The sequence below is a fragment of the Pollachius pollachius genome, assembly GCF_949987615.1.
Source record: "Pollachius pollachius genome assembly, chromosome: 11".
Classification (NCBI taxonomy): Eukaryota; Metazoa; Chordata; class Actinopteri; order Gadiformes; family Gadidae; genus Pollachius; species Pollachius pollachius.
The window spans coordinates 1770624-1826558 of record NC_136944.1 but is presented as its reverse complement, the minus strand read 5'-3'; the positions used below and the strand labels follow the sequence as shown (position 1 = coordinate 1826558).

General features: G+C 45.0%; 1 protein-coding gene across 1 annotated transcript; it reads left to right on the top strand.

Annotated features, from left to right (window-relative positions):
- Nucleotides 1-32694: 32694 nt before the first annotated feature.
- On the top strand, nt 32695-51473 carry fbxl16 (F-box and leucine-rich repeat protein 16; the record flags this gene model as incomplete). Its single annotated transcript, XM_079746557.1, has 6 exons — nt 32695-33459; nt 34392-34634; nt 36438-36703; nt 47710-47794; nt 50691-50754; nt 51325-51473. 6 exons carry the CDS (start codon nt 32695-32697, stop codon nt 51471-51473), a joined length of 1572 nt encoding a protein of 523 aa, XP_079602683.1.
- Nucleotides 51474-55935: the final 4462 nt, after the last annotated feature.

Genomic DNA, 55935 nt, shown 5'->3' with positions numbered 1-55935 from the left:
CTTGTGTTGCCCTTTCCCTCACCATATTTGTGCCTCATAAATATCACAATATCCAATGTTGATTCACTTTCACACTTTCATGATGTCCATTGGTGCATATATTTTGATAAGCAATACTTACCTAGTTTGGCTTTTTCTACATGCTGTAGCAATCACCCTTCTACAGTGTTATTAAGTGTACAGAATCTAGTTATTGTTTGTATTCTCGTGCTACACTTTTACAATATGAATGGTAATGACGATAACAATAGATTATAATGTGTGTTACCAATGCAGCACATTAGAAACACATTCACATGAGACATTACTTTAGAAGTTCTAAATGGCATAAAGGCATTAACACTGTATAGCCAGTGCTATAGCCTTTTAGAAATAGCCTAGTCACACTGAGAAGGCCACCAATGTGTTTGTTCGCTCACGATTGTTAATGGAAATCTACATTTAGTGGCCATGTTGTATAAAAGAGATATGTGAATTAAAAATAACTATTGGGTTAGAAGTAGTCTGCTCACTTGACCTGTGTGCGTTTAAAGATGAGCTCCTAATGTGTTCACCGGAAGATGTGTGTTCTCTCTGTAACATGGGTGCACGCACAAACACGCCCCCATGCGTGCACGCATGCTAAAGAGTGACCAGAGTTTTAGAAATTACATCCTGTCGAGAGTCGTTGTTACTATAAGATGCAAAACGGTTACGTCACATGCAGGAGGACCTGTTTACAGCAGACATACGGCTTTACGGCATCTAGAGTTAAATATGTCTGGATCCAGACATACCAAATCCAGAGTTAAATATATGTCTGCATCCAGACATACCAAATCCAGAGTTAAATACGTCTAGATCCAGATATACCAAATCCAGAGTTTAATATGTCTAGATCCGGATATACCAAATCCAGAGTTTAATGTCTAGATCCAGTTATCGTATTGGGCAACAGACCAGAAGCATGAGCGCACTACACTCACAAAGTAATTATGATGTGGTACATATCCTCTGTTGATGAGCTTAGTGCGTTGCGTTGAAGATGTAATCGAACTCTCATCAGACACATTTTACCTTAAGCCTTGTAGGCATATTTATTGTATCGACAGGCGGGAGTAACGCAGCTGTGCCCTCGCATCATCCCATGTAATAAACTCAGACACCGGAACAGGTAGTGTAGGTGTCAGGTAACACAGAGGTAAATTCAACACTGCCCTCTAATGGACACGATGAGTAAGGGCGTACAATAGTACTACACTTAACTCCCCCACTCGCTCTGAGCTTATTGTGGTACATTATTTTTGATAGAAAATAAAACAACAAAAACACATTTTGGCACACTATATGCTTTTCTTGCACTCTAAGTGCCAAACAAATGTTGAGCAAACTTTTTCAGTTGTAGCTTAGTGGCTGGTTTTGTCATCAAGTCAGCAATCATGTTGTCAGTAGGACAATAATCCAAACATATTCTCCCACTATTCACAGTTTCACGTATGAAATGATATTTGATATCAATATGTTTGCACCTTTGTCGGTTTACTGGATTTCTAGCTGGTGCAATAGCTCTTTGGTTGTCATCGTAAACCTTGGTTTGTGCATACTGACACTTATCAATACCCTTGAGTAACTGTTGCAAATACATACACTCCTGTATGGCTGACGCTAAGGCCATGTATTCTGCCTTGCAGGTAGACAGTGCAACTGTTGGTTGCTTTCGACTCTTCCATGAAATGAGTGCACTTTTCTCACTTAAACTGGCACAGTACCCTGTGGTGCTACGTCTGTCTGTGACCTCAGATGCCCAGTCAGCATCACTGTGGACTATTAGACCAAGTTCACCTGTGTCATCCTTTTTAAAACATAACCCACGGTCTGTTGTACCTTTAAGATACCTGAACACGTGCTTTGCAGTGTTCCAATGCTCTTCACTTGGTTCAGCAAAATGCTGGGAAAGTTTACTGACCACATAACTTAAATCTGGTCTAGTGCAAGTAGCCAAATAGATCAAACTTCCCACTGCCTCTCGATAGATCCTTGGATCTTCCATTTTTACAGCATTTTCTGTGTATTCGAGTTTTGACTCGCATGGGGTCTCTCTGGCCTTACAATCCTGCACCCCAAATCTGGAGAGGATTTTGTTCACATACCTGTGTTGTGACATTGTGACTTGATCCTCTGACTGTTAAAAATCTATCTCTAGAAAACTGTTTAATTTCCCCAGGTTTTTCATTTTAAACCTCTCAGTGAGCATCACTTTGACATTTTTCACAACCTCCTCTTTGTTAGCAGCAATTATCAGATCATCAACCCACACATCAAAATCACTTTTTCATTTTCTTTTTCCCTTGTGTATTGGCAGTTATCAGCAGGATTTCGATCAAAACCATTTTTTAGTGAGATATGCATGGAACAGAGAATTCCAGTTTCGGCCTGACTGCTTGAGACCATATAAGGACTTCTCTAATTTGCATACTAGCTTCTCTCCGGTTTTTGACTTTTTCTCATAACCTTCAGTTGTTTGAGATAGACCTCACAGTCAATTGGTGCGTGCAGGTATGCGGTTTTCACATCCATTTGATGTAAAACTAGATCCTCCTGCACTGCTTTTTGCATGACTACTCTGACAGTCATGTCAGAAGTAGGCGAGAATGTTTCTTCATAATCGATGCCTTGTTTTGGCTATAACCTTTTGCAACAAATCTTGCTTTATACTTATCTGATCCATCTGTATCACTCTTGAGTGTATACACCCACCTACCCCCCACTGCCTTTTTGTCTGGTGGCAACTGGGTGATTTTGAATGTATCATTCTCTTTTAGTGACTGCATTTCGTCATTCATTGCACTTATCCACTGCCGTGACCTGGTTGATCGTATGGCATCCTGGTAATTTTGTGGTATGTCGCAAACTGCTCTATAACATGAGTCTACACAAGTTACCAGCCTGTCTGCTGTGTCTTCCATGTCATCTTCCTGTAGGTGCACAGGCCTTCTCCTAGCTCTAGGTGGGTTCTTTCTTCCCTGACACCCAGCACTAGACTGTTCACCTTCAATCTCAGAAACAGAAACATCATCTTGAACACCTTGACCTGATGCATTTCCCATTTTCTCATCATCATTTTCCTCATTGTCAAGGACCCTGGGGTGTACCTCTCGGTCCTGATACTCAGTGTGTTGTCCATGTGTTTGTGTTTCATTTTCGTTGACTGTCTTGTTTGTGAATTTCACTAGCCTGTGTTTTTGGACCTTTTCTGTGTCTGGATAATACACAAGATAAGCTGGGCTGTTCTTGTCTTACCCGATAAAACAACCCTGCTCACATCTAGGATCTAACTTCCCTTTCTCTTGTGTGTATGCAAAGCACCCAGATCCGAATTTCTGAAGTTTGGACATGTCTGGCTTCTTGCCTGTGAGCATCTCATAAGGAGTTTTCTTTGTGCGTTTACTTTAACACATGTTTAGCACATAGGCAGCTGTCAATACAGCATAATTCCACATTTTGTCTGGTAGTTTACTGTCAAAAAGCATACACCTGCCCATCTCATAGAGGGTTCTCCAACCTCTCTCTGCCGTGCCATTTTGTTGAGGCGAATAGGGTGCAGATGTCTCGTGCTTAATCTTATTTTTGGTTAACAGTGCTTTGAATTCCTTGCTTGTAAATTCAGTGCCATTATCCGAGCGCAGACATTTAACTTCCCCAAAAGGGGCGGAGTCTGCTAAGAACCTCTCTGTGGCATGTACTGCATCACTTTTGCATTTGAGAAAATATACTGTCATGGTACCTGAATAGTCGTCTGTAAAAGACTGTGCATATTTGTGACCTTCTAAGCTTGGGGTTCTCATAGGACCGGCTAAATCAGTATGGACCAGTTGTAAGGGCTCTGTAGCCTTTCTGTCTGAATCTCTATTCCTTGTCTGAGTGAATTTACCCTTTGCACATATTTCACACAGCTGTGCTGGCCTGGCTGCACTGCCTCTTATTTCCATACCTCTTACCACATCCATTCATTTTTGTACATCCTCATAATTGCAATGACCCAATATTTCATGCCAGATTTGCATGTCGTGGCACATATTGCATTTATCAACATTTTTCTGAACAATTGGCAAGTAAAACAGATTACCACTCTCATGGAAGTCAAACCTGTCCCCTTTCTTGGTGATCATGTGGCTGTCTCCCTTCTTGAATGTCACTGTCGCTCCTGTTTGTTGCCCTTACCACTGAGAAGATGTCGTGTGGGTAGGTTGGCATATACAGTGCCTCCTGTAGCTGAGCTCTTTGTTATCGTCCCTCGTTGTCTAGCAGGTAGATCAGCAACGTCCCTCTGCGTTGCGCAATCCCACTGCACTTGGTCCCATCCGCCAGCTTGATAGAATGGGTGTCGGGCTGGAATGTGTTGTCAAAGCTCTTGAACTTGGCGATGTCGTTCACAATATGAGATGTCGCTCCGGCGTCCACCATTATCCCTTTCTTCTTCACGTTGACAGATGGCCTCTCGTTGGTTGCATGCTTGGCCGTGAAACATTGATCTCCGTCGTCGATGTCCTCCTCTTCTTCTGCAACTTTTCTGGCTCCGTCTTTTCCCTTTTTCCTGCATAGAGACTCTGCGTGTGTGTTGTTCTTGCAGTGACTGCACCACACTTTCTTGGTACACCTGGTTCTGATATGTCCTTTTTCCTCCACATTTGTAACACGTCAGAGTGGCTTCCCCTTCCTTCCAGTGTGTCTTGGGGCTTTGTTTGCTTTGCTTTTGTGCTAGTCTTCATCATGGTCTTCATCACGCTGTCTGCAGGTCCGGTTGTCCTCATCTTCTCAGATTCTTCATAGACCCTCAGTCTTCTCTTGATGTCCTTGAATGTCACGTTGTCCTCATTTTGTTTAACGTGGACAGCCAGTGGTCTGAATGAGTCTGGCAGTCCATTCAAAATGGTGGCTACAAGCAGCCCGTCACTCATGTTCTCTCCTGCATCACAAAGAGCTGAAATTATATTCTAAGCCCTTATCGTATCATCAGTCACAGTCTCATTCCCTTCCATTTGTATGGTGGTCAATGAAGTGTGCAGGTTTAGAATCCTGGGCTTGCTTTTTCCAGAATAATGTTCTCTTAATAATTCAAGGCTTTCCTTCCATCATCGGCGGCGTCATGTCTTATCAATGATAGGCTCTTATCATCTAGTGCATTCACTAGTTGAGCATAACAATCTGCATTCTTCGCTGGATCTGCAGCTATGGCAGCCTCACCAGCGGGCTCTCTCAAAATGGTGTCTTTCAGCTTCAGAATGTGTAAACGGCTAAGGAATCGCGTTTCCCATAGATCATACTTATCTTCTGCTCCATCAAAGACAATCTGCTGTTGTAGCGTTCCTGCTCCGGCCATTTTCACTTTTATTCTTTTTATAGTTCGCAATCTCCAAGACGTTGCTCAGGCTGTGGCTTGTAGAGTACTCAATTTTCGCGCGCCATCTTTATCCAGGCTCGTCTAGTAGCTTCTCTTGGCTAACAGTTCTTCTTACTTGTTACCTTGTTGTTGCTCTAGACTTGCGTTCCTGGGCCAATAACCTGATGAGCTTAGTGCGTTGCGGTGGAGATGTAATCAAACTCTCATCAGACTCATTTTACCTTTAGCCTTGTAGGCATATTTATTGTATCGACAGGAAGGGAGTAACGCAGCTGTGCTGCCACTCTCCTCGACATCATCACATGTAATTAACTCAGATACCGGAACAGGTAGTGTAGGTGTCAGGTAACACAGAGGTAAATTCAACACTGCCCTCTAATGGACACGATGAGTAAGGGCGTACAATAGTACTACACTTAACATCTGTGTTGTTAACAAGTGTAAACAGGGTTAAAATAAGCGGCCACTAGAGGGGGAGCTTTGACTGAGATACGACCTGGTAAACAATAAACAATTTTTTTATCAAGGGTTGAATTATCGAAGTAATTTAACTATATCAAGCGTCTACATAAATCGTCTTGTTACATATGTTGAAGTTGTCAACTATGTTGCATTATGATGGACAAAGTAAACATGAGGGAAGAGGGAACAAGGAAACAGATGCGATTCTGTCCAGATGACTCGCTCTGCTCAGGTGGACATGGAGACGGGAGCTGGAGGGGTAGAGGTGCATCAGGTTCTGCCAATCCATCCCTTCCTTTCCTCTCCAATTACTTCTCTTTGTCCATTCTCTCTCTGCCAGCTGAAAATATCCCTTTCTAAACGTGTGCATGAAGACCCCTCATGTTGCTGGCCTCTCCAGACGGCTTGTGATGTCAGCGTGTGGGGGAGGGACCTCTGATGAGGGGGAGGGACCTCCGAAGAGGGGGAGGGGCCTGGTGTAGCTCGGCCAATTCTTCCCAATCAAATTGATGGGTTTTCCAGCTTGCCTAACATAGCATCGCATAGCAAGGTTGGATGCACACAGTGACACATGAATAGGTGACACATGAATGAATGAATGGATGAATGGATTCTGATGATAGGCGGAGCCTCCATCATCAGTGTTTTTCCGACCACTACCCTGATCTCACCACCACCACCACCACTGCCCTGACCTCACCACCACCCAGACCTCACCACCACCGCCCTGACCTCAACACCACCACCACCACCACCCAGACCTCACCACCACCACCCTGACCTCACCACCACTGCCCTGACCTCACCACCACCCTGACCTCACCACCACCACCGCCCTGACCTCACCACCACCACCCTGACCTCACCACCACCCTGACCTCACCACCACCGCCCTGACCTCACCACCACCACCCTGACCTCACCACCACCACCCTGACCTCACCACCACCACCCTGACCTCACCACCACCCTGACCTCACCACCAGCCTGACCTCATCACCACCCTGACCTCACCACCACCCTGACCTCACCACCACCCTGACCTCATCACCGCCCCGACCTCACCACCACCACCGCCCTGACCTCACCACCACCACCCTGACCTCACCCCCACCACCACCCTGACCTCACCACCACCACCACCACCACCCAGACCTCACCACCACCGCCCAGACCTCACCACCACCGCCCTGACCTCACCACCAACCTGACCTCACCACCACCACCCTGACCTCACCACCACCCTGACCTCACCACCACCACCGCCCTGACCTCACCACCACCACCCTGACCTCACCACCACCACCCTGACCTCACCACCACCCTGACCTCACCACCACCCTGACCTCACCACCACCCTGACCTCATCACCACCCTGACCGCACCACCACCACCCTGACCTCACCACCACCCTGACCTCACCACCACCACCACCCTGACCTCACCACCACCCTGACCTCATCACCACCCTGACCTCACCACCACCCTGACCTCATCACCACCCTGACCTCACCACCACCCTGACCTCACCACCACCCTGACCTCATCACCGCCCCGACCTCACCACCACCACCACCCTGACCTCACCACCACCACCCTGACCTCACCACCACCACCACCCTGACCTCACCACCACCCTGACCTCACCATCACCCTGACCTCACCACCACCCTGACCTCATCACCGCCCTGACCTCACCACCACCCTGACCTCACCACCACCCTGACCTCATCACCACCCTGACCTCACCACCACCACCCTGACCTCACCACCACCCTGACCTCACCACCACCACCACCCTGACCTCACCACCACCCTGACCTCATCACCACCCTGACCTCACCACCACCCTGACCTCATCACCACCCTGACCTCACCACCACCACCCTGACCTCACCACCACCCTGACCTCACCACCACCCTGACCTCATCACCGCCCCGACCTCACCACCACCACCGCCCTGACCTCACCACCACCACCCTGACCTCACCACCACCACCACCCTGACCTCACCACCACCACCCTGACCTCACCACCACCACCCTGACCTCACCACCACCACCACCCTGACCTCACCACCACCACCCTGACCTCACCACCACCACCCTGACCTCACCACCACCCTGACCTCACCACCACCACCCTGACCTCACCACCACCACCCTGACCTCACCACCACCCTGACCTCACCACCACCACCCTGACCTCACCACCACCACCACCCTGACCTCACCACCACCCTGACCTCACCACCACCCTGACCTCATCACCACCCTGACCTCACCACCACCACCCTGACCTCACCACCACCCTGACCTCACCACCACCCTGACCTCATCACCGCCCCGACCTCACCACCACCACCGCCCTGACCTCACCACCACCACCCTGACCTCACCACCACCACCACCCTGACCTCACCACCACCACCCTGACCTCACCACCACCACCCTGACCTCACCACCACCACCACCCTGACCTCACCACCACCACCCTGACCTCACCACCACCACCCTGACCTCACCACCACCCTGACCTCACCACCACCACCCTGACCTCACCACCACCCTGACCACACCACCACCACCCTGACCTCACCACCACCACCACCCTGACCTCACCACCACCCTGACCTCACCACCACCCTGACCTCACCACCACCCTGACCTCATCACCACCCTGACCGCACCACCACCACCCTGACCTCACCACCACCCTGACCTCACCACCACCACCACCCTGACCTCTTCACCCTGACCTCACCACCACCCTGACCTCATCACCGCCCTGACCTCACCACCACCACCACCCTGACCTCACAACCACCCACGCACAGACAGACACATACACACACGTACTTTCATAGTTCCCTCTATAGTTGCTAAGAGACTGATTGCAAAGAGGTAAGGTTTCCATGGCAACACCGGTGGCTGAGTCATCTGCACTGCAGTGTGTGCCCTTATACCAGTGCACTGTTTGTGTGTGTTTGTGTGCATGTGTGTGTCAATCTTTACCGAGAAATTAAAAGCAATTGTTGATAAGTAAATATGTAGCAGATGTTTGCCATCATCTTGGCAGGGAGGGTTATTGACAATAAAGAGATTGGTACTATAATCTTTTAGCTTAAGCTTGTTTTCTTCTTTAAATCATGAAACTGTCTTTTTATTGGGAAAAATCCACACTTGATGATCTTTCAAGGATCAGTAAACACACAAGAACCGATAGGCCTATATTACAACTATCAATCCTCAGAACAACAACATTGACTTTTAATGTTGTTCGTTGTCTCCAGTTCTCCATTAGGTTATGTTCAGTGTGTGTAGCTGTTCTGCATTCCTGTTGCATTGGATTTAAATGCAGGCAGAACCTGTGTTGTAATAGTTGACTCATATCTACAAACAACATATGCATAACATATGCATATATGAATATATATCTGGGGAGATGTGTGTGTGATGCCTGTTGTTGTACATTCTGCTGGCCTCAGATCTGTCTACCAGTCTAGGTGGTGAGAAAACAGTTCCTCCCATTTTGTTCTGTAACAGAAACACCCCCCCCCCCCCCCCCCCCCCCCCTCAGAATCCATCCCTGCCTGCGCTGTTCAATTATTTTCCCGAGCACAAAATCAATTGATTTATTGATGAGTTTTGGGACAGCATCTGTCTAACCTTTCCTATAGAGGTAAACATCTGTGTTACCATATACCTGTCCTATAGAGGTAAAACATCTGTGTTACATATACCTGTCCTATAGAGGTAAAACATCTGTGTTACCATATACCTGTCCTTAAGAGGTAAACATCTGTGTTACATATACCTGTCCTATAGAGGTAAAACATCTGTGTTACATATACCTGTCCTTAAGAGGTAAACATCTGTGTTACATATACCTGTCCTATAGAGGTAAAACATCTGTGTTACATATATCTGTCCTATAGAGTTAAACATCTGTGTGTCTGTTTATGTTTGTTTGAAAGGTATTTGATAAAAAATCCAAAACAACGCGATTGTGTGAGCATGAAAACATTGTCTTTTGTGTATTCAATCCAATGTGTACTTTTCATAGATCCTATATATAATATATCAATGTAAATCCCCAGGGTTGGGCTATATGCGGAAGGATTTTGTTTTTGTGTCTGTGTGGGCATGAGTGCGTTTCTATGTGGGTGTACCGTTCTGCTGAAAGGGGTTTGTTTGAAAGACAGAACAAGAGGGTAGAAAACTAAAAATAGCATCCTTCCAGCTCCCAAGGTCTGAGAGAGAGAGAGAGGGATGGGGGGGGAGGAGGCAGAATGATGAGGGACGGAGGAGTCTGAGGAGGAGGCTGCTCTCTCCTGTTGGTGGAATACATAACAGCCTCGGCTGCACCTCACTGCCAGACCTGATGCCCAGCAAGGGAAACACACACACACATACATGCACACGTACACACACACACACACACCCACACACACGCACACGCAGACGCACACACACACGTACACTAGAAGACTTATTTTTTTCCGAATGCTGCCTTGTTCCAGAAGCTGGGGGTAGAGGGTTGTTCACATAGTTCAAACACAGATCTGAATAATCCTGGTCTAGAGGAGGCTCCTGGTATAGAGGAGGCTCCTGGTCTAGAGGAGGCTCCTGGTCTAGAGGAGGCTCCTGGTATAGAGGAGGCTCCTGGTCTAGAGGAGGCTCCTGGTCTAGAGGAGGCTCCTGGTCTAGAGGAGGCTCCTGGTACAGAGGAGGCTCCTGGTACAGAGGAGGCTCCTGGTCTAGAGGAGGCTCCTGGTCTAGAGGAGGCTCCTGGTACAGAGGAGGCTCCTGGTCTAGAGGAGGCTCCTGGTATAGAGGAGGCTCCTGGTCTAGAGGAGGCTCCTGGTCTAGAGGAGGCTCCTGGTATAGAGGAGGCTCTTGGTATAGAGGAGGCTCCTGGTATAGAGGAGGCTCCTGGTATAGAGGAGGCTCTTGGTATAGAGGAGGCTCCTGGTATAGACGAGGCTCCTGGTACAGAGGAGGCTCCTGGTATAGAGGAGGCTCCTGGTCTAGAGGAGGCTCCTGGTCTAGAGGAGGCTCCTGGTATAGAGGAGGCTCCTGGTCTAGAGGAGGCTCCTGGTACAGAGGAGGCTCCTGGTACAGAGGAGGCTCCTGGTACAGAGGAGGCTCCTGGTATAGAGGAGGCTCCTGGTCTAGAGGAGGCTCCTGGTACAGAGGAGGCTCCTGGTACAGAGGAGGCTCCTGGTCTAGAGGAGGCTCCTGGTCTAGAGGAGGCTCCTGGTACAGAGGAGGCTCCTGGTACAGAGGAGGCTCCTGGTACAGAGGAGGCTCCTGGTACAGAGGAGGCTCCTGGTACAGAGGAGGCTCCTGGTCTAGAGTAGGCTCCTGGTCTAGAGGAGGCTCCTGGTCTAGAGGAGGCTCCTGGTACAGAGGAGGCTCCTGGTTAGCCTTCAGGCTCCGGGACCAACAGTGCCTGTGATTGGACATGAACCGAGGCTTGCATCGACTCTAACGATATACGGACAAAAGCAACAATTATTTCACTGTTTATTTATCTTGGAATGCCCATATTTCTATAAATAATATAATATCTCTATTTAAATTATCATTTTTGAAAATAACAGGTAAACACGTCAAATCAAACAACTACAGCCACACCGGACAACACATCACTTCACAACACATCAAAAATCACACCACAACACAATACAACACACCACAACACAACGACGATGATCTATCATATCTCTTTAAAAGGACCGGTCTGTTTGTGTGTGTGTGAGAGAGAGAGAGAGAGAGAGAGAGACATTACGAGGCAGAGGGCGGCTCTATTGTGGGGGAGGAATATTCTATTGCGGGAGCGCAGAATAGCAGAGAGAGAGAGAGAGAGAGAGAGAGAAAGAGAGAGAGAGAGAGAGAGAGAAGCTCTCTGATACTGAACACTGCTCGGTCCTCGGCTGCAGGGTCGGGTTAGAGGAGAGGATATATATGTATGTATATATATATGTATATATATATATATATACATATATATATATACACAGGACACAGAGGATCTGATCTCGGGATTGGCTGCTGCTCTCTGGCCTCCCGTCCGGACGGGCAGCACCGCGTCTTTATTCCGTCTCTGCGGAACGTGATCCAGACCTACCGCGAGAACACCGACATGACCATGGATTAAACACGTTTATCTTCTCAGAAAGGTAAGCGATGGTGAACAGCGAGGGTTAGCCGGAGAGGATGGCAGGTTATAGCGGGTAAGGACCACCGGCCATGACGCGCGGGGTTGTGGTTCTGGAGCATCCTTCATCCTCCCTCCTCCATCCTCCCACCAGGACCATCCTGCTCCTCCGATGCTACACAAACGCATACGACACAACCCTAGGAGTGTGGGCTTTGTGTTGTATTGTTAGGGTGGTTGTGTATCGGTGGACATCAGCCGCATCGAGCGGGTAGGAGGGGAACAATGACGTGAATGTCTTTCAATGACGTCAGCGCCATTCTCTTCCATTCTGATCCACAATACAGACCGGTATATATATATTTATATAGACCGACTGGTTCTGTAACCGCGGGTTGAGAGCGATGGGAGCGATGGGTTGTTTGCTCTAAATATTAAGGACAAATGGAGGTTTCACTCAACGACGTTTATCTGAATCGAATCAAAATCACATCACAGGCCTCTCCCAGTGACGCCTAGAGCAGCCGTTCAGCGTCCATCACTGATCCCACCGAGCGATCTGCGGTCTGACTCAGAGGTCCGGGATGACGGCTCTGTCTGACGTGCTCCGTTAGGCCCATGGTCCCACCGTATTACCGTCATGACCTGTTTATTTGTTCATGTGGTCCTCATATGAAGACGTGTGTGATGTGACGTCACAACATAACGTGTGATGAGACCTCATCCCTGATCCCCTGGCCATCTCTGAACAGTTGGTTTACTAATGTCTCCTCATCGGTCCGCCTGTCGGGAGAGAACCGTTGCTATGGATACAGACCTGTCTGGGAGACAGGATGTGAGGTTCTGACCATCTTCATGTAGAACATGTTTGAATTCTTTGCTCATGATGCTTTATTCAGAAGACATAATCCTTTATGAATGGAGGGAAAAGTAGTTTTAAATATTAGGATTATTTCAAGCATGCATTTATGACTATTTTTCAGGCAATAATAATTCTTATAATTCCCTATATAGCCCATAGCTCCACTGGATATAATGAATGTATGATTCTGATTGAAGGTGTACATTTAGTTTAGTTTAGTATAATTAAAATCTGGGGGAAAGTGGTTCAAAGCTCTGGTAGTTAATTTAATTGTGTTGCTTATTATTTAAATTACACACCAGGGATTGACAAATGACAACAAACTATAATTTTTTATCGGGCTTTAACGTGTTTTTCTCCAAGATCTCAGTCAGATATTTTTGGCGATAGCGCGCCATTTCACACTTAAGGGAGTCAAGAGAGTCTGTTGCTAGAACCTCTTCTTTGTGGTATAACATAAAACCTCTTCCCTCTGATTGAACAACCAGCTAGAACCTCTCCTCTCTACTAGAACAATCTAGAGCCTCTCCTCTGTGGCAGAACATATAACCTATCTTCTTTGGTCGAACATAGAACCTCTCCTCTGTGGTATAACAACCAGCCATAACCTCTCCTCTCTAGAACCAGCTGGAGAACTTATTCTCTATAGAAATAGCTGGAGAACCTCTCCTCTCTAGAACCAGCTAGAGAACCTATCCTCTAGAACCAGCTGGTGAATATGTCATGTAATTTCATTCATATAAAATTGCCGCAAGTGACATAACTTTAACTTGCTAACTTACCTACAGCTGCAGTTGATGTTAGGTGCTGTAGGCTAACACTATTATCAGTGGTCAAAACAATCACACTAATACACCTTGATGAGAGTATTGCTTGTTTCCCACAGAATACTGATTTGTGAAGTCCGGATGGATTCTATTATGAATTCAGCCGTCCTACAGTATATAACTTTCTTAAACTCATGTAAGTCTATCTGTGTGAAAATGGACATCAGCTTGGTGGCTAACAGGACCGCATGACCACTTCGTAGTAAGCTAGATCGCTGTTGAAATATGGTCTCCATAGATGCGGTCCGTAGCGGGTTACAATTTGTTTTTCCTCTGAGGTTTGGAGGCTGAACATGCAACCAAACGTAACGGACCGGTGAATTCACAGATGGAGTTCTCTGATCCTGAACATAGTTGTAAACAATTTGGATAATGCGCTAAAGTAGAGAACTCAACAAAACATATAACATAGTCGTTTTTAGATCTTCTAACGCAGAAATGCTACAGATTTACCTTTACCATTGATTGGACGGAATGGACAGGGGTTTGTTTCCCAAAAGCATAGTTGCTAACTTCTTTAGCAACCTACCTCTTAGGGACTCAACATTTAATAGGAAAGTGTTCCCCAAAACCATTTCACCTACAAAGTAAGCTCATGGAGCAAGTTATTATCTCCGTTGTACTAGCAAGGTAAGGCTTCCTGACTGTTTCCCAACAACATAGTCTGGCTGAGTCCTTATTACCAACATGGTAAAAAGGCAATTATTTTACAACAGCTCTAGGGCTGTTGTAGGTCCATAGGCCACATTCTTTCTGGATATTCATGGTCACATGACCGATTTCAGTCTTCTTTGTCTTTTTTACACAATCAGCATTCCGAGTTAGTGTAGTAGCACCTCCGAATGTTAGGGTGTGGAACATCACTGGACATTTAATGGCTCACAAATATTTTCTTTAACAACCCATTTAGTTTTACATAAGTGATAAGATTCTGGGCAGGGGGTCTTAGAGAAGTGAATTCATTGACAGCCCACAACTTAAAATAAATAAATAATCAAGAAACATGCATCCACTGCAGTGACAACACAAGATGCTGCCCTCCCTTCTTATCTAAATGAATTGGCTATTAAAATATTGTAGAAGGGAAATATACAGCCTAGGTACTGTTAAGAGATCGACAGACTTCAAACATCAAAAATCCATTATTAGAACTGAGGAAACAAGACGCAAGTGGCAAAAAAATAAAGTAGACAAAGCAAATTTCTCACCAAATTCATTGTTTGTATCATCTTTTTTCCATAAACGTATCAACCGTTAGCAGCAACTATATTGAAATGCATAGATAGTGCCTAGGCTGATGAATTCGCCAGTGTCATTAAAAATTTGTGTGACGTTTTTTCCAAACAATTATTTCCGAAATTGTTTCTAATGTTGATACAAAGGATAGGTAGGGTATACACAATCAAGTTGGCGAATATTAACCACAACTGTATAACAAGCATGTAGTCTAAATATCAAAGTTTGTGAGGCTGCCACCTGTGAATGATTAAATGCCTCAGAGCAACTCCGAAATCCGCATTCAGAAAACATCTATTCACTATGTATTAGCTGATAAGAACGCAGCTATCAACGAAGAGGTCAGCTACATATTGCTATGTAAGCTGGAGACTTTTGGGAAACACTCGTACTTTGGCTGCTGCATAGTACAACTGGGCTTAGTAATAAGTCTGCAAAATGCTAACGTCCTGACTGTTTTGAGAAACGCACCCCAGGTTAGCAATGTGTGCTCTGATTTTATAATCAACTTGTTGGCAAAATGTTCTTGGAACAGATTAGCATATTCTGTTCCCACAGTAACACATCAATAGTGTCCCTCAGGACTTCCTCCACAACCTGCTAGCATGGTGGCGCTGTGTTCTGAACCTCGTCCCCCGACTAGAGGTGGAATATACAAGCGGGCTACGAGGGCCTTATGCAACCTAGCAGCCAGATGTGGACTCAGACTTCTCATCTGTGTTCCTTTCTTCCTTTTCACCTGCTTTGCTGAGCACCGAGCAGAAGCCCTGCAAGACTAAATGTAGGACCTGTGTTCCTAAAGCACCACAGATGGGAACTGGAATCGCTATAATATTATCACAGTATTCATCGTATTGTTCACACAGCGCTTTCAAGGGGAAAGAATAGTGTTGTGGTCCCCATCGGCTGAATATAATAAATCAATAGTCCATAATAACCTCATCCGTAGACCGCAACATGCAGGAGACATGTGCTCTACTGCTGCACACAGCCACCTGAAGATTAGGACCTCACGTTGTCGGACTGAAGCCGCTGTTTGATGAGACAGCAATTACATTTTAACATAACACAAACAACAACAACCCAACAACAACAATCTGTAGTCCTCTGCCCCGAGGCGGGCCCTGCCTCAGTGAGGCCAGCCCTACCTCAGGGGGTTCTAGTGGTTGAATGAAGCAGTTAAAGTTATAGCATAGTATATTAAGTTTTATGAACTTAATCAACTATCATCTAAACCACAGGGTCACTTCTCAGTAGAAAGTCCACAATATGGGTAAGTGAGGCAGGATATTCTGAGTATCATAATATCAATTTCCTAATATCAATGTAATAGAACCTCACATTTCAATCATTCTCAGGGCATAGTTTAGACATTTTAGACATTGCGGGATTACAATAAATCGATACATTTCATAATAAAATAAAATAAATGACATAGAATGATTCATATTATTGTCCCGTCCAATATCTGTAGCTGGATTTTAGCACTATGTGACTGGAGACTCTCCACCCCCCCCCCACACTCTGCTAGCTCTCCGCTAGCTCTCCTAGGGGATCGCCTTCATGTCTTTCACACTTTCGTCTCATAATAAGACAGTAGAGAGCAGAAAGCAGTACAACCGACAACTAGTATGGTATGTCCACATGATTTTTTTCTTAAACTCATAAATTGTATTATTTACCGATAGTGGCAATCACTGCTCATCACAGGAAATATGAAACAAATTAAGTTGTAATAGACACATGATAGAATCTTTTTCAGGGGTGAATTGTAGGATTTGACTGTAGTACAAATATAGTTCCACCTTTATTGTGGTTGTTCTTCCAGCATCATCATGTAACATCCAGTATCTGAATCATTCACATGGTGCTAAATGATGAATGATGAAAAGAGTTGTTGATAGAAGTTGTTACCACAAACTGTCAGTACAGCACTGCTGAAACAACAAAGGCTTGTATAACAAAGGACACGTATTTGGAAGGGAAATCCAATACTCAGTTCACTTATTCCATATAAACAAGCTGACAGGTTATATAAAGCATAGAAACATTGTCACCATCTATTTCATTATCCAAGCAGTTTGACAAATGAGCTGAAACTGGGTTCAAGATCCACCTGAGACTGCAGAGCCTACAGATGAAGTTCTACACAGTGTTTGGAGGTCTAACATGCCCCACAACACCAGCGCTTTGTTCTGGGCTCTCCTATGACCTCATCGGCAAACCAGGTCAACAACAATGGCTGTAGTGAAGATAAAGATGATTGTGTGATTGGAGGAACAGTGTGTTCTGTGAAATGGCATTAGTGTTCATCATTGGTCTTCACTAGCACATAGGGCTTTCATGTTGCTATGGACTACAAGTGGCACTCTATGCATTGCAGGGCTCTTGGCCTTGTGTATCTAAATATGCTTGCTAGATCTTGAGCGTCATGCTTTGTGAAACAAAGACTACTATAAGTATTGTCATTGAATTCCTTATGTATTTAAACGTTTCCACAGCAAGGTCTGGGATCAGCTTTATAGGTGAGATGTGGTGAAGGCTGGAAGGGTCCAGGTTTACACAGCAAGGTCCTGGGGTCAGGCTTTGGGCCCTTAGTAGGGTCAGGCTTCCGGCCCTTAGTGGGAGTCAGGTCCTAGACTAGGAGTTTGGTCCTAGGAGTCAGGGCCTAGACTAGGAGTTTGGTCCTAGGAGTCAGGGCCTAGACTAGGTGTTTGGATCTAGACTAGGAGTCTGGTCCTAGGAGTCAGGTCCTATGAGTCAGGGCCTAGACTAGAAGTCTGGTTCAAGGAGTCAGGGCCTAGACTAGGAGTCAGGTCCTAGACTAGGAGCCTACAGTATGTGTCTTACTCAATTGTCTGTATCTGTGTACCTTGTAACTCAACATCTTTTTCTCTTTGCATTGATAAGGCTAGTAAAAGGACCCTGCTGTAAACATGGCGCAGAGATTCATGACATGTTTAGACTTTGTGTCAAAATGGAAGTCAGAGATTTTGAATGTGAGAATGGGATTGGCTGACCGCCATCTGGTCCTTTTGGCTTTTCCGGAGACAGTCGGTTACTGCTCTAGGGGACAGCCGGTTACCGATCTAGGGGACAGCCAGTAACTGCTCTCCTTTAAGGGGACAGCCAGTGACTGCTCTCCTTTAAGGGGACAGCCAGTGACTGCTCTCCTTTAAGGGGACAGCCAGTGACTGCTCTCCTTTAAGGGGACAGCCAGTGACTGCTCTAGGGGACAGCCAGTGACTGCTCTCCTTTAAGGGGACAGCCAGTGACTGCTCTAGGGGACAGCCAGTGACTGCTCTCCTTTAAGGGGACAGCCAGTGACTGCTCTCCTTTAAGGGGACAGCCAGTGACTGCTCTAGGGGACAGCCAGTGACTGCTCTCCTTTAAGGGGACAGCCAGTGAATGCTCTCCTTTAACGGGACAGACAATGACGGCTCTCCTTTCAGCCAGTCATCCTTTACAGTGAGTAAAGGATGGTTCCAGACTAACATGGATCCATTTGATCCAGACTCAATGAGATAGCACTTAAGGTATGTTCTCAGGCTGAACCTGGCTGTGAGCAGAATGGGATCTGAGACGTTGTGATGCCCACAGGTTGGTTGAAAGTTGAACGTTGAATGTTTCCAGTCCAGGCCCTAATAGAGAGAGCAGTTCACCAGTATGAAGTAAACAACATATATACGTCATGTCCCAGGCAAAATAACCCATATAGCACTTTTACATTAAGCCCCCCAGTTGACTGACGTGTAAGTGATCTAAGTCCCCAATCTGTATCTTTCCATGTGTGGAAGAGACAGTGAACCACAACAGTTGGAGTCTGTGTACTTTTACTGTCTTCAGTCATCTTTCTTGGAACCAACTCCAGAATTAGTATGATTTTCAACATCAAAAGCAAAGGTTTGGCAGGCTCCCTTGGTGTTACTGATAAATGAGGGTCAAAGTTGGTATGTCGACAGTCATTGATAGACCTGCTCACAATGCTTTGCAAGATTGCATTTGAAGTGAAAGGTATTTTTGAAATAAGCCCACTTTATACTTTAGGTCCAACGTACCATTGATGAAAACACGTGTTGTTTCACGTGTATAAACCTTTCTCTAAACCAGTGGCGGTAGAAGGCTGAACCTATTATACATGCATGGGTTGAACCTGATGACATGACTATTGAACAATGCAGGCTGCCTCAGTGTGATCAGACACTAAAGCATCCTCTGATCCAGGGGTCATCATCTATAAAACCCTGCTTATTGCTCTACAGCTGGGACATGGTCAGGAGGGACTGATAGATAATGCCTTTTATTAAAGAAAGGGTTGGCAATCTATTTCAGAAGCATTCTTTGTCATATTTACTGAAATTCTCTTTACATCCGACAGCAGTTAATACATTAGAAAACACCAACTAATTAGTGACTTATGGAGGCCTACCCGTCCCAGGCCTGTGATAGGCCCTTATGAAGGCCTACCCATCCCAGGCCTGTGATAGGCCCTTCTGGAGGCCTAGCCATCCCAGGCCTGTGATAGGCCCTTCGGGAGGCCTACCCGTCCCAGGCCTGTGATTTATTTTATGTATTTATCTGTTGTGTTTTGCAAATCCTCGTCATACTGAGTCTGAATTGCCCTGTGACTTACGTGTTTGCGACTTAGGTCTTTGTGAATAAGGTCCCTGAGAGTGAGGTGTTTGTGCCTTATGTATTTGTGACTCAGGTCTTTGTGAATTAGGTCTTTGTGACTTAGTTCTTTGTGACTTATGTATTTGTGACTCAGGCCTTTGTGACTTATGTATTTGTGACTTACGTCTTTGTGAATTAGGTCTTCATGACTTAGGTCTTTGTGAATAAGGTCCCTGAGAGTGAGGTGTTTGTGACTTAGTTCTTTGTGATTCAGGTCTTTGTGACTCAGGTCTTTGTGACTCAGGTCTTTATGACTTAGTTCTTTGTGCCTCAGGTATTTTCGACTATATTATAACTCTAGTTATATATTTATATTATTATAACTAGTTCTATAAAAGTTATACTGTTATAACTCTAGTTCTACGATATTTATGTTTTCATAACTCTAGTTCCAAATAGTTGTTTCATTATAACTCCAGTTCTATGATAGTCATGTTATTATAACTCTAGTTACATGATAGTTAAGTTATTATTACCTTAGTTCATGATTGTACGCATAGCCGTGTATTTTCCCACCTGCTGTTCCCTCCAAATACTGAAAGGATAGCATGGGGGACGAGTGCTGCTGTGCGCCTCGTTATATACTCGGGGCGTGGGGAATGTGGGCAGGGCCCACACGGCTGGTGAATAGCTGAAATTTTCAATCCACGGGAGAAGCCCATAAGGCATAATATCATATAACTACAGTCATAACACAACTATCATAGAACTGGGGTCATAACATAACTATCATAGAACTACAGTTATGTTAACATAACTATCATAGAACTAGAATCATAATAACATGACTATCATAGAACTAGTTATGTTAACATAACTATCATAGAACTAGAGTCATAATAACATGACTATCATAGAACTAGAGTCATAATAACACGACTATCATAGAACTAGAGTCATAATAACACAACTATCATAGAACTAGAGTCATAATGGCTTAACTATCGTAGAACTTGAGTCATAACAAAACAACTATCATAGAACTATAGTCATAATGACATAGCTATCATAGAACTTCACTCATAATAACATGACTATCATAGAAATAGAGTTATGTTAACATAACTATCATAGAACTAGAGTTATAATAACATCACTATCAGAGAACTAGAATCATAATAACATGACTATCATAGAACTAGTTATGTTAACATAACTATCATAGAACTAGAGTCATAATAACACAACTATCATAGAACTAGAGTCATAATGGCTTAACTATCGTAGAACTTGAGTCATAACAAAACAACTATCATAGAACTATAGTCATAATAACATAGCTATCATAGAACTTCACTCATAATAACATGACTATCATAGAACTAGAGTTATGTTAACATAACTATCATAGAACTAGAGTTATAATAACATCACTATCAGAGAACTAGAATCATAATAACATGACTATCATAGAACTAGTTATGTTAACATAACTATCATAGAACTAGAGTCATAATAACATGACTATCATAGAACTAGAGTCATAATAACACAACTATCATAGAACTAGAGTCATAATGGCTTAACTGTCGTAGAACTTGAGCCATAACAAAACTATCATAGAACTATAGTCATAATGACATAGCTATCATAGAACTTCACTCATAATAACATGACTATCATAGAACTAGTCATAATAACACAACTATAATAGAACTAAGTCATAATGACTTTACTATCGTAGAACTCGAGTTATAATAACATCACTATCAGAGAACTAGAATCATAATAACATGACTATCATAGAACTAGTTATGTTAACATAACTATCATAGAACTAGAGTCATAATAACATGAATATCATAGAACTAGAGTCATAATAACATGACTATCATAGAACTAGAGTCATAATAACACAACTATCATAGAACTAGAGTCATAATGGCTTAACTATCGTAGAACTTGAGTCATAACAAAACAACTATCATAGAACTATAGTCATAATGACATAGCTATCATAGAACTTCACTCATAATAACATGACTATCATAGAACTAGAGTTATGTTAACATAACTATCATAGAACTAGAGTCATAACATAACTATCATAGAACTAGAGTTATAATAACATCATTATCAGAGAACTAGAAACATAATAACATGACTATCATAGAACTAGTTATGTTAACATAACTATCATAGCACTAGAGTCATAATAACATGACTATCATAGAACTAGTCATAATAACATTACTATCATAGAACTAGAGTCATAATCACACAACTATCATAGAACTAGAGTCATAATGGCTTAACTATCGTAGAACTTGAGCCATAACAAAACAACTATCATAGAACTATAGTCATAATGACATAGCTATCATAGAACTAAGTCATAATGACTTTACTATCGTAGAACTCGAGTCACAATAACATGACTATCGGTTTCTTTCTTTTGCCGTATTCCAGTTGGGTTCCTCCTCCTCACATCATTGGTTCCTTGCGCTGTACTCTCGTGTCCCATTGGTTTAAAGGAAGTGGCCGTCAAAACAAAAGGAGCTCAAAAGGAGCAGATAATAGAGCTCGTAAGTACGCCCCTTCCGGTAGACCCCCATGGGACCTCTGAGATCGTAAAATATGAATGGGTTTCAATCGAGTCTTTCTCATTGTGTTTTCTCTACAGCTTTCAACTGAACAATTGCACACTAAACGGTCAAACTCTTGACATGAAAAATTATCATTTAAATCCACAACATATGTGTAATCCAGGGCATATAAAGACTGGGACCAGAAAATAATTACTTTCTCTCCATTGAAACTCATTCATATTTTACGAGCTCAAAGTTCCCATGGGGGTCTACCGGAGGGGGCGGACTTACGAGCTCTATAGAGTGGCGAAGTCACGCCCCTTCCGGTAGAGCCCATGGGACCTATGAGATCAAAAAATATGAATGGGTTTCAATGGAGAGAAAGTTATTATTTCTGGAATTTCGATATCATTTATACTTTATTCAGAATCACAATTTTAGTTTCAAACCGTCATATTCTACAGTTGGTCCCATTGAAGCCGTCTGCCCATTCTGACAATTAAATTAACTAGGACATCGTAACTCGGTCAAATTTCAACCGTTTACCATCGTTCAAACCATTAAACAGATCTACACATTTGTATCTTCAATACTATACTATACAAAATTTCGATAGCATTTATACTTTTTTCAGAATCACAGTTTTAGTTTCAAACCGGTGTGGGTACCGGATTGACTCGGCTGCCAGATCGACTAGGGGTCCTAGATGCGCAATAATATTGCGTATTAACGATCTCCTTTTGTTTTCTAATCTACGAATAATAATCTAATGTACAAAGATTGATCAGATAATATTTTTGGCTTTAGATTGATGGCTAACGTGAGCTAATAAACGTTAGGGGGGGGGGGGGCTTTCATCAATATAGGATTCGTTTTGTAGGTGATAATTACTTTAACGTATGTGAAAACAAAAATATATGTGCAACCAAGCGTTCTATTGTTGTCTATACTTGGGTAATATATGAAAGAAGAATCTGTTAACTCCATTTACTGAACGGGGCGATCCACTTTATTTCCAGCGCTCCCAACACAGAGTCAAAACAGCGACCCACACGCAGACACTTCCGTTCTCCTCCTTCAGAATAAGAGTCCCTAACAGGAACTGGGTTACATATGCATTCATCAGTGCTTTTAGAAGTGTTTCCAATGGCTTTGTTTGTGCGTAAGAACGGGCTGCGTTCAATGAAATCAAAACCAAAACGGATTGAGCCTTCTTTTTATGTCCATGATTGAGCCCCGTTTATAAACAACCCTTCCGGGGTTTGTCCGTTGGCTTATGTCGATACGTCATCTGTAAGCGCAGGACCCCGAGTCAATCTGGCAGCCGAGTCAATCTGGTACCCACACCGGCAGTTTTCAGTTGCTCTCATTGATTTTTTTCTCATTGACTGATTTGACACACACACACACACACACACGCATTAGCCCCGCCATTCTCTTAAAGAGACACACACACGCAATGGCTCCGCCATTCTCTCAAGACACGTACACACACACACACACACACACTAGCCCCGACATTCTCTTAAAGAGACACACACACGCAATGGCTCCGCCATTCTCTCAAGACACACACACACACACACACACACACAGCTTTATTCTAATTTGATTTTAACATTTTGAACTGTGTTCAAATATCTCACTTGATTAAAGCTATTCAACCTTTCTACTGCCTACTACTAGTACTACTACTACTCCTCCTCCTACTACTACTACTACTACTACTACTACTACTACTACTACTACTACTACTACTACTACTACTACTACTACTACTACTACTACTACTACTCCTACTACTCCTACCAATACTACTACTACCATTACTACTCCTACCATTACTACTACTCCAACCAATACAACTACTACAATTACTACTACTACTTCAGCTACTGTGGTAGAAAATAACCAAATTCTATCACTTCAACTAACTAAGAGAGCATGAGGAATCAAGGAGCCCGGCTCAAGTATGACAAAAGACTTTATCGCTACCTGCGAACAAGCAACAACGACCATATGGTATGACCGCCCTCAGCATGCACATAAGATCTCCTTTCATGGTAAGGACGGTTCGCCATGCATTCCTGTCAGTATGTGGTCATCATCCAGTTAATCTAAACAATAGGTGGGCATCAGTACGCCTTGGCCCCAGACTCTCTGGGGCCTGGCGAGTCTCTCCTATGAATTCAGAGGTGATTTTGCTGCTTTCCACTAGAGATGGGCGATATGGCCTAAAATCCATATTGCGATATACATTGCAGCCTCTTGCGATAAAGATATATATCACAATATAAAATCATAAAATAACCGTTTCAGAACAGGTTACATAGACTCTAAGGAAAGACAAACTGCTAAATGTATTTTAAAAAAAGAGAAATATAGTATGTCATTTCGAGAACATTTATTGTGAAACACTGTAATCATACAACATAATGTTGCAGATAAATAAAATTAGTATTGGGTTTCTTTCCTTTAGTGCAAACCATTCTAAAAGGCACTACACTTAGTTTAAGTCCTTGGTTCTTAAATGCCACCCAAGATGCAGAGAGCATGAAAAAGGGGTGTCTTTACAGATAAGGAACAGACACTGTACTGACAATTAGGGATGGGCATGATTAATTGATGATCGATCATTGATTGTTAAGATCTTGTCGATTACTTGATATTTTTAACCATCAAAAGGAGGTTGACCCAGCCGGAGAGGTGATCTCGGAGACGTTGCTCAACATGGAGCAAAGAGGAGACGGAACGTCTTTTGGATATTTGGGTCCGATATCCAAAAGACATTCCGTCTCCTCTTTGCTCCATGTTGAGCCACCACCCGACGGTCCGACAAAAGCAAGTAAAAAGTATGCTGGAAAACATAACTGCAATGTTTTTCTTGGAAAGAGGGGTCGAATCCAAAGGAATAGCTTTAACGAGACTTTATTTGTATAAAGTATTTTCGGTATGGTAAACTGATGCTCTGAAGTAAAGAGAGATTGGAGATGTGCCTTAGCACGTGCGAGAGTGTTCTCCTAGCTGATCCTAACCACAAACCCACGTATGGTAATCGCTGCCGGGAGAGTTCTAAAGGTTTCGTGGCCAGGTGGTCTTCTTTATGGACTCAGCGAGGACCGGAAGACTCGGAGAGAAACCGGTGTGACGTAATCCTCGGTTTTCCTCGCCTGGTCTGTGATGCTGCCCTCTGTGGCTAAAGTATCTATTGTAGCCTTCAGTAATGTCCTGCTTTCCCTTGTGGCTATGTGTAGTATTTACGGCTTATATATTTGGTCCTACCCCCTATTGGTTAAGTGAGGGAAATACAGCTTGTGTTCCTAAAATACGTAACAGTCCCTCCTTGGTCATCTTAGATGACCATACAATAATATTTTAAATTATAAACACCATTTACCACACCGAAAACATAGTCAAAGTAGAATCTATCATCAACACCATCAACCGTCATGGAAGAACCTCTTGAAGAGAGGGGAAAAACCACTACGCGTCCCCATAATACTGAGACGGCATTCACGTTGTGGGTCTTGTTGAAAATACAGGTCATTATTTAACAATACAACAATGAACATGAATCTTGTTATCATACAATCACATGGCCAAACAGCACACAAACAAAACTATCAATAGAAATCCTGAGCTAATACTTTTGGTCATGTGCTACAAGGTCATAAAATATTCAACAGGTGCGAAAGTAACGTAAAAATTGATGGTCATAACACAATTTTAAAATTTCAAAATGATTGATAGACTAAAATGGATTTGGGGGTTCAGGTGATCTTCGTGTATTGGTGCGCCGGTTCATGTGGGTGGTTTGGGCATGGATTTGGGGGTTCAGGTGATCTTCGTGTATTGGTGCGCCGGTTCATGTGGGTGGTTTGGGCATGGATTTGGGGAGTTCAAGTGATCTTCGTGTATTGGTGTGCCGGTTCCTGTGGGTGGTTTGGGCATGGATTTGGGGAGTTCAAGTGATCTTTCTGTCGCCGTCGGGTCTGTAATTCATGAACCCAAGACTCGTCCCTCCTTGTCAAGGGCTCATCTCAGAGAGGTTACTCCTACACCATGGGAGCCTCCTCACAAGTTCTCCGTCGTCGTGTCAGCAACAGGTGGCCTGTAAAACAATCGTCTCAAGGAAGATCAACAGTACCATTATCAATGCAGCGATTGGGGGGGGGGGGTCTGACGACCGGATCTATAGAGACAGGGACAAAGGGTTGGGGCTATCAAAAGGAGTTTACGACCCGATCGGACTGCGCGACCAGGCCACAAGATGGCACCGGCGCCGAGAGAGAGATCTGTTTTTGCTTAGGTCAGAGGTTATGCAGTCTTTAACAAAAGACTGACCAATCCCCTACCGGCGCGCGCGAGAGAGAGAGAGAGAGAGAGAGAGAGAGAGAGAGAGAGAGAGAGAGAGAGAGAGAGAGAGAGAGAGAGAGAGAGAGAGAGAGAGAGAGAGAGAGAGAGAGAGAGAGAGAGAGAGAGAGAGAGAGAGAGAGAGAGAGAGAGAGAGAGAGAGAGAGAGAGAGAGAATGTAACACTTAAGTCGAGGCCCCCTGTTGCTCTTGAGCAATGGCGTTTGTTTCAGAAAGGGCTCCGACTACAAAGACTGTGGAGGTACGAACAAAGGAAACGCACGTTTCCAAGACGCGTTGTCCCTTTAAATCGTACACCACGTGGTACATCCAAAATGCTGCAGAAACAAACTAGTTTTGGATCTCTATAAGAAGTATGAGATTCCAGCAAGTTTGTCCCCACGGCGGGTTAGCGAGGGACTTGATAGCAGATGGGTTGTACTGCGTAAGTGCTACCTCTACGGCTGCGTTTTATACTAACCAAAATTGCACATTAGATGTTACATGAACCGGGCTGTGAGGAATCAATTAGATTTGAACTCCTTGGCTAACGCCGGCCAAGCCTCCGTCCGGTTCAATATGCAACTAAGCTAGATTAACGTTAAAAACCTGACCTTTCCTCGCCCCGCCGTAAGAGTTCGGAAGTTTATGGCCGGTAATAAATATACCTTATGGTGGCCCGGCTGAACTCGAAGCTTATCACCAAATAAATAACACTTAACCACAGGTAATACGTCTCCCACGTTGGTACAAACATTTAGATCTAATCAGGATTGGATACAGTCTATCTACAAACCCATATAAAACACACTCCGAGCCCTTTACTTCGTGAGCTCGTTATTCAATTTCAATCTGTTAGCGTATCCTAGGCCGTTCGTCTAACCGGCTGTATGAATTTAAACCAGTCCGAGATTACACGTCCCCGCAACCAGTCGAAGGCAGTACAAGCTATTCACCTAATGTTACTAATCTAACTATACAGAGTTTAGTCATTGACAACAGGTTCTGTTTACCTTTCTTGTGGCGCCTGTAAGTAGCTTGTACTGCTCCCGACGGCCCCGCGGTCGCAAGTCTCGGTCCGGAACTTTCCAATCACGTCGGGGTCACCAAATTGCAATGTTTTTCTTGGAAAGAGGGGTCGAATCCAAAGGAATAGCTTTAACGAGACTTTATTTGTATAAAGTATTTTCGGTATGGTAAACTGATGCTCTGAAGTAAAGAGAGATTGGAGATGTGCCTTAGCACGTGCGAGAGTGTTCTCCTAGCTGATCCTAACCACAAACCCACGTATGGTAATCGCTGCCGGGAGAGTTCTAAAGGTTTCGTGGCCAGGTGGTCTTCTTTATGGACTCAGCGAGGACCGGAAGACTCGGAGAGAAACCGGTGTGACGTAATCCTCGGTTTTCCTCGCCTGGTCTGTGATGCTGCCCTCTGTGGCTAAAGTATCTATTGTAGCCTTCAGTAATGTCCTGCTTTCCCTTGTGGCTATGTGTAGTATTTACGGCTTATATATTTGGTCCTACCCCCTATTGGTTAAGTGAGGGAAATACAGCTTGTGTTCCTAAAATACGTAACATAACTTAAAAATGCCGATGCATTTAACACATTCCGAGTCAGGATGAGGGAGAAGGAGTTGGACCAGTCCGCAGATCAATGTATATCACGCTGGATATCCATGATTGTTTACTTTCACCGGTGCTTCCCCCCCCCCCCCCCCTTTTTCTTTAACGCTTTACAACGCCCCAGACCTTTTTGTCCAATGATTTAACGTTCTTTGCACACATGCAGGTTTGTTGACAAATTCTGGCACTGTTGCGAAAATTGCAATGTGAAAAGGAATTGCACCAAACCAAAAATTAAACATTGTATTTTGCGTCATCAACATGCATTATCGCGATAGAATTAAAATCTCTATCATAGGCCATTTTTTATCGTTTATATGGAATATCGTTTATATCGCGCATTACTACTTTCCACTATTAATGTATCTACAGTATATGATATATAGGCCTGATAATACTCATTGTTTATATAAAAAGTAATGGTTAATTTCTCCCATACTACTACTACTACCATTACTACTACTCCTACCAATACAACTACTAAAACAATAACTACTACTACTTCAGCTACTACATACTACTTCAGCTTCTACTACTTCAGCTCCAACTAATACTTCATCTTCTGCTACTACTACTTATACTACTACTTCAGCTACTACTACTTATACTTCAGCTCCTACTACTTCAGCTACTACTTTCCGATTCTGCAGTTCAATTCATTTTACATTTCTTCATTTTCAGCAATGCTTTGCGCTTTTCATCCAGCCGTCAGCATTCAAACGCGTTTTCTGCAGGAAATGCAATTTCTAGTTCTTTCTTTCTTTATTATTCTCTACAAACTTTGGGACCTATCTCCTTCCTTAATTTTTCACCTAGAGACTCTATTCAAATTTTAAAACATTCAGAATAGTTTGGAATCGCGCGCTTCTTTTCAGATTTTTTAAACACTTTATACTTTTTAAGATAGTCTACTTTTAAAATATTATCTTTTTTTAACATGGGAGTCAATGGGAGGACGTCAGGAGCCGTCCTCTGGTATTTAAGAGTAACTAAATCAATTTTCAACCGTTTAGTCAGTGGGTCCCATTGAAGCCGTCTGCCCATTCTGACACTTAATTTCTTAAGACATCGTAACTCGGTCAAATTTCAACCGTTTACCTTCATTCAAACCATTTAACAAATCTACACACTTGTATCTTCAATAATATCCAAACGGAATTTCTATATCATTTAAACCTTATTCAGAATCACAGTTGTAGTTTCATACCGGCTTCGTTTTCAGTTGGTCTCATTGATTTACGTTGACGCAGGAGCGTGATGACGTTGGGCAGTGTTACCAGATTGGGCGGTTTTTCCCGGCCAGATTGGGCTACTTTTGGAGGACGTTCAGGCAGTGTTGCCAGATTGGGCGGTTTTTCCTACTCTATTGAGCTACTTTTAAACACGCACCGGCTGGCTATTCTGTTAAAGACGCACACACACACACACGCACACACACACACACACACACACACACACACACACACACACACACACACAGTGCAGGGCAATACATTTGACTTTCAGATTCTTCAGTTCTATTTTACATTTCTGCATTTTTAGCAATGCTTTGTGCTTTTCATTCAGCGGTCACTTTGTTTCCAATCATTTACTTTTTCTTAAATGGTGTGCATGTTTACATTGTTTACTCCACTTAGATTTTTGAACTTTTGTTCAAATCCCTTCACTTGATTTAAGACATTTAACGTTCCTTTATGTCTTAATCTATGTGTCTCACTTTTTACTACAGCACTCACCGCATTTTCTGTAGGAAATGCATTTTCTAGTTATCAAATATAATTCATCGCCGGAAGTTGTGAAGGGCCCATGCAAGTGAACGGCGTGTTCCATGGCATTGAGAAGACCCGTGTAATAATTGTGATTAATGTGAAATGCGGTTATAGTTTATATATATGACGGTGTTAGACCTCCAGGCCGTTCTGCCGGCGATTTCAATTCACTCTGCAGCAGAGGCTGGAGATCAGGAAGAGGTCTCCCGGTGGGCCGGTCCACTTTGAAATGTATTTTGTGCGCGGTTGGTCGATTACACGATTGAGCAATCGCGAAATCCCCCCGCCGTCAGGACTCCGCGTCTAATCTTCCCCCCCACACCTGGTGTGAAACACTGAGGTCCCATGGGCTCTACCCGAAGGGGCGTGACTTCGCCACTATATTAGGGATGATGCGGTCTGAGGGACTGGAGCATATTAACATGTTAATATAAAGTTAACGTTCCAATGGTAAAACAAAGTAAAACCAGGAACAACAATAAAATTGTAACACAATACACAAACATGCAAGTAAAACCAAACATGACATTCAAAGCTTTTTCAACACAATATATGAGTATATCCTAAAAGGCTTAATCTGAAAACAATGAATCTACGGCCTCATAGCATGCAATTTAAACCATGCAATGTAATGCACATCAAAACAAGGTACAAATACAGCAGAATAATAACCCATACACGTTGGACAAAATCCTGCGCATTAGGCATTCTCATAGCTCTCCAGCTTTTGTCCATTTCTCCCCAGGAGTTCAAAGCCATTTTGCTGTCTTTATATTCTTTCATTGAAAATGTTATAAATGCGGATAACTGCGGATCTCCTCGCACAAAGCTAGTTTGTTTTGAAGAGAGCTGGTGAGTGCACTCTGCCCCTGACCTCATTGCACATGAGCGGAGTATTCTAAAGGTTGGGCAGAGCTATTGCCAAAGCTAGCGAGCAAAGCTAGCATGCTGGTCACGTGTTCATGTGTTTATGGAGTGTGGCTTTAGAGGAGGCCTGAATGGAGTCGTAATAGACCTCTGAAGAATAAGTCCCGCCTCCGAGGCTCTTAGTTCCATGTTGAAATGTCTATGGAAAAGAAAATGGGGGTTTTGAATGATCATATGTGACAAACTCTGTAGGTGGCGAAGAAGTAAAAGCTGCTCAGGTTTTGAACTACACACTTTTTTCATCTAGATTCCACTTGGGTTTTTGATTGTCGGTGCCGTTAAGTAGTTAATTATTATGAAGAAGTATATGCTAACGCGGATCTGTGCCGATTTAGGACGTCACGACTCTGCCAGTCAAGGTTGCATAGCAACGGCAATGTTTCATAGTTTGTCTTCACGGAAATGGCACCAGAGCCCGCCTACGGAGGAGGTGGCACCAACGCTGCTCGTTCATTCACTCGTGAAATGACAATCACGTTCGGTTGTGAATGGTTGCGAGCAACTCCCTTCTCCCTAACAAGTATAACGTATGAAGTCTGGGCAGATCAGAACTAGCTCCCGGTTAGTTAACTGCTCTAACGGCCCCGACAATCCAAAACCATAGTGGAATCTAGATTGGAAAAGTGTGTAGTTCAAAACCTGAGCAGCTTTTACTTCTTCACCACCTACAGAGTTTGTCACGTACGATCATTCAAACCCCCATGTTATTTTCCATAAACATTTAAACATGGAACCAAGAGCCTCGGAGGCGGGATTGACACGTCTCGTATGTGACGTCACGCTCCCTGCGACTGGCGTGGACGAGACCGACAATCTCCCATCGGCATAACTGAAACTCTCCACATGCCCCAACTTATAAAGGTTTTCACCTCTTTCGATGCTTTTATCCTCCCCTTCGAAAAAAGCGGTAAGGTGGAGCAGAGAGATTGCCATGTCTGTACCGGAGTTCCAAGTGCGGGTGGTGACGTATACCATTCGCGTCGAGAGCAGCGAAGAGCTGTAGTTCACAAAGCGGCCTCACACAAAATTATCAAACTTCTTCGCGAATTTTTTTAGTTTTCTTTGCATGAAAAATTATCATTTAAATCCACAAACAACATATGTATAATCAAGGGCATATAAAGACTGGGACCAGAAAATAATTACTTTCTCTCCATTGAAACCCATTCATATTTTTCGATCTCATAGGTCCCATGGGCTCTACCGGAAGGGGCGTGACTTCGCCACTCTATTGGCGGGGTCATTAAAGGAGTAATACAGCCTACAACACTTGGTCCTAGTTAACTGTTTTGTGGAGTATTTTACCTTGCCGCGGCTAAACTTAAATGCTGTTGCCGATACTCGTCACATGATGACATTCCTGCATTAGTTGCAAGAGAGTAGAAGGGTATGTCAGTAACATAAAGTATCAGATATTAGTTTCATTCCCATATGACCACAACTGGTGTTCTGTCTCAGAATCGCTGCATATTACATTTTTGTAATGTTCCTTTTGTGAGAATTAGTAATTAAGAGGACACCCACTTTTTTGCCGGAATAGCAATCTCAAAAGTCAAACAAGGCAAGGGACAGCTCAATCCTTTAGTACAAGAGTTGACTGCGGCTGTTTAGGAAGGAACTCGTTTTTACTGAACTCATGGTCGGTTCCCATTTGAAGGGACCCGACCATGAGTAGAATGATATGGTTCCAACATCTCTGCCCATATATGGTTCCAACATCTCTGCCCACTTAGCCATCAGGGATGTTACGCTGTTCAATGTATCGTTGTAAACACCGGTGCATTCCAAAGATATTATTGGATGATCATGTCATGTTTTGAATGTCTTAATGATGTAATGCACTTTTGCTGTATCAATGATGCAGGTTTGCTGTGTCTCGCTCCAGGCTCCAGATGTTAAACATGTCCGCTCCCGGCGAGCTCAAGTCTCCCTGTGTGACGCGTAACGGCATGGTGAAGCTGCCCCCCGCCCAGCCCAACGGCATGCTGAGCGCCAGCATCACCAAGGGCACGCCCGCCGCCAAGAACCGCCTGTGCCAGTCCTCCTCCGCCTCTGTGCCCTCCATCCTCCCCCCCCCACCCTCTCCGCTGCCCTACCACCATCACCACCACCTGCACCACCACCCCCACCCCCTCCTGCACCTGGAGGCCGGCTGCGGGCCCCACCCCGGTCTGGGGGCCAGCCTGCAGATGGGCCCCAATGGCCTGGAAGCAGGAAAGCCCCCACTGGCCCTGAAGCCCTCCCTCCGCCCGCTGCAGCTGCCCCCCCTCACGCTGCCCAAGCCCCTGCTGCCGGCCGAGCGCCAGCTGGTGCTGGACGAGAAGCTGCTGAACCGGCTACTGTGGTTCTTCACCACGGCCGAGAAATGCGCACTGGCGCAGGTCTGCAAGACGTGGCGTAAGGTGCTGTACCAGCCCAAGTTCTGGGAGGGCGTGATGCCCATCCTGCACGCCAAGGAGCTGTATGCCCTGCAGCCCAGCGGGGACAAGGAGTTCGTCAGCCTGCAGGCCTTTGCCCTGCGCGGCTTCCAGGCCTTCTGCCTGGTGGGCGTGTCCGACCTGGACATCTGTGAGTTCATCGACAACTACCCCCTGTCCAAGAAGGGTGTGCGCTCCGTCAGCCTGAAGCGCTCCACCATCACCGACGCCGGGCTGGAGGTGAGGGGACATGATCCATAATGTCACGTGTTCCATGATCCGCTCATGGAACACGTGACATTATGAACACGTCTAAGATGTGTCGTTGCTGAATGCTAGAAGTGTGTTTAACAAGCTGGATGTGTAACTTAGGGCTAAATGAATGAGTACTTCAGTCCCAACAGAAATATGAATGAATAAGGTGAATAAAGGACAAGATAAAGGTTAGGGTTAGGGTTAGGCACCTGATACAAATATGTAGTACTTGAACCGATTTTAATCAAATGAGATTGGTATCAGGTATGAGACAGAATACACTGTTGCTTACGAATGGTCTAATGAATGCTATATGTTTATTAGTTTGATTGTAAGCAACATTGTATGTTGGTATATTTATGTTTCTGACATAACATCCTTTGCTTCTTACAGGGATTGTGGTGCATCTACTTAGGGTTATTTATAAGTGCTTATCAACCCTTTCCAATTCGATAAAAAATGAATTAGAATGTTTTTCACGCCTTCACATGTGATTAGTACATGGTTGCCTTGCCATTGGGAACACTGATATTGTTGGCAGATATTTCTTGGCACCAGGATATATGTTCCTACACTGTGAAACCAACGGTTAAACAAAGACAAACTGTAGCAATAATAATAATAAGTGCAGACAGTATTCATTGCAGACAGTTTTGTCGACCGTTTAACAGTTTAACACCGTGTTTAACACCGTGTTTAACAGATACATTTTAGAAAAGTGGTTTACAAAACCATAATCATAATAAGAATACAGGAAGCGAACGCGAAGCGAACAGGAAGTGAACACATGTATGATGATGGTGATGTTAAGATGTTAATTTGTTCATCGGTTTTAAAAGCAGAAAGTACAGGAGAGCAGTTAAATTATGAACAGATACAAAGTGTTTGCACCCACTCAGTCCTCTCTGTGCCCCCAGGTGATGCTGGAGCAGATGCAGGGTCTCATGCACCTGGAGCTGTCGGGCTGCAACGACTTCACGGAGGCCGGCCTCTGGTCCAGCCTCAACGCCCGCCTCACCTCGCTCAGTGTCAGCGACTGCATCAACGTGGCAGACGACGCAATCGCCGCCATCTCCCAGCTCCTCCCCAACCTGTCTGAGCTCAGCCTGCAGGCCTACCACGTCACGGACACGGCCATGGCCTACTTCACCGCCAAACAGGTGACTGCTGGACCCTAACCCTAACCCCCTAACCATAACCCTAACCCTAACCTAACCATGTCCTCAGAGCAGACCACCAGTCTATAGGAGGTCCAGTCTATAGGAGGTCCGTACCAGTCTATAGGTGGTCCAGCCTATAGGAGGTCTGTACAAGTCTATAGGAGATCCAGTCTATAGGTGGTCCGTACCAGTCTATAGGAGGTCCAGTCTATAGGAGGTCCGTACCAGTCTATAGGTGGTCCAGCCTATAGGAGCTCCGTACCAGTCTATAGGAGGTCCAGTCTATAGGAGGTCCGTACCTGTCTATAGGAGGTCCATTCTATAGGAGGTCCAGTCTATAGGAGGTCTGTACCAGTCTATAGGAGGTCTATACCAGCCGTGTCTTTGTGTTGCTATATGGTTTGTCTCCTTTCTCTCCTTTCCGTCATCTGACAAAGCCCTGATTGCAACACGCATATTTGAATGTCTGGCAGAAGTCAGCACCTGGACAACTGCCCATCACCTGAGGCTTAACCTCAACAAGACTGAGCTCCTCCTAATAACAGGGAAAGATTGCCCACACATGGACTTACTGGTCACTGTTGAGAACATCACTGTATCTCCTTCTCCAACTGCCAAAAACCTTGGTGTAGTGTTGGACAATCAGTTATGTTGCACCGCAAACATCACTGCGGTGGCCCGATCCTGCAGATTTGCACTTTACAACATCCGCAGGATCCGGCCCTTCCTCACAAGGGAAGCAGCTCAGCTTCTAGTCCAATCACTGGTCATCTCCCGCCTCGACTACTGCAACTCGCTCCTGGCTGGACTCCCTGCCTCTGCGATTAAACCCTTGCAGCGCATCCAGAATGCGGCAGCGAGCCTCGTGTTCAACCTACCAAAGTTCTCACATGTAACCCCCCTCTTCCGAGACCTCCACTGGCTCCCTGTAATAGCTTGCATCAGATTCAAGATGATGGTACTGGCATACAAGGCAGTCGATGGAACTGCCCCTGCCTACCTCCAAGCATTAGTAAAGCCACACACCCCAGCTCGATCCCTCCGCTCAACTACCTCAGCTGGACGTCTGGTACCGCCATCGCTAAGAGCAAGCAAAGGTCGATCAGCGAAGTCACAAGTTTTCTCTGTTTTGGGACCTCAGTGGTGGAACGAGCTCCCTACCGATGTCAGGACCGCAGAGTCGCTCACCAGCTTCCGCTAAAGACTCAAAACTCACCTGTTCAGAGTTCACCTCGGCTCTGCATAGAAACCAATGCACAGTCACCACCTAATGTTTTACGTCCTGGCACTTGTACATTGCACTTATTCAAGGTACTTAATTGTGTAGCATCTACAGTAGCTGCTATCATTGCTTTACACGGGGAATGGGTTAGTCTAGCGATTGTAATACTTGCACTTGGTTCTATGAACATCTTTACTGTGCCGAAAGTGATATATTGTTTCACTTCTTATGACAAATGTACTTATTGTAACAAATGCACTTATTGTAAGGCGCTTTGCATAAAAGCGTCTGATAAATGCCCTAAATGTAAATGTAAATGTTTGTGTCTTAAAGGGGACATATCATACCACCAGGTGTGAGTGTGAGTAGCCATTACAAGCCGTTTTCAAAATGTGCAGCATTGTGACATCACAGGTGGGCGTGTCCATCTAGATGTGTGACGGATAGATGGACATGCCCACCTGTGATGTCACAATGCTGCACATTTTCAAACCTGCTTGTAATGGCTACTCACACTCACACCTGGTGGTATGAGATGTCCCCTTTAATGAAGAGACTAATGAAGTCCACTCCTACTCCAGGGCTACACCACCCACACCCTGCGGCTGCACTCTTGCTGGGAGATCACCAACCACGGAGTGGTCAACATGGTGCACAGCCTCCCCAACCTCACCGCCCTCAGCCTCTCCGGCTGCTCCAAGATCACCGACGACGGCGTGGAGCTGGTGGCGGAGAACCTGCGCAAGCTGCGGAGCCTGGACCTGTCTTGGTGCCCGCGGGTCACCGACATGGCCCTGGAGTACATCGCCTGCGACCTGCACAAGCTGGAGGAGCTGGTCCTGGACAGGTGTGTGTTATCCTTACAGCAAAGCACCTGGTGTGATGGTGCATGTTCTTTGAAGGATATGTAACACACACACGCACACACGCACACACACACACATTTTTGAATATGTCATGTTAGTGACTCTAGTGAGTATTAGATCATCACTGTAGGTGAAAGCAGTCAGAAAGGGGAGGGTTGTAGCAGCATGACGCACATCACATTTCTGCTGAGCGGAAGTTAAAACTCTACTAGTTATTGTACTCAAACTGCAGCCTTTTCAGGGGTTATGCAATGAAAAGTTGAAGTTATGAATTCATATTTAGAAATCATACAGAATCAATCAAGGTATTTGATTACACAATAATCAATGTAATAATGCTACTAAAGGAAAATTGCTAGTTGAAAATTGAAATGTTTTGTTAATATTTAAAAGCAGAACCTTCAGAAGCGTCCATAGTGTAACATAGTGCAGTCCTGTGAGCAGCAGGCTCCCACAGCTTGTGTCGGCAGTACTATCGTTCTCGGTGGACCGGCCCCCTCAGAGCATCCCCTCGATAGGCTTCCAGATATTATGCACACGCATAATAAACCAATGTAGACCCTTCCCACTAAACATTGTGTGAGAGCCAATATGCCAATAATTGATTTATAATAAATATTTAGTTTAAAATGATTATAAACTGCTAACAGTAATTTCATGTTAATTCATAATGTGTAAAACTGTTAAAATGCATAATTTAGTGATGTAAAAATGTTAAATATGTTATTTTCTATGTTTTGGGATTTTTACGTAATGACATCACTAAATTGTTATTACGTAACGGCGGTGCCGTAGTTCAGTTTGGAGTTTGACATTGATGGAAGCTACACAGTTTTTTGACCATGCGTAAGACCGTGCATTATACCGTGTGAAGACGTGTATTTTATTTTGAAGACTTTCAAGTAAACATTTTAAAACGAAGGAACATTGTCTTGTCTTTTCGCTCGCGTTGCAAATACTGTTAGTTGACTCCGACAAGTGGTACAGAGGATGAAGAATGAGAAGGAGTGCCGCTACATTTTGTCAAAAAACTAGCTTAATGGATCAATAAGCTGCACGTGCCTGTGCCTGTGCCCGGCCGTGGGGAAAGCGCAGCTGTCCGCTTGGGAGATCGGGAGAAAAGAAAACAGAGCTCACCTGAAGAAGCTGATTCAAGAAACGGGTAGTACTTTGAGGTATTCTCCAAGGAAAGGTAACGTGATCTGTTCATATTATCCTCGTGCATTCCCACAAGAGGACGTCACGCCGATGCAGGAAGATAGTTGAAGCCCGTTCCAAGATTAATGGTGGATTAATAATAATAATAATAATAATAATAATTGATCAGTTTTTTATAGCGCTTGCATAGGATAAAGGATTGCATAGATAAAATGCAAGTTGTTGATTCTCCGTGTCAGCTCATATTTTAAGCCTTGTGACAGTCAACGTGGATTACATGGGCTTCATTTAAGAAGTTGTTTTGCCATTGTTTTTATGAAGAAAATGTTACTTGACGGATAAGTGCTTTTAAACTATTGCATGCAACTAAAGCCTAACTCTGCAATATTAAGATGACTGATGAAAAGAAAAAGAGGCTTGGATATTTTGAGGATACAATGGATCCAGGACGGACACGCAGGTCGACAGAGAAAGCCTTAGAGGAGAAATTGCAAAAATATATAACATTGAGGAGAAGAAAATTAGGAGCTCTCACAAGTAAAAGTAATGAAGTGGAGATAATGATGAGCGATACTCAAAATTTACATGAGGTTAAAGATGTCATGATTTCCCACTTTCTGTAAATGAGTTTTATTGCCTCAACAAAGAAGTTGCAAGCCTTTTGCCTGAAGATGAAAAAAACATTTGATCAAGAACAATGGTTTGATCCAAAACATGAGATTAAAGACGTAAAACAACAAAAGCAATCCCAGCTACCAACAAAGGACATCCCTGTCTTCAAGGGTGACACACTGCAGTACAAATCTTTCATCAGAGCATTCAAGCACTCAATTGAACAAAAGACAGACAACGACAGACAAGGACAAATTGTATTTTTTGGAACAACATACAGCTGGTGAACCCCAGCAGCTTGTTCGCAGCTGCGCCCACATGTCAGCTAGCAAAGGCTACTCTAAAGCGAGGAAACTGCTTCAAGAGCACTATGGGGACGAGCTACAGATCGCCAGCGCGTACATTGATAAAGCACTAAAATGTCCGCAGATCAAGTCAGATGACGGAAAAGCATTAAATGCTTTTGCTGTCTTCCTGGTTGGGTGTCGCAACACTATGGAAGACATAGACTATCTGGAAGAGATGTACAACCCTACCAACTTACGGACTGTGGTATCCAAACTACCCTTCAAAATGAAAGAACGTTGCCGTGCTGAAGCTTACAACGTCAAAGAGCGAGGATGTAGAAGAGCTAAGTTTGTTGATTTGGTGAAATACATAGACCGCCAAGCTAAAATAATGATGGATCCCCTCTTCGGTAATCTACCAGACAGCCGACCAACCACAATTGGGAAGGTTGAACAAAAAGAAAGACATCCTTTTAAGAGAGAAGTCCGTAGAAGCAGCTTCGCTACCAACGTTTCCGCAGAAGATAAAAGGCCTCAAGGAACATATGTGATGCCAGCTAATCCAGGCAAGACCAGGATCGCATTTGAGAAGCCGTGTTTATACTGCCAGCAGTCTCACACTCTAGCTTTATGCAACAAAATAAAAGATCAGCCTCACAGAGAACGTGTGGAGTTCCTGAAGTCAAATGGCTCTTGTTTTGGCTGCTTAACTCCCGGCCATCACAGCAAGTTCTGCAAAAGAAGAATCGAATGCAAAGTGTGCGTTAAGGCATCCAGACATTTTGTACATAGTGATCATAGTGAGAGAAGGTTCTGTCTTACCTGAGAAGTGAGACGGTGCTCAAGGAAACAAAGTTTCATGTGCTCAAGTTTCTGTCACGTAAGAGTCCTGTAGTCTAACTGGGGCCCGAAAAGCTGAATGTGTGCTGTCGATTGTACCGGTGAAGATTAAATCAAAAAACAGCGTATGTCAAGACTTACGCCTTCATGGACCCGGGAAGTACAGCAACGTTCTGCACGGGAGACCTGCAAAATAAACTGAACGTTAAAGGTAAACCAACACAAATACTTCTCAGCACCATGGGTCAAGACGAACCTGGAGAACAGAAGCTCATAAGTAGCTACGTGATATCAGACCTGGAAGTGTGCGGATTAGAAGAGACCGAGCATATCGATCTTCCTAAGGTGTAGACTCACAGCAACATACCAGTTCATGCTGAAAACATACCCAGGCAATCAGATATTCAACAGTGGCCTTATCTCAGAGAAGTGCGTTTGCCAGGATTGGTAGCAGATGTAGGCTTACTTATTGGAGCAAACTGTCCGAAGGCTATGGAGCCATGGCGCATTATTAACAGTCAACATGGAGGACCTTATGTCATTAAGACTGCCATTGGATGGGTAGTGAATGGGCCCATGAGAAAGGAACTGGAGGACACAGAGAACACACCGCCTCAATGATCAGTGAACATGATCTCATTGATTGAAGTTAAGAAGTTACTTGTCCAACAGTGTAATACTGATTTCCAAGAGCGCAACTACGATGACAAGGACGAGTTGTCACAAGAAGATAAACAGTTCATGCAGTCTGTGCACAAAACTCTGGAGAATCGACATTACAGCATTGGATTGCCACTCAGGAACGAGAAGCACCAAATGCCTAATAACCGTTGTGTGGCGGAGCAGCGCATAGCCAGTTTGCAAAGAAAGCTCAAGAAGATTCCTGAGTTTTTTGAAGAGTACAAAGCCTTCATGGACAACATCATAAGCAAAGACTACGCTGTCCAAGTTCCGGCACACCAGCTGAACCGTGACGACAACAGGGTGTTCTACATACCGCACCACGGGGTTTATCACCCTAAGAAAAGAAAACTACGAGTGGTCATCGACTGCACAGCCTCATTTCAGGGCTGGTCTTTGAATGGTGAATTACTACAGGGACCCAATCTGACCAACATTGGTCCTCTTAAGATTTCGTGAAGAGCCAATAGCCATGATGGCAGAGTCGATGTTTTATCAAGTTCAGGTGCCAGAATAAGATGCAGATCTCCTCCGCTTTCTTTGGTGGCCTAATGGTAACTTGAATGGGCCCATGGAGGAATACCGAATGGCAGTGCACCTATTTGGGGCCACGTCATCGCCAAGCGTTGCTTCGTACGCACTTCGGAGAACCGCTGAGGACCACAGAGCCACTGCCTCCCCAGAAGCCGTATTTCTGCAGAACTTTTACGTGGATGATTGTTTAAAGAGCGTAGCTACAGAAGAAGACGCTGTTACATTGGCAAGTGATCTCCACACCTTGTGTGCCAGTGGAGGTTTTAATCTAACGAAGTGGATGAGCCACAGCCGGAAGGTGTTAACGTCCATCCCAGAAGTACACAGAGCTAGTGAAGCAAAAGACTTGGATCTAAGCCATGACGCACTACCAGTCGAAAGGACTCTTGGCGTACAGTGGGATACAGACATGGATGCTTTCACTTACAGCATGAAGCTACAAGACATGCCGATGACGAGGAGGGGCATTTTATCCGTCGTCAACTCAGTCTACGACCCCCTCGGCTTCTTGGCGCCGGTCGTCCTGCCAGCCAAACTTCTGCTAAAAGAGCTTTGTAAGGAGCATCACGGTTGGGATGAGAGCATTGGCAAAAAACGTGCTGAAGGTTGGCAAAAATGGAAAAATGATGTTACTCAGCTTACTGACTTCCACGTGAGCAGATATTTAAAACCTCCAGACTTTGCCGTAGCGCAGTTACATAATTTCTTGGATGCCTCACAGTACACATACAGCACTGTGACTTATCTGCTGCTAGAGAACAAGCAAGGCGTGAAACATTGCTAGTTTTTGATGGCTAAATCAAGAGTGGCTCCACTCAAGCAGGTCACAATTCCCTGGCTTGAACTGACTGCGGCGGTCATGGCAGTGAAGATGGCCAAGATGTTACGGCTAGAGCTACAACTTCCACTTCAACAATCTACCTTTTGGACAGACAGCACTACTGTACTCAGGTATATTGAAAGTGAAACAGCTCAATTCAAAACTTTTGTTGCAAACAGTTAAACCGATTCGCGAAGCTACCAAGCCGTCTCAGTGGAACTACGTCGGCACAGCAGAAAACCCTGCAGATCAAGCTAGCAGGGGCCTGAAAGCCAAATCATTGATGCAAGAAGGAACATGGATTAATGGACCAAAATTCCTTCTGCAAAGCGAACATGATTGGCCCAAACAACCTGTGCAAAGAAAAGAAAGCCTTCAAGATGACCCAGAGGTCAAGAACTCAGTTTCAGTCAACACAGTCGTAGTCGAAGATAACGTGGAACCAATTAACAGATTGATCGACTACTATTTGGACTGGCATGAGCTGAAAAGGTCAGTGGCCTGGATTCTGCGGCTGAAGGGAACCTTGCGCCAGCTGAGGATTAAAGAAAAGGGTACTCGGGAACAGTCAATCAAACCGAAAAGGACCCCGAAAAGCAAAGATCAAAGCTAGAAAAACAAATGGAGAAATACAGAACAACAAAGGAAAATAAGGATAGAGGATATGTTCGCTGCAGAGTCCATATTAATCCAGTTCGGCCAAAGACAACAGTTCAGAGAGGATATTAAAGCTCTGCAAAAGGGAGAACAAGTCAGTCGAATCAGTCAGCTGCTCAAGCTGGATCCGATTCTGCAAGATGGCACATTGAGAGTTGACGGAAGACTCAACAAGTCGGCCATGCCAGAGAACGTCAAGCACGCAGCAGTACTCTCTAAGCACTGTATAGTCGCCACATTGATCTTGAGAGACATACACCAAAGAACAGGACACTGCGGACGCAGTTATGTCATGGCACAAGTACGGAGCAAGTATTGGATCCCACAAGCCAATTCTGCTATCCGAATAATAATCAACAAGTGTGCAGTATGTCGCCGGATCAGTGGAAGAGTCGGAGAGCAAAAGATGGCGAGCCTGCCTGAAGACTGCCTCTTGCCGGACAAACCTTGCTTTATGAAGACCGGTGTGGATTTTTCGGGCCGTTCGATGTTAAGCAAGGCCTGAGTGCAGTCAAGAGATATGGTGTACTGTTCACTTGCCTTAGCCTTAGAGCTGTGCACATCGAAGTGGCAGATAGCCTCGATACAGACTCTGCATTAACACGTTTTGGCGTTTTGTGTCTAGAAGAGGTCAAGTTACTATCATGCGCTCTGACAATGGCACAAACTTTGTTAGCGCTGAAAGGGAGATGAGGGAGGCAATTCAACTCCTTGATCATGACAAAATCGAAAGAGCCTTACAACCAAAGGGAATACAGTGGATATTCAACAGCCCGGCAGCTTCCCACCAGGGTGGGGTTTGGGAAAGACAGATTCGAACAGTGCAAAGAATCCTCAATTCTTTGTTGAAAGAGCAAGCTGTGAATGATGATTGTCTTCAGACAGTTCTGTGAGAGGTTGAGAGCATCATCAATGGCAGGCCTCTCACAAGTATCTCGGACGACGTGAATGGCCTCGAGCCTCTGACCCCGAATCATTTATTGCTGCTGAAGTCGCAACCCACTATGCTTCCAGGCATTTTCAGCAAAAACGACACATTCACAAGAAAACGCTGGAAGCAAGTCCACTATATAGCAGACTTGTTCTGGACCAGATGGACCCGTGAGTACCTCCCACTCCTCCAAGAACGGCAGAAGTGGTCGAGACCACGAAGAAACTTTTCGACTTGAGATGTTGTGTTGTTAGTGGACAGTTCTTCACCTCAAAACTCCTGGCTCATCGGGAGAGTGGTTGAAACCTTACCGGACTCCAGCGGAGTGGTTTGAAGAGTGAAGATAAAGACCAAGACCAGTATCTTGGAAAGGCCTGTTAACAAACTGTGAAGCAGCGTCAGGAGAGAACATTTATAAAAGGGTGGAAAGAATCACAAGAAACCAGTTTGAGTTGGACGTTGTTTTATTTTGGCTCTTGATGTTTTAGTTTGTAATTGCTTAGTCCACCTGCCTAACCAATTAGGGGCCGGGTAATGTGAGAGCCAATATGCCAATAATTGGTTTATAATGAATATTTTGTTTAAAATTATTAAAAACTGCTAACAGTAATTTCATGTTAATTCATAATCTGTAAAACTGTTAAAATGCATAATTTAGTGATGTAAAAATATGGGTTAGGGTTAGTTATCACTGTATAGTTATTACGGTAACGGCGGTGACGAAATTCAGTTTGGAGTTTGACATTGATGGAAGCTACACTGTTTTTTGACCGTGTGTAAGACGGTATGTATTATGAAGACTTTCAAGTAAATCTTTTAAAATGAAGGAACAATGTCTTGTCTTTTCGCTCGCGAAAGAGTCAACTATCAGCAAACACTGATAGTTGACTCCAAGAAGTGGTACAGAGGATGAAGAATGAGACGGAGTCCCACTACACATTGGACGTTGGATAGACGTGCAGATCGTGTTTAGATCAGGTTGGTCGGTCCATGACCAATTCTGGACATCTATTTGACGTTCAAACTAGGTCACTATTTGGATGTCAAACCATGACCCATCTTGGACGTCATTTTAAGTTCAACATTTCACCTTTAAACTGGGTAATTTTTTTGGACGTCATTTGGACGCCTATGACAGCTGCAGGAAATGTATACATGATCCCACTGTGCAATGTAACGTCGGAGTGACGTCTTTTCTGTGTCATTATTGGTCGTACGATTTCGGTCCACTGAAGGGGTTGTTTTGTAACGCCAGGGGACGTCTTTTTTTCGGCGTCTACCGAATGTCTAATGTTGACGGCCATGGGACCTTCGTGTAAGGGCTATTTATAGTCCAAATGGGATATCGCAGTGTCGTCTTTTCGACGTCAAATTTGGGTCCACTGAAGGTGTTGTTTGGTAACGCCAGTTGACGTCTTTTTTTCAACGTCTACCGAACATCTAACGCGACACTACATGCGTCCGTCGGAGGATCTCATTTACTTTGCATGGGGCGCTCGCGAAATGCATTGTGGGTCCGTCCGTCCATTAGGCTCCGTGACCTGTGTCAAAAAGTTGAGGAATGTTCAACTTTTCAGGCAGTGAGATCGCGGTTATGCAAATAAACTCCACGCGTTTCCTGGATCCATTTTGCAATAACAAGCCATGGACCTATTAAAGAAAGGACAGCGGACTAAAACATGGCCGACATTCATTCCTATGAAAACTGCACAATAGCGCAGGGCAACATCAAGGAGAGATTTGCTTCCGCATCATGGAGGTCTGAAGCCACGCCCTATTGCATGCATGGACCTATTGAAGACGAAGAGCGCATGACGTGCCGGATGTAGAAATATTCTCGATTTCTAGCATTGTTAGCATTGTAGCATCATAAGCGATAGGTCTAATAGTCTGAGCAAGCACAGTAGCATTGTTTACCAACCATGGAAGTATAAGTTACTAACCCCCCCCCCCCCCCCCCGATGATTCTCTATATATGATCTTTAAATAACACTCCTCCTGCCATCTGGGCAACAATTATTAATTATTAGTCAATTTATCTCGGATGACAGGCCGAAACATGGACCTATTAAGAAACAACATTTGTTTCACTACGACTCCTTTCGACTGCCCACCCCAAAATAAATAAAGAAAGCAGCTAATAAAACGCGTTTTGAAAAAAGAAAACTTACATTTTATTAGTACATGGTATGAAGACAATTATGAGCCTTTGATTGATATCCAGACATTTTTTGCGGAGACACATTCCTGTTCTCCACTTATATTGGAGTAAACGGCGATATCTACTTCCGGACCTCCATGAATTGAGGGACCTGTCCACAGCCCGCTAAACAGCTGCAATACCAGGCTTGGCTGCTGAGCACTGGTGGATTGCGGAAGTATTTACTGCGCCTAACAAGCATGAAGAAGCAGGAAATATTTTTTATATATTTTTATATATTTTTATATTTTTTTATATATTTTTAAAGAAATGTGGAATGATAGGATTGTTTTCAGCCACCTGTTGTTTGTGTCATCTTTTGTATTTATATCCACACATCGGCTTTGTAGCGGGAAGCGATTTGGTTGGCTGCAGTATGCCTCTACATAGACTTGTCCCCTATGTCAGACACGCCCTCTGTCATCCGTTGGCGGACACATAGTGTGAACAAGTGTAGTGTGAACAAGGCGTTATTTTGACATCCGTGGGACCTCCGTCCCACTGCGCAATGTGGCGGGACGTCTTTTCTGTGCCATTATTGGAAGTCAAATTTCGGTCCACTGAAGGGGTTGTTTTGTAACGCCAGGAAACTTCTTTTTTTCAACGTCTAATGTTGACTTCCGTTGGACCTCTGTGTAAGGGCTATTTATAGTCCAAATGTGGTCGTTTGTGGACGTCTTTTTAAACATCAAATTTAGAATAATTTTAGACGTCTTTTTTGTACTACTTCTTAATGTTTCAAGATGTTTTCTGTACCATTTGTTTTCCTGTAGCTGTTGCATTTCACCTTTGAACTGGGTACGTTTTTTGGACATCATTTGGAAGCCTTTTGAAAGGTGCAGGGAAATGTATAGGCTTACATGATGTAATATTTGTATATTATGTTTATTTGTTGTTATTTTACATTTCCTGGATCATTTATTTTAAGTAATCAAGTTATTTTTTATGGTACACCGAAAATGTGGACAGGGACTCTGTGCATGTGTTCACCGGCTCATGGGTGGGTCTAAAGAAGGGGTCTCAAACTCAACTTACCTGGGGGCCGCTGGAGGTAGTCTGGGTCAGGCTGGGCCACATCAAGTATTCCACAAAAGAAAATAGCACAACTGACCCAATCTAAGTTAATGATCAGGCTATAATTAGATCACGTTGGCTATGTTATCGCTGACAACAGGGGACATTTCATAGTGGTTGGTGGAAACCGGAACATTTTAGCGTCCTTTGGCTTTTGTCGGGACCCAGGACATGCAACACAATATTGGGACTGTCCCGGCAAAACCGGGACATCTGGTCACCCTATCACAAGTGACAAAAAGGCGTGGCAAGCGACTCAGCAAAAATGTGCGCTTGACAACAACGCGCGGGCCACACTAACACTACATTTTGATGTCAAGTAGGGAGCCACAATATATTGACCCTCAATTGGCCACCGGGCCGCGAGTTTGAGACCCCTGGTCTAAAGCATGTGAGCGAGAGGGAGTGAGTGAGAGAGAGCCATTGATCGGACCATATCATTTATCGGACCATATGCAATTAAATAAATCGCCGTTTCTCTTTTTCCGATGGCAAAAACCATAAACATATATATAAAATAAATAAATTATAGAAATAGTTTAAAAAATACGTCTTAAATGAGTCTAAATTTGATGTTGAAAAGACGTCCACAAATGACAACATTTGGACTATAAATAGCCCTTACACAGAGGTCCCACGGACGCCAACATTAGACGTTCGGTAGACGTCGAAAAAAAGACGTCGCCTTGCGTTACAAACCCTAACCCCTTCAGTGGACCGAAATTTGACTTCCAATAATAACACAGAAAAGACGTCACTCCGACGACACATTGCGCATTGGGTTACCTATGCTGGGGTGAGAGAAGAGGAGAGTTGAGGAGAGAGGAGCAATGAGGAGAGAGGAGAGAAGAGGAGAGAGGAGGAGAAAGGAGGAAAGAAGAGGAGACTAGAGGAGAGAGGAGCAATGAGGAGAGAGGAGCAATGAGGAGAGAGGAGAGAAGAGGAGAGAGGTGGAGAGAGGAGGAGAGAGGAGAGGAGGAGAGCGGTGGAGAGAGGAGGAGAGAGGAGGGAAGAGGAGACAGGAGGAGAGAGGAGGAGAGAGGAGGGAAGAGCAGCAGAAAGCCGCTTAATGATGTCAGGGACAAGTAATGGTTGATCTTTGTAACCATGGTGATTGGTGATGTCATGGATGACAAGCGATGGTTGTCTTGTAATCATGTTGATGGTGATGTGTTTCTGTTCTCTTCATGTAGGTGTGTGCGGATCACAGACACCGGCCTGGGCTACCTGTCAACCATGTCCACACTGAGGAGCCTCTACCTGCGCTGGTGTTGTCAGGTGACCCAGTAGCATGTGCACGCACGCACGCACGCACGCACGCACGCACACAGACAGCTGCATGCTCCTGCTGTTTGTAGCCGTGGTGCCTAGCCTACTACAGAGAAATCATTATAATAAGTGTTTTCTTTAAAGTTAAGCTACACCCGGTAATGTGGGTAGTAGCTGGCCTCACCTCCAGTAGGCCTCACCTCCTGTAGGCCTCTCGTTCTTCTCGGTGTACTGACGTTTACCAGTGTCTTGGGCCCCCAGTACTTCACTACTTACTCACCTCCAGTAGGCCTCACCTCCAGTAGGTGTTATAAAGTAGGCCTCACCTCCAGTAGCCTCACCTCCAGTAGGCCTCACCTCCAGTAGGCCTCACCTCCAGTCGGCCACACCTCCAGTAGCCCTCACCTCCACTAGGCCTCAGGTCCAGTAGGCCTCACCTCCAGTCGCCTCACCTCCAGTCGGCCTCACCTCCAGTAGGCCTCACCTCCAGTAGGCCTCAGGTCCAGTAGGCCTCACCTCCAGTAGCCTCACCTCCAGTCGCCTCACCTCCAGTCGGCCTCACCTCCAGTAGCCTCACCTCCAGTAGGCCTCACCTCCAGTCAGCCTCACCTCCAGTCAGCCTCACCTCCAGTAGCCTCACCTCCAGTAGGCCTCACCTCCAGTCGCCTCACCTCAAGTAGGCCTTACCTCCAGTAGCCTCACCTCCAGTAGGCCTCACCTCCAGTAGGCCTCACCTCCAGTCGGCCACACCTCCAGTAGCCCTCACCTCCACTAGGCCTCACCTCCAGTAGGCCTCACCTCCAGTCGCCTCACCTCCAGTAGCCCTCACCTCCAGTAGGCCTCACCTCCAGTAGCCCTCACCTCCAATAGGTGGCCTCACCTCCAGTAGGCCTCACCTCCAGTAGGCCCCGCCTCCAGTTGGCCTCACCTCCAGTAGGCCCCGCCTCCAGTAGGCCTCACCTCCAGTAGGCCTCACTTCCAGTAGCCTCACCTCCAGTAGGCCTCACCTCCAATAGGCCTCACCTCCAGTAGGGGGCCTCACCTCCAGTAGGCCTCGCCTCCAGTTGGCCTCACCTCCAGTAGGCCCCACCTCCAGTAGCCTCACCTCCAGTAGGCCCCACCTCCAGTAGGCCTCACCTCCAGTAGGCCCCACCTCCAGTAGGCCCCACCTCCAATTGGCCTCACCTCCAGTAGGCCCCGACTCCAGTAGGGGTTCTCACCTCCAGTAGGCCTCACCTCCAGTAGGCCCCACCTCCAGTAGGCCTCATCTCCAGTAGGCCTCACCTCCAATAGGCCTCACCTTCAGTAGGGCAAGACTCCAGTAGGGGGCCTCACCTCCAGTAGGCCTCACCACCAGTAGGTCTCTCGTTCTTCTCGGTGTACTGACGTTTACCAGTGTCTTGGGCCCCCAGTACTTCACTACTTACTCACCTCCAGTAGGCCTCACCTCCAGTAGGTGTTATAAAGTAGGCCTCACCTCCAGTAGCCTCACCTCCAGTAGGCCTCACCTCCAGTAGGCCTCACCTCCAGTCGGCCACACCTCCAGTAGCCCTCACCTCCACTAGGCCTCAGGTCCAGTAGGCCTCACCTCCAGTCGCCTCACCTCCAGTCGGCCTCACCTCCAGTAGCCTCACCTCCAGTAGGCCTCACCTCCAGTCAGCCTCACCTCCAGTCAGCCTCACCTCCAGTAGCCTCACCTCCAATAGGCCTCACCTCCAGTCGCCTCACCTCAAGTAGGCCTTACCTCCAGTAGCCTCACCTCCAGTAGGCCTCACCTCCAGTAGGCCTCACCTCCAGTAGGCCTCACCTCCAGTAGGCCTCACCTCCAGTCGGCCACACCTCCAGTAGCCCTCACTTCCACTAGGCCTCACCTCCAGTAGGCCTCACCTCCAGTCGCCTCACCTCCAGTAGCCCTCACCTCCAATAGGTGGCCTCACCTCCAGTAGGCCTCACCTCAAGTAGGCCCCATCTCCAATAGGCCTCACCTCCAGTAGGCCCCGCCTCCAGTTGGCCTCACCTCCAGTAGGCCCCGCCTCCAGTAGGCCTCACCTCCAGTAGGCCTCACTTCCAGTAGCCTCACCTCCAGTAGGCCTCACCTCCAATAGGCCTCACCTCCAGTAGGGGGCCTCACCTCCAGTAGGCCTCGCCTCCAGTTGGCCTCACCTCCAGTAGGCCCCACCTCCAGTAGCCTCACCTCCAGTAGGCCCCACCTCCAGTAGGCCTCACCTCCAGTAGGCCCCACCTCCAGTAGGCCCCACCTCCAATTGGCCTCACCTCCAGTAGGCCCCGACTCCAGTAGGGGTTCTCACCTCCAGTAGGCCTCACCTCCAGTAGGCCCCACCTCCAGTAGGCCTCATCTCCAGTAGGCCTCACCTCCAATAGGCCTCACCTTCAGTAGGGCGAAACTCCAGTAGGGGGCCTCACCTCCAGTAGGCCTCACCACCAGTAGGTCTCTCGTTCTTCTCGGTGTACTGACGTTTACCAGTGTCTTGGGCCCCCAGTACTTCACTACTTACTCACCTCCAGTAGGTGTTATAAAGTAGGTCTCACCTCTAGTAGCCTCACCTCCAGTAGGCCTCACCTCCAGTAGGCCTCACCTCCAGTCGGCCTCACCTCCAGTAGCCCTCACCTCCGGTCGGCCTCACCTCCAGTAGGCCTCACCTCCAGTAGGCCCCACCTCCAGTAGGCCTCACCTCCAGTAGGCCTCACCTCCAGTAGGCCCCACCTCCAATTGGCCTCACCTCCAGTAGGCCCCGACTCCAGTAGGGGGCCTCACCTCCAGTAGGCCTCACCTCCAGGAGGTCTCTCCTTCTTCTCGGTGTACTGACGTTCACCAGGGTCTTGGGCCCCCAGTACTTCACTACTTAAAGATCCTTTCATTCTGATTTTGTGTGTCTGTGTTCAGGTACAAGACTTTGGGCTCCAGCATTTGTTTGGAATGAGAAGTCTTCGTCTCCTATCCCTCGCAGGTACTGCATCACATTCAGTGACTCATATGTTTTAGAAAATAATCTTCTACACCCTTCTCCATACAGGTAATGAAGTAGTTATTTCACATTAGAAGATAGTTGGTCGTGGCAGGTCTCTTTTAGGACTCTGATGGCTCCTCTCTCTACAGAGAGACAGGCGGTTCCCTTGTTTTAATGGAAATCTCTAAGCACCAATAGGCAGTGTGTCTACACTCAGAGACGGACTTATTGTAAAGAAAACACACGTTCAAGTGTTGATTTGGCCTCAAGGTCAAGTGAAGATGTCGACAAAATCTGGTATTTATATTTGATGGTATTATGTTTATATGTTGATATATATATATATATATATATATATATATATATATATATATATATATATATACACATAAGTGTGTATTAGTTTAGTGTTGAGCTGTGTGCTTACTTAAGGGCGGGGTTGTGTACTTTAGTATCTTGAATGTACGTTAGATGTAACTTCCAGAAGCTGAGGACCGTGGTTAAAGGCCAATGTGTGTCCCAGTAGGTTAATGGGACTCAGTCACCCATGCCTTGTCATGTTGTTCCCAGGCTGCCCCCTGCTGACCACCACAGGTCTCTCTGGGCTGATCCAGCTGCAGGACCTCGAGGAGCTGGAGCTCACCAACTGCCCCGGGGCCACGGCGGAGCTCTTCAAGTACTACTCCCAGCACCTGCCCCACTGCATGGTGATTGAGTAGGGCTCCTCCTCACACCCTGAGGAACACCACAAAGAGAGACGCAAACCACACTTGAACTCCCTACCACCTCCTCCTCGTCTTATTTTCTTGCCTCTCATTGAAAGTACCCCCCCCCCCCCCCCCCCCCCCTCTCCTGGAAGCAACCCCCCCTCATCATCAAGTGGACTTGCAGCCGGGCAGAGTGACAAGCGACAGAAGATACCGAAGGCTCTAACGTCTTTTCCTGGTGGGATGTGATGGACGTTATGATCTTGAGGCGCTGCTAGGGGGCGCCAGAGGGAGATGGAGATCCTTGGCGTGGCATTCTTGCCTGACTTGATTTTTTTTTTTAAGTGAAAATGAAACGTTTACAAGGGGAGATGGAAAGCTGGAGGAAAGCTTTTCTAATTGACCGAAGTGTGTTTTCCTGCAATGTTTCAAATACTTAAGAAAGGTTTGGTGCTGAACATGGCATGGACATAGCACCAGCAAAGGCAGAATGAAAGACTTTCGAAAAGACACCACGAAACTATGTTCATAGACTACTAAAGACTACTGCAGACATAATGTTATGTGACAAATGAAACAGATGTTACTTCTCCAGATAATTAGTACTCTCATTGATATTTCCATTACTTGGTGTAAGTTAATAGTTCCTATTATTTTTCTCAGAAGGTGACCTCTCTCTTGGTGGAGTTGTGACGCCCAGAGAGAGACAGAGTTGCGATGCTAGCTCCAGATGATTGATGGGAGCTCGAGGTGCTGACAGCTGTTCTTGAGAACCAAAGAGCAGCTGAATCAGGATCAGATAACAAGGGATGGGTTAATGTGATGCAAAGAGCATGGACATAACTTCTCTCCTCTTCTCCTGGCTCTAAGAGGGCCGACTCCCGTTCTGTGGAATCCGCCACCAGGTTTTATTTTGTTCATTTCTATGTCTATATCAAATTCAAAAGAGTTGCACGCTTTATTCACTTGTCTTGAATACACTTTATCTTTTGTTTAATCCTTCAACATATATATCAATTTTATTTTGATGTCCAGAGAAGCCTTGTTGTTCTCTTCAATTTTCAATTTCATTTTGTTTTACTAAGCAAGGATTACAACTTTTAAAGAAGACATCAATGTGCAAATCAAGAAACTACAACCCCCAGGATGCCCTCTGTCCCCCTATTAGAGGCACCATACTGGAGGATAACATGGGTCCAGAGTTTGAAGACCAAAGGGCCACTTTCAGCCATTTGTGGCATGTGTCAAAAAAATGACAGTAAGTTTTTGTAATCAATAATTAGGTTTCAGATGAATATTTAGCGACTCATGGTGAATATAATAATATTGTGGGGGTCTTTTTTTAGCCAACATACAAGTTATTTTCCTATGTTAAAATGACAACTATTTTTGATTGGTGATAGTTCCTGGTTCTATATAACTGTTTAATTAACACAAGGAACATTTGTTTTTATGCCAGGGATTGTTAATCAAACACACACTAATGTTTCAGCAATGATTTGTGCCATTTTGGAGGGTTCTGTGTGAGAGCCGTCACAGGTAAGGCTTTAAACACAGACCCTTGTACACTAGAATTAGAACATTCAACCCAGTCTCACGGAAATACGTGACACTGTCACGTCATTTAATGTATTCATTCGTGATCTGGGGCACGTAATTTAAATTTTTTTGTGCCAAAAAGCACACATTTCTAACAATATGACAGCTTTTGGCCACCCGTTTCTACTTTCACCTTTTGATTCTTAGAAATTGTGACAATTCACGGATAGATTTACGGCAGGTGCACTGCTCTGTAGGCAAACTGCGACGGAAAAAAAGCTAGCTACTTCGTCTCTTCTTTTTAGAATGAGTTTGAAATTTGTGCTTTTGTCACGAAAAAATTGAAATTACGTGTCCCAGATCACGAATGAATAGATTAAATGACGTGACGTGACAGTGTCACGTATTTCCGTGAGCCTGGGTTGGAACGTTACAACTTCTCTGTAGCCCTCCTCTACTGGCAGCTCACAGCAGCTCAAGCCTCAAGCTGCTCTTTACTTTCAAAGGCACAACCACACGTAAACAATCATAAGCAAACTGTTTGTTCAGCTGGGCAGGTGAACCCAGGGGGAACTCATCACCTTCATCAAGGTGGTGCTTCTGACCCCAGGATGACGCTATGAGCTCACCTGTGGACCATCTATTACGGGACCCCAATAAGGCAGGCCTGAGTGAGCATACATTGGGAAATACTAATAAGCAACACATGCATACACACACACACACACACACACACACACTAGCCTCCTAGCCTCTTTTAGCCCCTAGCCTCTGTTAGCCTCCCAGCCTCCTAGCCTCTTTAGCCTCCTAGCCTCTTTTAGCCCCTAGCCTCCTAGCCTCTTTTAGCCTCCTAGCCTCTTTTTGCTCCTTGCCTCTTTTAGCCTCCTAACCTCTTTTAGCCTCCTAGCATCATGATGATGCTGGAGCTCTCATTACTCTGGAGGGCTGAGTGCACCATACTGTTGACACCAGGCCCCCCTATATCCCCACATTCCCAGTTCACATCCTTTTCTGGTTCCCACACCAGGAGTCGGTTTAGAGGACATAACACTGACACTACGCGTAACTGTAATGGATGCATACTATTTATTGTGTACTGCAAAATGCTGGACACAGTTAGCTGTGGGTCTTTTGACCAACAGCAGTTTTTCAGAAAAAAAACGCTTGTCATGATAATGTACATACTCTTAATTAATTTATTTATTTATTTATTTCAATCAAACAATATCTATTTAATAATTGCTGTTTTTATTTATGTATTTATTTATTTATGTATTTATTGATTGATTGATTGATGAGGTGGAATCATTTGGATGTTTTGTTTCTTTGACAAACCCTTTTGGACTAGATTGAGAGAGTTCACGTCATACGGTTCTGCTGTGTGATGTCAGCCATAATGTGTTCACATCATAATGTGTTCACATCACAATGCGTTCACATCATAATGTGTTCACATCACAATGCGTTCACATCATAATGCGTTCACATCACAATGCATTCCCATCATAATGCGTTCACATCATAATGGGTTCACATTCATAATGTGTTCACATCATAATGCGTTCACATCATAAAGTCTTGCTGTGTGTGAGGGTCCAACAACAGCAACAGGAGACAGAGAACACTTTTCTTTCTAGTCCATTGCTCTCATGAAAATGTGATGAAATAAAACGCAGAGAAAAGCGATCCTGTGTTGTGTGGGTAGAGGCATGGTTGAAGTAAGTGTGCGTTTGAAGCTCTCTCAGACATTGCTTGTTATCCATGTGGTCGGCCACGACTTCAACTCCATGTTCCAGTATTCTGATGGATAATGTGAAACATAGGAGTTATACTTGGAATAGCTGTCGTTCACTTCTGTAAACCAATACAAGAATAACAATATGCACCATGAAAGACAGATATACATTGTTATCTTATGACTTTCCGATCAAAGACACCATTGTTTAACCAGACTCCCCTTGCTCATGTCCCACATGTCGTCCCACTGATGGTTAAAAGTGAAACACACGCAGGAGTAACAACCAATGTTGAAATTGGTAAAGCACTGGTCGTTTTATGCTGGCAACCTGTCCCACAATGCATTGCTGGCGTTCTCATGTTTGGTGAATTTGACGAGCAACTCATTTCTGCCACTGATTGGTGAATCGTTTCTTTTTGTTGCTTTGGTTGATGTGCCATTTTTCCATATTTTGAAAGCTTTTGACTTGCAAATAACATAGGCCAGGTTACGTCCGTTTGTAAAAACAAACTGTTTTGTTTTGTGCAGACAGTGTGCAAAATGGACTAAAAGTCTTGTTTATCAATGTTCTGCACACTGATTAAAGAATTTAAACGAAGAAAGATATGCTGCTGATTCTTTTCTTTGTTTCAAGACATAAGGAATATATATGCAGGGTGCGATTTGCCGGTGGGGATGGTGGGGATTATCCCCCCCTCTGGTTTACACGTCCTACCCTCTGCTGAATTATTTTTATCCTCGGTGGGGATAAAAATTATCCCCCCCACCCAAAGTATTTTCACCATTACATCGTAATAATTAACAACCAAAATACACAGGGTCCGTCTTCATTTTGAAACATTTTAAAATGTTTCTCAAAATTATCCCCCCCTCTGTTTTTTTCACAAATCGCACCCTGTATATATGTATTCAAATTTCAAGTTTTAAGTTGTATTTTTCCCATGCAAATTCCTCCGTGTTTAACTGGCTGTACAATGCTTCATGTACTCCTCTGTGCTTGGACACGATAAACACACAATGACGATAAGTATTAACAGTATTCTACTGAGGGGGTGTGGTATGAATAAGTGATGCCAGTGAGAGGTAGTGGTAGACCGAGTCCACTGAGGGTCGAGGCTCAGCTGGAAGGGGGGGAAGTATCAGTCATAATAATAATAGTATGTTCTGCAGGAGGTTCTTCTGGAGCTTCTGCTGGAG